The sequence below is a fragment of the Mustela nivalis genome, assembly GCF_964662115.1.
Source record: "Mustela nivalis genome assembly, chromosome: 1".
In the NCBI taxonomy this organism is placed as follows: Eukaryota; Metazoa; Chordata; class Mammalia; order Carnivora; family Mustelidae; genus Mustela; species Mustela nivalis.
In genome coordinates, this window is record NC_139020.1 from 199,460,124 (window position 1) to 199,528,673 (window position 68,550).

A 68,550-nucleotide genomic window follows, 5' to 3' on the forward strand; every position below is an offset into this window, starting at 1 on the left:
GAAGCGGGTAAATTGAGATGTTTGGGACATTTTCTCATCCCACATTTATTGAGCGCCTACTGTGTACTAGGCTCTGCTGGAGTCTCTGGGGATATGTAGCTGTGGAACAACAAAAACTCCTCCATTCCTCCAGGCCAACTGGCACTCATGGGATGGAGGGCAGCCACCTAAGTAACAAGATAAGAAACATTTTGTTTCAGGGTGCACAGGGCTGAGCAGTCAGGGTGGAAGACAAGACAGAGGGAGCGAGCCAGGGTAGTCTGAGGAGGCTTCTCAGAGGAGGTGACGTATCACTGAGACCAGGGGGTGCCCAGGAGCAAGCAAGCCACGGCCAGGGTCCCAGCCCAAGGTAAGACGGGGAGGAAAGAGCCTATGCAAAGGTATCAGGGCTGGAAATAACCTAGAAGGAGGCCAGTGTGGCCAAGTGTCTTCTGCCTCTATCCCTGGCCCCTCAGGAATCAAGGCCCCCATCTTCCCTGGTGTTCTCCTTGGCCAGGGAGTGAGGGGGCTCTGGAATGTGGGACTTGTGAGTCTGCATCAGACTAGGTCACACCACTCAGATGCTGGAGCTAGAGGAACAAAAGGGATAGTAGCACCCAGACCCCTGCCACTGCCCCCAGGCTCTCCGGTCCCCTCAGGCCTTGCTTTTCGATCTTGCCTGCTGGCTGTCATTCCCGAGGGGCACAGAGCTTAGCCTGGGACTTGGGGGAGAGAAGAGAGCGGAGCCTTAGGGGGGGGCCTGCCCTTACTGCTCACTGCTTGCCCCTCCCTCTCACAATGCCCCGCCCCCTGCTCACCTGCCTGCCCACCTGTGCACCCCACCCCCACCCCTTGCTTCTGGCCTCAACTGGCAGGAGAGGGGGCTGATTTTTTGGCAGAGCCCCTGGGGGGGCCGGGCATTAGTTCTAGGTGGAGAGTGGTCCTGCAGGGCGAGTTCTGGGGCCCTGCTTCTCCCTGGAGCCAGAGCTCACCCTCTCCATCTGAGCCCTGGGGAGGGACCAGAGGGTGGCTCTGTACGGCATGTCTCCATGGCAGGACCACAACTGCCCTGGGCATGAGGGAAGGAGACCCAGAAGCGCCCCTCCCCCGCCTTCCCCCAGGCAGAAGGGATGGCGCTGTGTGGTTCTGACTGGCCATGTGGGCCTGCCCACCCCGTGGCACAGACCTGACGGCTGGGGCTCTGGAGGACCTCACCTGCCCTAGTTCAGGCTGGTGCTGGGTGGCTTCTGGAGCGTGGCAGTTATGTGTGGACGAAAGACATGAGATCGGAAATCTGGGGGACCCTGAGCGTGTCCTTTGCCTCGGGCCTCGGTTTCACCCGTGACAAATGCAAGGGGGTTGGGTAATGTCTTGGCTGTGCCTGTGGGTGGCCGGAGTCCCCATGGGACATCCAGAGTCAGTTATGTCGAGGGCCAGCAGGCCTGGGCAATAGGGCTGCCCAGAGGCCTCTCTCTGTGTGTCCCCCTCTGGCTGTGTTCTCTTGTGGTATTTCTGGCTCGTCTCTGTGGACCCTCCCCCCGGCCCTTTTTTTCTCAATACTCTTGCCAAACATCTGGAAGGAAAGTGAAAAACTTGCCTCCCCCACCCCCCAGCACCGGATGTTGTCAGATTTCCAGATGTGGGGTGTTCTGCCCTCCAGATGAGGGGAGGAATGTCCTGTATTTCAGCCAGGAGGGGGCCGGGTCCCATCCCTCCGCTGCTGTCCCCCTCTCCATGAGGATGAGGGACAGGATCCCAGGGACCTGGGCTCAGCTGGAAGACGGTGGGGGGGCCTCCAGGTAGAACCCCCTCCCCCATAAATCCTGCCTTCAGGCGGGGCCCCAGCTCCTCTCCACACCCAGGAATCCCCCCCGGGGCCTGGGGAGGGGTTACTTTGCCTCTGAAGTTTCTATCAAAGCCTCCAGGCACTTAAAAATAACAGGGAGCACCTCCTTCCCACCCCCGGCACAGACGCCCAGGAGAGGAAAGGAGCCCAATGTGCTTGCAAGATGTCCTTACTCTCAGAAATCTGTGCCCAGAGGGGCCTTGTGCCACCTCAGCCTTCCCACCTCCCCCACTTTCTCAAACGGTGGCCTGGCCAGGCTGCCCTCTGTCCCTGCCACCTGCCGAGGGCTGGGTATTGGGGTGGGCACCGTGGCAAACCTCGCTCAGCATCCTGAGGTCCCTCAGAGAGGCAGACCCTCCCTCAGTCCCCACCCCACCCCCCCAAAGGGCCCCGCAGAGGGAAGCATGAAGCATGGGGCAGTAGGACACAGACAAGGAGCTTGGGGGGGGGGCCAGGGGGCCTAGAATGTGCTACGCAGAGGAAGGACAAGGGCACACTGCGAAGGGGACAAGGGGTACAGGGGGGTCTGGCGAGGGCCCTCCCCAAGCTGTGTGGGAGGGAAAAGAGGAGATGGGAAGTGGGGTGAAAAGGAGAAACAAGCCACAGGGCCAGCCGGGTGCTGGTGAAGGGGGCGGTGGGGACAGCTCAGCTGCCGGACTGAGCTGGGTGGCTGCAGCCCGGGCTGGCGGGGGTTGGCACCTAGTCCATTGCCACTTGGGGTGTTCCCTGGGGCCCCTCAGGCTGGGGCTGCAGCTGCCTGCGAGCCATGACCAGACACACGCAGATACATATAAACACCCGACACAAACCCACGGAAGCAGCACTCACAGACACATTCACAGACATACACAGACACGTGTGTCCATATAAACACCCAGATGTAGAGCCTCCGAGCCGACGCCCAGAGGGGCATGGGCCGTCCGCACAGACACACAGAGGCAGCACCCAAACAGCGCCCCCCACCAAGCGTGAAGACACCTAGACAATACACGGGTACACACAGATGCTCCCGCCAGAGATCAACAGACATGGGCAGACTCCCCCAACCCGCTCCGGGCACCACCCCTGCCCCCCAGACCCAGACACTTGGGAATTCAAGGCACAGCTGGAAGGTTAGACGCAGGAGGTACCCTTAGGTTCAGCCCCCATCACAGCACACGCTTGGTCCAGCCTCCTGGTCCTGCTCAATTCATCACCTGCGAAGGGGTTCGGTGCATCTGGCTGGGCTGCCTCTGTCTTCCGCTCCCCCTCCCTCTGCCCAACAGGTGATTGGGAGGAATGAAAGCCCTCCCTCTCCCCCACCCATTCCTGAGCCTGAACAATGCCCTCCCAGGCCCCAAAATAGCCCCTGAGCTTTGCCTGTGTCCTTTTATGGCCCTGTCCCTATTGTGCATGGTGGGGGGTGGGGCTGGGGTCAGGAGGTGTCCAGAAGGGATAAAGGCCAGGCCCCACTCCAGCCTCACCTACCCTACTCTCTGCTTCCTTCTCTCCACATCCCTCTCCATTCTGACAGCTTCCATGGCCCCCAAAAAGCCAGACCCCAAGAAGGACGATGCCAAGGCAGCCCCCGCCCCGGCGCCCGCACCTGCTCCCGCACCGGCACCAGAGCCCGAGCGCCCCAAGGAAGCTGAATTTGATGCATCCAAAATCAAGGTGGGTATGGGAGATGGGTTTCAGCAGAAAGGTCAGGGCAGCTAAGTGGATCCCGGAGTGGACCTACCCAGTGGCAGGTCAGACTCCAGAAAGGGAGCGCTGAGCTGAGGTGGGAAACTTCCGTGCAGAGGTCAGACGAGTCCCGAGGCTTCAGCTGTCAGGAGCCACTCTAGGGGCTAGAGGAGGCCTGGTGGTCACACAGCAGGCAGGACTCCCCCAGGGCTACTGAAGGGTACGTCTTTGGGTGGTTGTGGAATCTGTCTCTTGCCCTTCTCTAGGGACCTCACATCCTTGGGGAATCCTGGAGCCACCCGGACCCCAACCCCTCCAGCCGGACGGGGATCTGCCTTGTTCCCCTCTGGGTGACGGGGGTGGGGTCACTCAGGAAATTGGTCTTGGGGCGGTGGCCGGTGAGCACGGAACCCTTCCCCAGTTAGGAAGTCTTTCTCCGAGTCTAAACTTGGAGGAAGAGCCATGACTCCGATGGCATTTGCAGAGCGGCACGCTCCGTGTGTCCTGCCTGCTCTCCGTTCTTGGCTGGCCACCGGTCACTGCTGTCCTGGCTGCTGGCTGAGGGCCCCTGTGGAGCCCTCCCAGCTCCTCACGGCTCCTGCCTGTCCAGCCAGAGCTGCAGCAGAACGATTTTCCGTTTGTGATCCCTTCCTGGGGGGCCAGACTTGTCCCTCAAGACGTGGGTTCCAGTCCCAGCTTTGCTCCTGCCTGTTCCCTGCTCCGAGGCGGGGCTTCCTCGGATGCGACATGGGGCAAGAAGCCCTGTCACAGGCTATTGGGAGCTGTTCATGGAATGTGTTCTCTGGAGTTGGCTTCCTGAGCCCTAACCACCCCCAGGGTCAAAGCTTGTGTCTCACAGGTCCCCGGCTGGGGGCCAGCTACCCCAGGCCCCCGGTGGCTTGGTCCAATCTCACGGGATCTGAGGCTGGCACAGATTTCCCTGGGAGAGGCCAGCACAGTGAAGCACCTCATGGGACCCCCACCCCTTCCCTGTCTGGCTGGCCGGCTTTACCAGGAGGCTTAGGAATGTAATCTCAGCAGGCTTCCAGGTGGTAAGAGAGCTCTCAAGGGGCCAGGAGTGGCAATGTGTTCTTCCCAACATGGGGTTGAGTCCAGAAGGGACAAGCATGACAAGGGGGTGGGGGAGGATATCCCTCTACACTGAGGTGTGCCCTGGGGGTTGGTGGGGTTCCTAGGGAGCGGCAGTGGGAGGCACGCCCGGCATGCCTCCTCCCCCAAGCTCCTTTCCCTCCTGTGACCTTGACCTTGGGGTGAGTGACTGCTGTGATAAAAATAGACTTGGTATCTGGTGAGGAGGGGGAAACCGGGTCCCAGGAGGCCTCCTTACCTCAGGTGGCTCTCTGATGTGGCCTCAGCAGATTCTTAGTCAACACTACCATTGTGTCCCCAGGCTGGGCTGGGCTGGGGGCTGCCCAGGGCTTTTGGGTGGGTGTGTAAGACCATGTGAGTGGTAGTGCCCAGCCTTAAGGTCTCTGCAAGTGTAAACACTTACAGACACACACTGAGTGTGAATGCACACACATACATCTCATACACACACACATACACACATGAGTGCACCCACACTCACTCCTGTGGATATGCTCTCATGCCGACAGAAACCCTCTGGTCTGTACCCTCACCCTTGCTCCTCCTGCCACCCCACCCCCCACAACGAGATGGGGTTTCCTGTCTCACTCACACGGACAGCCTTGCCCACTGAACCCCAGGCCTGCTGGGGGGTGGCTAAGCCAGCCTGGTCAGATCTGCTGGCTTCAACACATCTGTCCAGGACCAGGGGGATCAGGTAAAGCTTACCCTGGGCTGGGGACTCAGGGCACCAGGACAGCCTTCTCACCGTTCCCCAGATGTGGCCCACCAGCCTTCAGGGTCTAGGCACACGCAGACCCACGGCCCTCAGTTCGCACAGGTCGGGAGGGATGAGGAGACAGGAAGGTGCCAAGGGAGATGGCAGGAGGTCGTGGGGGCAGAAGCTGGAATGCTGCCAGGGAGACAGCCTGGTACAGTCAAGAGGTTGAGGCCTGGGCTGTGGCCGTGGAGTATGCAGGTGCAGATCTGGCCCTGCCTCCTGGGCCAGACACTTAGAATCTTTGGGGTCTCCTTTCAGATCGAGTTTACCCCGGAGCAGATTGAAGGTAAGTGAGGGTCTCGAGCCCTGGGGCTGCAGGGTTGGACCTGGGGTCCCCAGTCTGAAGTCTGGCCAGGGCGGGGTGAGTGGAACGGGCTGACTCTGGGTGTGTCCACAGTTCACATCCTCTCCTGGCAGAGTTCAAGGAAGCCTTCATGCTGTTCGACCGCACGCCCAAGTGCGAGATGAAGATCACATACGGGCAGTGTGGGGATGTCCTGCGGGCGCTGGGCCAGAACCCTACCCAGGCTGAGGTGCTCCGTGTCCTGGGGAAACCGAAGCAGGAAGGTGTGTATGCATTCGTGCTGGGCCCCGGGGACGTGCCTGGGGCGGGCTGACATCTGCGGGGGCACGGCACAGGTACCGCCCCGCTCTGCGCCCTCCTGACATCTTCCCAGTGTCCGGATGAGGAATGGAGGCAGGTCTCAAGCCATGCTGCCAACGTAACAAGCAGCAAGTCTGCGGGACCTTCCCACCCCATGCTCACTGGCCAGGTCTACTGGTCACAGGAAGCTGATGTTGCAAAGTAGTGTCACGGCCGGTGAGGGTGACCTGGGGACCCCCAACCTCTGTGGCCCCTCCTGGTCTCCACAGCATCTCTCTGGCACTCAGGACCAGCTTCCCTCACGCTTCTGCCAGAGAGGGCTGCCTACTTTGCCCCACGGAGACATGAGACCCAGGCCCCTCCATGCTTCCAAAGTCTCAGGGAAGGTCTCTGATTGGCCCCCCTCCCGAGCAATCCCAGTGGTGGGGAGGGTGGGGTCTATAAGAAAAACCACAGGATCCAGAATGGTTTCCCCGAAAGCAGAGCAGAGGCACTAGGCAGAGCCTACGGGGGAGCCGCCGCAGCAAACTGTCCCTGTGAACAATAACGGATCGTGTAAAGGATGCACGTCTTGGTTGACTCCCCGTGATGGGAGCATGGTTTGTGAATGGTCAGCTGGTGTAGAGTGCTTTGGGACTGTGTGTGGGCAGTAGGTCTGTACCCTGCCGCCCGGGTGGGGAGGGAAGGATGTGCCTGTCCTGCTCTTCAGAGTGACCGTACTGCCCCTCCCCCCAACCCCCGGCCAGAGCTCAACAGCAAGATGATGGACTTTGACACCTTCCTGCCCATGCTCCAGCACATTGCCAAGAGCAAGGACACGGGCACTTACGAGGACTTCGTTGAGGGGCTGCGTGTCTTCGACAAGGAGGGCAACGGCACGGTCATGGGCGCTGAGCTCCGCCACGTGCTGGCCACGCTAGGTGAGGACTGCCTCCTCCTCCTCCCCAGTCCTCCTTTGTGGTGGTGGGGGCATCCTGGGGAAGACCCTTCTGTCACCTGCCGAGCTTGCGTCTGATCTGTGAAACGGACAGAGGGACACGGTCAAGGGGCCTTCATGGCAGGTGACAGATGTGGGGAGTTTAGAAGGCCAGGTAGCAACAAAGGAAGTGTGTTGGTGCAGCTCACGGAACTGAAGGCGAGGAGGGCAGCTCTGGGGTGGGGGTGCAGTGTGGCGCATCCAACAGGACAGGTTCAGTCCTGGTGTTCATGGTCTCAAGGTCAGGTTCCAGGGACACAGCAAAGAAGAGGCCCAGTAGGTAAGAGGCCTGCCCCTTGGACATCCTGATGCCCATTATCTGGCTGGCAGGGGCACCCCCTTCTCAAAGGAGCTTTCGTGCAGCAAATGTTTATTGAGCACCTACTACATCTGCTCAAGGCAACTTTTCCTTACAGCAGAGGTGAACTGAACTCTTACTGTGTGTTTGACCCTGGGCTGGTGTCTGGGTTTTTTGTGTGTAACTGGGGGTAGGAGATTACCCCCCATTCCTATGGGGGGGGGAACAGGGCAGTACACAGTGCTCAGAGGCAGGAAAGTGGCAGACTTGTCTGGAGAACAGAGAAGCTGTCTCCTTGTCTCCTCCACCATCATTCCCCAAGGCCCTCAGCTCCCTCCCATGAGCCCTTCCTCTGGCCTCAAAAGGCTTCCCTGAGGAACTGCTTCCAGTGACATGGGGGTCCTGGCCTCCCCTTGATGGAAGGGACCCCCCAGGGGTCCCCTGTAAGAAAAGGGACAGTGTGTTCTGGGGACTTGAACACCAAGCTGGCACTGTTGTGGACAGAGCCCAGGCTCAGAGGGCACACCAAGCCTGCACCCCAAGTCCCCCCCTTTGACTTATCACTGATTCTCCTGGTCTCAGAAATGGGGGTGATGACCAAGGTCTTATGAGCCGGGATGGCTGGGCCAAGGTGAGGTGTGGGAGGCAGACCCACCGTCCAGCGGGGCTCTGTGGGTCCCCCCGACTTCGCACCCATCCCGCGGTGCTCACTCAGCCTCCCGCCCCCTGGCCAGGAGAGAGGCTCACTGAAGATGAGGTGGAGAAACTGATGGCGGGGCAGGAAGACTCCAATGGCTGCATCAATTATGAAGGTGGGCTTGGCAGGCTGGGGGGTGGGGCGGCGGGGGGGGTGGGGGCGGGGCGCTGGGACCCTAGGCCCCCACTGTGGCCGCCCGGTGCTCAACCCCTGCCACTGGCTTTGCCCTTCTTTGCAGCATTTGTGAAGCACATCATGGCCAGCTGAGCCTCTCGTCCCAGGTGAGACCTCCACTCCTTTCCAAGCCTGCTGTCCCCTCTGCCACCTTCTCGGATCTCAGCACTGTTGTCCCCTCACGCCTCAGCTTCCAGGTCCCCTGTTGCCACCTCCCCATCTTCACCAACTCCTGCTCTCAGCAGACGCCCCGCTGTCTCGCCGCACCCTGTCCCCTGTAACCTGTGACCATCTTTACTGTCACAGTCAAGGAGAACCAGGAACCCATGGGAACCAGGAGCCCATGCTGGGGACAGCTCATCTCCCACACATGGTGCTGATGTCAGCCGCCTGGAGTTGCAGGGAGGTGGGAAGTGCCTCAAGACACCTACAGCAGCCCCCTCCACTGGCCCTGCAGACCTCTGGGTGCCTGTCATCTCTCCCTTCCGGCTGTGCATTTCTGTCCTCTCCCCATGGGCCTGAATAAATAGCATCTTTCCTTCCTTCTTTCCTTCTTCCTTCCTTCCTTCCCCGCTTTCCCTCCGTGGCCCTTTGGTTGACTTCTCTAAAATCCATGAGCCCCACATGGTGAGTCCTGGACAAAATAAGGGGGAGTCATGCTGAAATTCTGCTTCCTTGCTCCCCCTCAAAACTATCCCAAACCCTCTCAGCCTGCTCGCCAGGACACTGAGGTAGGGGCAGGGCTGAGCTGGAAGAGGCCTGGGTGCCCCTCCCTTGCTCTTGTCCTCCCATTCTCCTTCTGGGAGGTGGCACCACCAGCAATCAGGGATCCGTGGGGCATTGGTCCCGGGGCTGTCCATGTCGCAGGTGGGGAGACTGAGGCCCAGAGCAGAGAATGGCCTTACCTGAGTCACCCTGGGAATGAATGACAGGGTGGGAGCTAACTTTGTCCCCAGGCTGTCAGAATTGAAGGGGCCTTAGATTCCCGACCGACTCGGATGGGGAAACTGAGGCACTCTGCCTGTGGTATGGCTATAGGCCAGGGGGAAGAGGCTTTATGGGGGGGCCAGGAGGACCCAGGAGGTCAGGGCAGCTCCGTCAGGGTGCAGGTGAGCACATCTGTGTGGGAGAGGAGCCTGTGTGGATGGGTTTCAAGATGAGCACAGATCTGGCTGCCTGTGGGCATGGGTGTGGTGTGGGGACTTACCTGTGAGTGTGTTGGGATCATGAGTGTGACAGTGTGTGGGGGGCGTGTGCCAGCAGCGTATGTGAGCCCATCATGGGCAGGGTCTGAGTGTCTGCGGGAGTCTGCCTCATCTTCCTTTCATTCTCTCAGAGTCTATGGAGCACCAGCCATGTGCCTGGTTCCATGCTAGGCCCTGCGAACCCTGGAGTGGAGAAAGCAGTCAAAACCTCTGCCCTCCAGAGCTCCCAGAGACTTGACGAATCATCATCCACAAAGTGTGTCAGCAAGCGATCATGGCTGAGGAGGGCCCCAAAGCAGGGCGGTGGGGGGAGGCCGTGCGTGTGTGCTCGGCATGCTTGTGCGTGTAAGAGCTGGGAGGGGCTGACGTGTTAAGTCACGAGGCTGGTGATAATCGGAGATGGCAATGGTGGGGCAAAGATTTAAAAAAAGAGGAGCTAATACCCAGAATATATAAAGGACTCCTGTGGGTCTGTGGCAAGATAATAGACAACCCAACTCAGAAAGGGGCAGAAGACTTGAACAGGCAATTCTCCAAAGCAGATCTACAAATGGCCAATTAGCATGTGAGTAGAAGTTTGATGTTACTAATTAAGGGAATGCAAATCCAAACCGCCAGGAGCTCTCACTTCGCACCCAATTAGGAGAGCTCTCATTCAAGAAACAGGGGCTAACAAGTGTTGTGTTCTAGCTATGCAGTGGCCCATCACTCAGCTCCGAAGAAGGAAGGACCTTCCAGCCCTTGCTACAACATGGGTGGACTTTAAGGATATTAGGCTAAGTGAAACAGGCCAGACCCAGTCCATATCATGTGATTCCACTTAAAGGAGGTACCTTGTGTTATCAAATTCATAGAGGCAGAAAGTAGCATGGCGGTGGTAGGGGGCTGGGGAAGTTGTCAAAGCAGAGAAATAAGCAGGAGAGGAGAGTGTCTTAGCTGCGCTTCCCCAGAAGCAGAGCTGAGACCAAGTCGTGAATGCAAGTGGTCTCCGAATGCAAGTCGTCTCCCCGGGAGGTGACCTCAGGGAGCATGGGAGAGCAGCTGGAAGGGAAGGAAGTCTCTACGGGGTGCCCGGGAGCAGAAAGCCCTGTGGACAGTTGGGGTTCGGCCCCACTGGGGGCCTCCAGGAGACTAAAGGGATGAGGAAACCAGACTCTCCAGCCGCGCCCGTCTTCAGCGAGTCCTCCAGGCAGCTGTGTGGGCATACAGGGGAGATATGTCTGTGTGGGCACAGAGAGGAGACATGCACAGAGGCCCTGAGATGGGCTCAGACAGCTCCATGGGGAGGTAGTGGGGCCTGAGTCAGAGAGGAGACAGAGGGCCTGTGGCCATGGGGAAGGCTTTGGCGTGTGCTCCAGGGAGACTGTCCCAGCATCACTCTGACCTTCAGGTGGAGAGTAGACTGGGGTCCCCGAGCAGAAGCAGGGTGACAAGGAGAGAGGGTGTGGGAGGGAGAGGCAGATGCACGTATGCTCAGCCAAGGGGAGAGGAGAAGCGGTCACACTGCAAGTCACTTTGAGACCGGTCTCAGCAGCAACATCTTGGGCCAATGTTGAAGCTTTCCAGGCCTTCTGGCTCCTTTTCCTTGTTTCCACAGTACCTCCTAGTGGTACCTCCTCGAGGTACGTGTGAACTTGCTGGACTCTGGCAAGCCTCCCTGGACAGCTGGGGGCTGGGGACCCCCTCCAGGAAAGCAGGGCCTCCCTTTGGTCCCAGTCAGTGTGGGGACCCTCGTGACAGGCTTCTGGGCAGCCCCTCATTCCTGCCTGCTCCAGCCGCTTCCTTCCTGGGACTTCCTTTTTAAAAGTCTCCAGTGGCCACATGGGACTGGGAGGTCCCAGCCTTCTCTCTCTCTCGGGATGCCCACCTTGCGCTGGAGGCCTGCGGGCAGGGGGGTACAACTGTTCTGTCATCTCCAGCAAGAAGGGACCCTGCCTGCAGGTTCACGTATGTCCTGGGTCCCGGGGGGGATATGTGCTCTCTCAGGGAGGCCTGTCCCTGCTCTGGTTTTCGGGACGGTCCTGCACCCCTCTCAGGCTCCCTTGGTTCCTGGGAGCTACCGCCCTCCTCAGCTTGGCTTGCCAGTGGAAGAGAGCAGCCCACATATTCCCCCAAGATGCTCTGCAGCCCAGACCCGCTGATTGTCCTGTGTGGACCCGGGGGGGAGGGGAGGACAGGCCGGAGGTGGCTGGTGGGATACAGCAGGGGATGCTGGGTCTCGTAAGCTCGGGCTGGGGCAGCTTGGCCCCACTTGTTGGGGCTCTCCTGCGCTTGGAATTTGTCTCTGGCCCAGCCATGGTCATGGGGCCCCCCTGGGGCCTTGTGCCTGTTATATATGGCTGTGCTGATCCCAGGTGGGCTCAGGCCACTGGCTGTAGGTCTGGGTGTCAGAGCGGATGGGGGGAGGGACATGGAGGCTGCAGGGCTGAGCCTCTTCCTCACCCTGCATCCCTCCTCCACGACCCCGGCTGGGTGGCATGCATATTTCTGTGTGCCCGCCAGTGGGCCGGAGGATCCGTGCCTGTGAGTGTATCTGTGGGGGCGTGAGTTGCCCACGTGCATAGCTGGACCTGCGTGTGCTGCCAGTCAGTGCATTCGCACACGTGTGTGCACCTCTGTGCGCGTGCGTGTCTGTGTGTGTCAGCATGCATGTCTGAGCGTGTACGTGCTGGGGGGCTCTGCTGAGTCAGTGCGGGTGCTGGGCGGGCAGCGCTGCCAGCCGGGCCGCGGCCTCCCCACAGTTGCATAAACACTGTCCCAGCTCCCCCCTCAAGCAGGGTGGTCCAGCCTGTGGCCCTGTGGCCAGGGGGAAGGGATTGGCAGAGGGTTGTCCTCCCTTTTAGTCTAGTCCCCTCCATGCCTCTAGGGCCAGGACCCGTGCTCTGTAAGGTGGGGTCTAGCCGGGGGTCTCCCTATGTCTCCCTTTCCCCATCCGGTCTGAGGCCTGATCTTTGGGGTCTTTCTAAAGTGGCAGGAGTATTCACCTCCGGTTTTAGTCCTGGTCCAGGCTGATCTAGAGGGTCAGCGGGGCAGGCTGGGGGCGAGAGGTGGAGGTCAGCCTCAGGACCCCGGAAGGAACGGTCCCTCCTTTGCTCCGATGTCCGTGCTTGGCTGCTTCTGGCTCTTGGTGGCCTGCTGTACCCTGCAGCTTCTCCCCAGACCCCATCCTCCGGGTTCAAGGGGTCACCATCTGGGACATGGAGCAGATGGTGCCAACTGGGGGTCTAAGAGGGCCAGACACTCAGACCGAGGTAGAATGAAGTCAGCCCGGGTCTTGAACACATCAGGTATTAGAGGAAGGTCTTCCTAGGCCATGAGAAGAAAAGAAATCAGACTGCGGGTATGAGAAACTGGGCGCTAGAGCCAATGGAAAACTGAAGACCACCTTAAGAGAAATTGGGGTTGGAGTAAAAAGGGTCCAAGCCAGGGATTGCATGAAGTCAGAAGCAGGGTGGGCTGGGGTGCAGAGGAAGTGGGGGGAGAGGCAAAAGAAATTGGGCTGCGGCCGGTGTGAGCCCTCAGTGTGGAAGTGGGTGCTTGGGGGCACCAGGCCTGAACACTGTGCTGTGGGTCCTAAGGCTCTGGGTGGTGGGGAGTGTTGAGGGGAGGGGGCCGGGATGAGCCTGTCTGAGTGCAGGGCCTGCCTCACCCCTGGGACTGCTGACCTGGTGGCCTTGGAGAACCCAGGAAAACCCCAGACCTTGAACCCGGTGACCTTGCACCGCAGTGGCTCCCTGGGGGTTCTCCCGGGTCCCTTCCACCCAGCCCCAGGCCCGCCCTCACCCAAGTTTGGGGGTTATTTGTTCCCGCTTTCCCAAAGCCACACAATCCTGGTTTGCCCAAATGCTGACAGAGCACGGCTGGAATGTGGAGTGTGTGTGAGTGTGTGTACACACGAGGCTTCCCGGGGCCGGCCGCGAAACAGGCCCCCTCTGGTCTCAGCAGCCGGGGCGCAGGGCCCCTTGGACAGGGGAAGGCCTAGGTCGTCAGGGCCAGAGGGGGCCCTGCCTCCCCCCTCCTAGAGGACGCTGAGGACGCTGCCTCGCTGAGGACGCTGAAGTTCAACCATTTTCTTCCAATCTCTGTCCCCTCCTCTGGCCTGTGGGTCTGGGTACCTCACCTGTCTAGTGAGGTCTCGGTGAGAATCAGGACACGAAAGCCTTTCTGGAGGTTGGGGGCGCAGGGTGAGGCATGTAGAAGACTCTGGAACTCCACAGATGGGGAGACAACATTCCTTGGGAAGTCTCAGGTCTAGACCAACTTTCTGATTCTTTATACTTTGGTCTAGCTGAATATGAGCGGCCTTTTCCCCTCACCATTCCCATGCCCCGGGTCTGGAGGCCTCTGTCTCAGCTCCCATACCCCCGGCCCCCCAACCCCGCCCAGCACTTCTTCCATTTGACTTGCCATGTGGTCCCAGCACTTCCTCCCATAGTAGGCTTGGAAGCCACTTAAAGGTGCTCCAAAATGATACCCCCAGCACTGGAGCTAACTGGGAGAGGTAGTGAGCACCTTGTCCTAAGGGGTGCGCAAGCCGAGGGGAACCAATTCTAGTCATGAAGGCTGCAAAAGGGGTTCTGGTGCTGGTAGAGGTTGGAAGCATATGGGTGTCCCCAAGCCCCAGGGCCTAGCTTGTGACAATGTCCAAGAAAGTTTTCAAGAGAGAACAGTAAGGCCCATGTTGGTGGCCCATGGCCTTGCCATGAAGCTCAATTGAAGCTCAATTTATGCATCTTTAAGACCTGTCTTTCTTCCAAGATCCCATGCAGCCTACTCTTTTTTTTTTTTTTTTTTTTGGTCTGGAGAATATCCTTTTGTTTACAAAACAATGCTGATGGTAGCTGGTGGCTGGCTGTTGTTTTCATGTCTTTAGTTGGCAAAATCAGACCTTACAAGTCGATTTTTTTTTTTTTTAAAGATTTTATTTATTTATTTGACAGAGAGAAATCACAAGTAGATGGAGAGGCAGGCAGAGAGAGAGAGAGGGAAGCGGGCTCCCCGCTGAGCAGAGAGCCCGATGCGGGACTCGATCCCAAGACCCCGAGATCACGACCTGAGCCGAAGGCAGCGGCTTAACCCACTGAGCCACCCAGACGCCCCACAAGTCGATTTTTAAGTTTTGAGAAAATCTCAGTTTGTTGCAATCAACATCTCCCTAAAGCCCTGGATAGAGACCCTTGAATGGGGCCCAGGCTTTCCAGGCCCGAGGCTCATTGGAATGAACTCATTCATTCATTGGTTCTTTCATTCATGCATAGTGTAATTATCAGATGCTCTGCTGACTCACAGGCCTGGCCCCGCCAGGTGAGACCGAGTGGGGAGTGGAGACTCAGCAGGGCCCACTCAGGTGAGCCCCTGAGACGGGCGGGGCCTGGTGAGGTCGGGCCCTGGGGTGGGGGGGCAGCCTGAGCATGGGATGATGTCTCAGTTCCTTTCATGGCAGTATCTGGGATCCTGTGATTCTGAGTGTCCCCGAAACTCTGGGAGCCTGTCGACACCTGTAGTCAGAGGTGGGAAGCCAGGGGCAGTCACGGCTTGTGTCTAGACACAGCACGAAGGCGCAAATACCTAGGGGTTTCTAGCCCCGGGAGGAGAAACCGTGCTCAGGGCTGAGGGACGGATAAAGGGGGAAAGCCGGGCACACCCCTCTGTATGGCCTGGCCTGAGTGAAGGGGCGTAGGGCTGGGAGCCCCCAAGAGGGAGATATACCCACATCCAACAGCTCTGGACCAGCTGAAAGCTTTTCCCTCTCTCCGGAGCTTGGGCTCTGCACAGTCCATCTCCCACATGGTGCCTTCCTTGTAGTAAGGGGGTCCCTGGGGTAGGTCTGAAGAGTAGAGCTGGAGCCGTGGGCAGGCCCTGGGCCCCCAGGATTGTGTGGACAGCGAGAACCCTCTGGGGCCACATCAGGAGTGACTCCTACCCTCTTGGGCTCCTGAGGATCCAGCCCTCGCACCCCCCCCCCCACAGCTGCCTGGCTGTAGGGTCAGCAGGGCCAAAATGCCATCAAGGGTGGCCTCCAAACTCAGTCTTCAGCGCCCCCAGGTTGCCTGCCCCACCTGGGCTCCCGTCTCAGCTTCCTCTGAGGGCAGAGTCTGTCCCCCAGGTGGAGGCCCTGACTCCTGCAGGCTGTGGGAGTAGGGCCTGGGTCAGACCCCATTTAACCCATTAGTGCTTGATGATGGGGTGTCTGCTGAGCTCCCAGTTCTTCCCCAGGTGCCGGGACAGTGCAGTGAAAATATCCCTGCCAGGTCCCGCTCTGGCGTTGGTCCAGCTCCCAGGTCTCCTGTCCTTGTGCCTTGGCCGGTGCTTCCAGACCCGCCTTGCCATCCCCGAGAGAGCAAGGAGAGACCATTAATTCCTTTAATCTGGAGTGGCTATCTTCCCTACGAGCTCCAGATTGTGACCTCAGAGTTGAACGGGAAGGGGCCTCGGACACCTGGGCCAACCTCTTTCCCAGGGCAAGTCTGATGAGCTGCTGTTTGCTTGAATACCTCCAGCAACAGGAAGTTCACCTCTTACTGAGGCAGCTCCCTGATGTGGGGCAAAAATTCGTCCAGGGCCCTCCCCAGCTCCCCAAAACTGGGTCCGCAGAACTTCTGCTCCCCGGCCTAGCTTCTAGGTGACTCTCTAAGCTGACCCCAGCCCTGCCATCCTCTGGGTTGATCCCTTGATCCAGGATGGGCCTTGCCCTCCATCAGGTGGCTGACCCCGCCAGAGCTCAGTTTGTTAAGGTCCTGAGCAGGGCAGGGACCTTGAGAACTGTCCTAGCTCCTGCTGCAGGCAGGGGACACCAGGGCTGGCTCTGTAGTGGCAAGGGGGCCCCTGAGGCCACCTGTGTGGAAGGTAGCCCAGGGCTGGTGAATAGAGTCAGGGAACACGGTGTTACAGAGGGTGACAGGGCGGTGGGGGACACGTAGGAGGATCCAGGCTTAGGGGTAGGTAAGTTCAGGTGCGGACTGTTGGGGGACGTCCCTGCAGGTCTCCCTGGGGCTCTAGGCCTGAGCCTCAGTTTCTCTTCTGTGTTGGACCGGAGGTGTGGAAGCCTCTGGTGTTCTGAGCTCTGGAGAGGTTCCTTCTGGACTCTGAGCTTCGGGCTGGGGGCAGTAGGGGGAGGCGACAGCTGCTTTGAAATGTGGAGAATAATAAAGCGAGGAATGTCTGAGCTCAGGGGAAAAAATAACCCCCGCCCGCTGGGCCTCCCACCCTGCCTGGCGTAATGAATTAAGTACAGGGAGGCACGTTTCATGTGGGGGCGCGGGCTGGGGGGGAGGCTAGAAGGCCCCTAATGAGAAACAGCGTCCTGGGTGGGGCCACCGGGATCTGGGGGTTCAGGGCCACCTGAACCCTGGGGGTGTCCTCACTTCCCCAAAGCTTCCTATCAATCCCCCTTTGTCCACGTGTGTGTGGGGGGAGGGGCACTGTCCCATCTCGGTGCTGACCTCTGACCCTGGGCTGCACCCCAGTGCTGGCTCTAAAAGTCAGAAATGGGAGAAAGTGCCGCTGACCTGGAGGGATCATCTCATTCTCACTCACTCCCTTTCCTGACTGGGGCTGGGTGGGTGCATCCTGAGTCCAGAATGATGGGGGCAAGGCTGCCCCCTGCTGGACTGACCAAACCTGCAGCTAGGCCCAGAAGCCTCTGACCAGAAGCCCCAGGTCCCCAGGCCACCTCCCGCTTCTGGTCCCCGCAGGCCCTCCCCTTCCGCTGCCAATCCCTCCTCCCAACGTAGCCCTACCTTCCCTTCCTGCCCTATATCCCTGGCCCCAGCTCATCTCCTTGGGGCTTGGACATCAGCATCTCCCGGTCCAGCTCTACTCTTCCAGTCCACCAGTCTTGGGGGGCATCTGGCTTTTTCACGGTTCCCCTTCTCCCACCTCTGCTCTCTCCTTCCCCAGTGAACTTCATGTTCCCCCAACAAGGCTCACACTCAGTCTTCACTCATGCCGTTCCCTGTGTCTTGTCTGGTGGATCCCCGTTCAACCACCCCCTCCCAGGGGGCTCAGGGAACAGTAGGGTGAGTAATGAGACCATCAGTAAAAGGGTGAATTCTCAGCAAGAGAGCTAGAGAGCGGGGGAAGGAGGTTGGTTTGTTCCTGGGGCTCCCCAAGGAGCCTGCCCCACCTCCCAGCTTCTGCTGGCTTGGGGCAAAGCTCCCACTTTATTTTTAAGAAGTCTGGCCCGGGACTTGGAGCTCCTTGAAATATTCTCTCTCTCATCCCTTCTCTCCCCCACCCACTTTAATTAAAACCATTGTTTTGCAAGCACATGTTAATTAAAAAGCAAACATGTTTTGCTAAGTAATTTGGAAGCTCTGGCTATATGAACCAGAGTCATTCCAGTATAAAAAAGTCCCTCACCCAGCTTGTCCCAGTGTCTCGGGAGCCGAGGACACCCGTGGGTGCCCTAGATGCCTGTCCGTTTAGAAGTAGAGCTGCCGCCTGGGCGGGCCTACGCAGGACAGGGTGTCCTTTCTGTCTCACCGGTGGGGATGTGGAGGCAACTCAGGGGCCGAGAGCTCTGGCCAGCCCTCTGCAAACGTGTGCTGTGGGCCCCAGGAGCAGGAGCTGGTGAGGAAGCATAAAGGGTTCAAGTGCCCCATCCTGCAAGGCAGGGTCCTTGTCTCAGAGCCACTGCCCAGCTTGGGGGGAGGTGTGAAGGGAGAAGGGGGGGGGGCATGACAGGGCCGCAAGCCCAGCCAGGAGGGCCGCCTCCCTGAGGTCTCTAGCACAGCCGGGACTACAGTTCCCCAAAGCTGGGACAGTTGATCCCTTAGGTGACGGCCCAAGGCAAGGACCAGCCTGATGAGCAAGGGGCACCTTGGATGCTCCGGGTAACCTCCTCTAGCCTCAGCTCTTCACTGCATGTCTGGTGATGGCCACAGTGCCATGTCCCCACCCTGGCTCCTGGCCCTGGGAGTCCGGGGGCATCTGAGGCCCTTCATACCTTGTGCAATAGCCTCAGGGCCCAGGGCAGGGGGGCTGGAGCACCTAAGACATGGCAGGGTGTGTGTGTGTGTGTGTGTGTGTGTGTGTGTGTGTAATTCAACGACCTCCAGCCCTTCCTGCTCCCCACCCCAGGCAGGGATGGGCCTGTCTCACCAAGTGGCCTCTCCAAGCCTTGTCACCAACTTGCAACTTTTCTGTTGCTTCTCCCAGCCTGGAGGCCTGCGACTAGGAAGGTGTTTCTTACATGAATGTTGGGTGTGTGTCTCCCCACGTGGTCTCTGTGAGTCACTGTTAGCCGTGACCCTGGAGTGGAGAGGACTCTCCCTCCTCTTGAAGGAGGAGAGTGCCTGGGGCAATGAGCAGGAAGAGGCTGTTTGAGAATGGACAGAGAGGTGGTGGGCCCCAGCCCTGACAGGGCACTCTGGGACACGGTGACTGGGCTCGGAGCTTCTGCACACACACACACACACACACACACACACACACGGACGCACAAGGGCTCAGGGGCAGGGAGCCAGGAGTCCCAGCTTCGTGCCACGGAGCCGGCCCTCACCCTGCTGTGCCCTTGGTGGAACAAGTATCTGCTGGGGTGTGTGTAACTTGTCACATGCAGTGTTCTACCGCCCCCCCCCCCCCCCCCCCAACACACAGCCTCCCCAGCCAGGGCACACGGTGACCCACAGCGACACACGCTGGCGGCCGGCTCCCGGGGCTCGGCCCTCCCTCGGCGACGCGCCAGCGACACACACACCGCCGCCTCTGCGCTCACACCCACATTCCGGGAGGAGTCACGCTCCCGCCGCGCTGCCCCGAGCGGGCCCGCGGCGCTTCTGTTCTGTTCCCTTCCAGCGCCGGGACCGCAGCGGGCGGGCCGGGATGAGCTCACGCCGCCGGCCGCCGGCCTCCCAGCCTAACTCGCTCCAGATGCCGGCGGCCCGGCCGGCGGTGCGGCCCTCGGGCGCCCCCTGCAGGAGGCGGCGGGCGGCTGGGGGCTGGGTGGGGGGAGGCCGGGGGCGCGCCGCCCGCCCGGAAGGGGAGGGCCTCAGGCCCCCGGCCCGCGCTCCCCGCCGCCCGGCCGGCAGCCCGCGTTCGGAGCCGGTGGGGGCGGCCGGGGGGTGGGGGCTGTCCCGCTTGCCCCTGCGTGCTTTCCGGGTCACCGGCCCACGCCCCCTCCTCCCTGGTCGGCCCCGCTCTCCTGTGCCGTGTGCCTCCCCCCGCCCCACTCCCCCCTCCCGGCTGCCCTTGCCCAAAGCTCGGGCTGCTCCCCCCACCCTCCCGGGCTCCCCAGGGCGCCCCGACTCTCGGCCAGGTAGGCGCTGCGGTTCCAGCCTCCGGGCCGCGGCCCTGGCCAGCCCTGCGGACTCCTGTTCCTCTCGGAACAAACACCCTCGTTTCTACTGGGAAAGCAGCAGGGGCCTGACCACCGCCTGGTTTTAATAAGGAGCTGGTATTTCCCCGAAATCGCGGGCCGGTGGCTGACCTCACGGGGATGACGGCTGGCGCCGGGCCAGGGGGCGGGAGCCGGCTCCTGGGTGAGCCCCCGACGCCTGGTCTTGCGGGGCAGTCGGGCGGAGAGGGAGGGGCTCAGAGCAGTCTCGAGTCCCAGCTCGGCTGCGGCTCACCCAAAACTCTGTCCATCTTTCTGTCTGCTGTCGCGTACCCTCGGCCAGTACTGCCAGAACCCTTGCCCAAGGGCCCGTTGTCCCCCTGCCTTCTTGTGTGACCTGGCAAAGGGCACAGCCCCTCGCGAGGCATTTCCTCCAGTGTCGGATGGGGCTGTTGTGGGATTAGAGAGGGGACCAGCGACGGAGAGCGGTGGACCCCAGCAACAAGTAATGTCAGAGGGCAGGAGGAGGTGGCTCTGACGCGGGGGGGGGGGGTGGCGCTGGAGGCTCAGAGATCAGGTCTGAGCTTCCTGGAGCAGGGTGGGGAGACAGGGGTAGGTCCTGTCAGCCCCTGGGTACATAGGGACGATCCAGGTGTCTCCGCAGAATGACAGTCCTCATTGAAGGTTTAGCATAGGGCCTGAGGAGGGTGTCAAGGAAGGCTTTCCAGAGGAGAGGCACCTGAACAGAGGTGCATTTAGTCCGGTAGAGGCATGGGGGGCGGGGGCAGCATCTTTAGGCCCTGAGGCGGGTGGGTTGGGTGCCGGACTGAATGGAGGAGATTGGAACTAAGGCATCCTGGGGGTGAGTGCGGGGTCTGCATGACACCCTATGCAGGGGAGGAGTCCTGGGAGCTGCTCTTGAAGTCTCATCTATAAATGAGGGACAAAGACTAAGAGCCAGAGGGGGACCCACAGTCCAGCGGAGGGACAGAGACCAGGACCCACCAAGGGAGCAGGGAGACAGAGAGGAGAGTCAGTGGGCAGGTAGGCAGGAGGCGGGGGTGTCTGTGCTGGGCAGGGGAATCTGCCCCCACCCCCTGCCACCCCTCCCCCCCTTGTGATCTCTCTCTCTCTGTCAAATAAATAAATCTTAAAAAAAAAAAGAGAGAGAGAATACAGCTGTGGCAAGATAGACTCTGCCTACATAAAGTTTACATATGGAAGGGGAGGACTTTTACTGTGTACGACAGTAAAATATATAGTGCAGTGGAGAAGATCAGAGGCCAAGAGGGAAGACTGGAAGTGGGGGTACAACTTCTGAGAGGGGGTCCTGGGAGAGCCTCACCCAGGAGGTGACATTTGAGTCCCGACCAAATCTGGCCCAACACCCCTTAGCTGAGAATGGTTCTTCCAGAAGAGCATTTGCAATCAGTTCCATGATCGGAAAGGCTGAGCTTTGATGGTATCCCCCCTAAAACAATTCCATTCTTCTTCATAAACTCCTGTTACCAAAAAATAAAAACAACAACAAAAAAAGTCCTCGGTTGTTAATATATTTTGAATTTCATCTGTCAGTATTCTGTGGAAGCTGGTTTTCTCTATTTCTATGTAAATATGTGTATGATAGTCTTGATTTTGTCTCTTGGCCCACAATGCCTAAGATATTCAGTATCTGACCCTTCATGGAAAAAGGTTGCCAACTCTGGTATAGACCCACGAGGGGAGGAAATGAACCGTCTGGATGTCTGGGGGCAGCCAGCGAGGCACATCAAGGAGGCCAGTGTGGTTGGAGCCCCACTAGTGAGGAGGAAAGGGACAAGAAAGGATCAGAGGAGCCTGGGCCAATGGTGAAATGCCGATTCCTAGGTATTTTTAAAAATATGTGTCGCTATCATTCATGGAATATCTTGTTTTCTGTGATAATTTCTCATCTGTTATTGCTGCATGATAGAAAGTTATTGATTCTATGTATTGACCTTTTCCCCAAGCTCTTAGTCTATTTTCTTATAGTTGTACTAATTTTTCAGTTGGCTCACTTGGATTTGTTTTATTTTTTATTTTTTTATTTTTTAAATTTTATTTATTTATCAGAGAGAGAGAGGGGGAGAGAGCGAGCACAGGCAGACAGAATGGCAGGCAGAGGCAGAGGGAGAAGCAGGCTCCCGGCTGAGCTAGGAGCCCGATGTGGGACTCCATCCCAAGACGCTGGGATCATGACCTGAGCCGAAGGCAGCTGCTTAACCAACTGAGCCACCCAGGCGTCCCATCACTTGGATTTGTTTTAGAAGGCAATTCTGTCTTCTGGAAAAGGATGCATTTAGTGTCTTCCTACCTATATATAACTCGGTTTCTTCCTTTCTTTCCTTCCCTCCCCCCCACGTCCCTTCTCCTTGCGTCCCTATGCTCTGCTCACCTCCTTCCTTTCCCTCTTACCTTCCCTCCTCTCCCCTTCCTAACCTACTTTTCCCTTCTGGTTTCCTCCTTCCCCGGCTCTGTCTTCCTCCCCTTACTTTCCTACGCTCCCTCATAAAAATGAGAATTCAAAATTTCAGAAGAACCTCCATGAGAGGTATCTCCTTCATGTATCTTTGATGACCTCCCTGGGGTAGGAGCAGAAGGCTTTGTCCCCAGACTGGGCCTGGATGTGGATGGGGGGGACCAGGAGGGTCATACACAGACTCCAAAAGGGGAAGTCAAATGAATGCCTATAAATCAGAAGATGTTCTGTGGTAAGGAACAGGACACTGATGTCGAGTGGCTCTGAGGATAAAGGAGACTGGTGGGTGGCTGTTCCTCAGGAGTCCAGAGGTCAGGTGGCTTCAGTGGGTACACCCAGGTACAGTGGGTACACCCAGGACCTCTATTTCACTGCTCTGTACTGTGCCATCCTCAGGATCAGAAAATGTGTCTTTCAATTTTGTTCTCCGTTTCAAGATTATTTTGGCTATTTGGGGTTTGTGAGATACCATATGAATTTTAGAATTTTTTTTTTTGTTTCTGCAAAAAAAGTCATTGAGATTTTGGTAGGGATTGCATTGAATCTGCAGATTGCTTTGGATAATATTATCATTTTAACAAGACCGCATTAAGTCCTCCCATCCATGAATATAGGACATCTTTCTGTTTACTTTAAGTCTTTAATTTCCTTAAGCAATATTTTTTATAGTTTTCAGTGTACAGTTCTTACACCTATTTGCTTAAATTCATTTATTCCTAAGTATTTTACTCTTTTTGTTGCTATCATAAATGGGATTGTTTTTCATTTCTTCTTTGACTGTTCCCTGTGTGCGCACTAGGTAATGCAATAGATGTTTGCGTGTTGATTTGGTATCCTGCAACTTTTCTGAATTTGTTTATTATTGCTAATAGGTTTTTCTTTTTTGTGAAATCTTTGTGGTTTTCTATACATAGGCTCACGTCATCTGTGAACAGGATAATTTTACTTCTTTCTTATTCATTAGGAGGACTTTTTTTTTTTTTTTTTCCTTACCTAATTGCTGTGGCTAGGACTTTCAGTACCATGTTGAATAGTGGTGAAAGTGGGCATCCTTGTCTTATTCCTGATCTTAGGGAAAAGCTTTTAGTCTTTCACCACTGAGTAGGACGTTCGCTCTGGGTTGTTCATATATGGCCTTTATCCTATTGAGGAAGTTTCTCTCTATTCCTAGTTTCCTGAATGTTCTTTATCATGGAAAGCTGTTACATTTTATGAAATGTTTTCTTGCATGCGTTGAAATACAAGACTGTCATCGGAAGGAGAGTTTTTTTTATTATCCACCTCTTTTCTTATGTATTTCTTGTCTTTTTGCATGTCTTGCAGTTTTGTTATTGAAAGGCAGACATGTAATATGTTGTAGCAAATCTGGACCATGGTTCCCTGTCCCCCCAACCCACCCCAGACTCGTGGTGGTGGTGTTTATTTGGTCATTCATTTGTTTAGTGACTGGGGTACGATAATCCTGTAATTATTTGCAGCCTCTGATATCCCTGCTCAGATCCCCCCCACCCCCCCACCCCCAGCTCAGCCATTTCCCTGGATCAACATAAGCCACTCAATGGTAAATGGTTGTGTGTAAGCTCCTTTGGTCAGTTTTATTTTCACTATTTATCATTGGATATGTGTGTGTATCTTGGAGACGGCTTTCACAGCTTAGGGAATTTATTTTTCCCCTACGTGTTCAGCCAGGGACTAGTAGCTCAGAAGTTCCTTATCCATTCACTCCTGAGAATGCCGTCTTGTGCACAAAGGTCTGTGCACAGTGTTTTTGACTCCCTTTCTTTTCACTCGTTTTCTGTGTTTAACTTCGAGCTAGTCTGCTGTTTCACTTCTTGCTGCCAGGATCATGGAGCTTTCAACCCTCTCTTAATTGCTCATCAGGAAGATCTCCGTTTTTAAACAAGTCTCTTAGGCATGAATTTCTCTACCGTCTGTTCCAAATAAATTCAGTTATTTCGGGCAGTGCTGCAGAGCACACTCCCCCTTTCAGCCTGCCTCTCCTCCTGGGCAGAATGTTTGTGCTGCTGCCCCAGAGCTGAGGACGGGGATGGCAGCCTGTTTCTCCTGGAATGAAACTGCTCTGCTCTGAGTGGGCACCGGGGAGAGGGATGCAATCCAGCAGTCTTCTCACTTTGCCTTTCCCAAGGTGGATCCTCTGCTCTACCAGTGAGCTGGGATGGGGTGACTGGAGCCCCCGGATTCTCAACCTGCAGTATCTGGGGTAGAGCTCCTGCTCTATGAGTAGGGGCAAAGTGAGGGAAGGGGGCTCTAGTTCTCTTGGGCATGCCTGTTGGAACAGGACTTCTGCAGATGGACTTGGGAGGATGAGAGATACCAGCGACCTGCTTCTACTGAAGTGAAATCTTAGCTGGGGGAGAAGGAGATCCCATCATCTTGGCCACTTGCCCAGAGTAGAGTTCCGTAATATGGAGCTAAGGAGTCGGGGGCTGGGAGCTGGTCATCGCTCAAATGCCACAGACTCTTGCTCATACGAAGTTTTGTAGATTTTCTCGTGTAGATATTTCTCAATGCTTTGTATGGCCATAGGACAATTTCCAGAGACCTGAGATAGTTGTGTTTTAAAAAACATTTTTCACCAGTTAAATAGCTTTCTTTCTAGGGGAAGAATCAACCAAGTTTCTCACGAAGCCATTCTGGGAGTCCAAAATCAAAGTTTTATTTATTTATTTTTAAGATTTTGTTTATTTGACAGAGAGCGTGAGAGAGTGAGCTCACAAGCAGGGAGGAGGGGCAGGGAGAGAGGGAGAAGCAGACTCTTCCCTGAGCAGGGAGCCCGACATGGGGCTTGATCCCAGCACCCCGGGATCATGACCTGAGCCAAAGGCAGATGTTTAACTGACTGAGCCACCTAGACATCCCCAAAATCAAAGTTTAAAAATTTTTGGGCGGGGGGGAAATCTGGCAATTTTCAAGATAGTTTTCATTTTTCTCTCTTCTTTTAACTAGGCTCCATGCTGGGCTCCAGTGCAGGGCTTGAACTCATAACCCTGAGATCAAGACCTGAGCTGAGATCGAGAGTCAGACAACTTAACTGACTGAGCCTTCCTGGTGCCCATCAAGGTATTTTTCTATTATTAGTTTCTAATTTCTGTTATGATCTAAGGATGTATTTTGCATAATTTCAGTTCTTTAAATTATTACCATTTGTTTAAGGGCTCATAATATACTCTATCTTGGTCTATGTTCCATGTACACTGGGGAAAAAAGGGTCTTCTGCTGTTGCTAGGATAATCTACAAATGTCCATTACATCTAATTAATGATAGTGTTTTGCAGATCTTATATATACTTACTAGCTCTCTGTGTACTTGTCCTATCAATTATTAAGAAAGACAAACCCAAATTCCAAATTCTAATTTTGGTTAGATTGGCTTTTTCTCCCTGCTCTGTAAATTTTGAAATTTTTTTTGGCATATTTAGGTACATACACCTTTAGAATTTTGTTTATCATTCTGTGATTAATGTCTCTGTTTGTCCCTGATAATATCCTTTGTTCTGATGTTGGCTTTGTCTGATGGTAATATAACCACTCCTTCTTTTAATTAGTGTTTGGTTTGTTTATCATCCTCTATCCCTTTCCCTATAACCTATCTATGTTTTTATATTTAAGGTGGATATATCGTTGAGTTGTGTTTTTAAAAAAATCCAGTCTGACAATCTCCTTTAACTCACGCCATAGAAGCATTAATTCACTTAATAAAACATTTACCTTTAATATAAATATTAATAATGTTGAATTAAATTCTACCATCATGCCAATTGCTTTTTTTTAAAAATTTTACTTATTTATTTGACAGACAGAGAACACAAGTAGGCAGAGAAGCAGGCAGATAGAGGGGGAAGCAGGCTCCCTGCCGAGCAGAGAGCCCGATGGAGGGCTCTATCCCAGGACCCTGGGATCATGACCTGAGCCGAAGGCAGAGGCTTTAACCCACTGAGCCACCTAGGCGCCCCATGCCAATTGCTTTCTATTTGTACCATCTCTTTTTCTCTATTCCTGATTTCTTTTAAATTAATGGAGTATTTATGCTTCTATTTTATCTTTGCTATTGCCTTATTGATAGTTATTTAACTTTTCCCCCCTGATTTCCCTGGAGTTTACAGTGTATATCTTTAACTAATTGCCCTCTTCTTTCAAACAATAGTATCTGCTGTTTAGGTAGTGTAAGGACCTTATAACAGTATCCTCTCTATTGCTTCTTTCTCATTCTGTATTATTTCTATTGCTGTCTATGCAATGGTAAAGTCATTTGATGACAGCTAATGTTTTTTGGAATCAGAAGTTATGTCAAGCTGCTTTATACAGTTCTTGTGCTGTCAAAAGTTAAAACAAGCAAGATGTACTTTCCCACACAAACTTGCAGTAAATATATTTTCTGAGCTTTCTGTTACAATTCCAGAAGCAGTTTTAGAGTTCGTGTCAATGCCACAAAGGAAATTTGCATGTTTCAAAATCCATTTAACTGTAGTTGAGGAACTGTTCCCTAAACATCACTGAAATAATTAATTCACAATGTAATGACAAGACAAAGGCAAAATCAAGAGAAAAACCTAAAATAGCTTTATAATTGCCTTCTAAGTGAACAGCATGCTCAAAGCTATATGTTCACAGATTAGTATCAGCATTGGGCAGCACTTATTTGCATTAAAAGACATTTTAAAAGATTAAATGCATAAAATACCACTATAGATCACCATTACAGAAAATTTGTGATAGATTTTTATGATGGAGAATACTAATTTTGAACCCAATTAAGTAAAATGTTATTCTGCTCAAATACTTCTCATTCGATTTCTATTACAAAATATTATATCTAATTACTATTATTACTATATGTTTGTGGAAATTTCTCCTTTTTTAATAGAGGCCTACATAATATCTTCATTGTACCTCAAAATCCTAAAATATTTGCTATCTGACCTTTTTAAGAAAACATTTGTTGACCTCTGAATTAGAGCCTTCAAATAGGTTCACCACAGGATGTATGTATGTATGTATGTATGTATGTATTCATACTAGCTAAAGAACTTGATTAACCTTGTTTCAGACTTTATTCCCAGGCCTCTTCAGCTTAATTAGTGGCAAAGAATTCATTGTGTATAAGCAAAAACTGAAAAGAGCTGCAATGTCCAACAGGCTTGGGCTTAAAAATATTAGAGACCTAGATTATTATTGGGTCCATGAACAAAATTTTAACAAGCAGTCATAGTTATAAAATAGCAGCTCCAGGGATGCCTGGGTGGCTCAGTGGGTTGGAGCCTCTGCCTTCGGCTCAGGTCATGATCTCGGGGTCCTGGGATCGAGCCCCACATCAGGCTTTCTGCTCAGCGGGGAGCCTGCTTCCTCCTCTCTCTCTGCCTGCCTCTCTGCCTACTTGTGATCTCTGTCTGTCAAATAAATAAATAAAATCTATTAAAAAAAAGTTTCAAATCTCCAGAAAAAAAAAAATAAAAAAAAAATAGCAGCTCCCTTCAAATTTTTTCTTCTTTAGACGTTGACTCCATTTAGTCGACGTCATTCTTGGAAGCTTCACCAAAAGTCTCCACAAGATCTGGAACTTCCTCATCATCATCTTCCCCAGTAGCATGTGGTGCTCTTCCATCCCCAGACTGTGTGGGCAGAGCTTCAGCCAGTCTCCTTAAACGAGTCACACTGTCTGCCCCCAGCTGGTGTAAGATCCTGGGTGGCATTTCTGGCAGCTGCTTTGTCTCAGCATGGTGTGAACTGGTGGAAGTATTTGCTGCCAGGGATGCCTGCACTTTGGGATTGTTAAAATAGACCACTCTTCCTTGGTTTGTAACATATTTGTTTCTTCAGTACCAGAGATATTGTTTACCACTAACTTGAAGGCGAACTGAAGTTTCTTTTTTATCATCCGCTGGAGCTGTTCTAGGAACCATCTTCTTTCTGTGACCAGTTCTTTTCCCACCCGTGTGCACTTGTGCTTGTAGCTTGGTGACTTTCTCCTGGCTCGTGGGAGTTTCTTTCATCTTGTTGGAGTAGAAATGGGGGGCAGGGTAGGGTTGGTATTCAGGACATTTTGGACGGACCAGCTGCAATTGAGATTAGGTGCACACATGCAGGGAGGCAAGATGGCAGCTACAGCATGTTCATCCTAGTATCTAAAGTTCCCTCTGTGATAGTTCTAAACCCCATGTGCTATCTGAATCTAGTTCTGTTGCTTGGTTTGTCTCTTGATAGTGTGTTGTTAATTTCCTTTTCATTGTGTGTCTCATTGTTTTTGGTTGAAAGCTAGTCATTCTGTGTAGGTGAATAGAGACTTTGGTAAACAATGTTTGTGGAGTGCCTGGGTGGCTCAGTCTATGAGGTGTCCAACTCTTTTTTTGAAATTTAATGTTACTTTTTCAGTATTCCAAGATTCATTGTTTATGCACCACACCCAGTGCTCCGTGCAATATGTGCCCTCCTTAATACCCACCAGAGGCTCACCCAACCCCCCACCCTCCCCTCCAAAACCCTCAGTTTGTTTCTCAGAGTCCACAGTCTCTCATGTTTCATCTCCCCCTCCGATTTCCCCCAACTCACTTCACTCCTTCTCCCAGTGTCCTCCATCTTATTCCTTATGCACCACAAGTGAAACCATGGGATAATTGACTCTCTCTGCTTGACTTATTTCACTCATCCATGGGACTTATTTCAGTCCCATCCATGTTGATACAAAAGGTGGGTATTCATCCTTTCCAGTGGAGGCATAATACTCCATTGTATATATGGGCCATATCTTCTTTATCCATTAGTTCATTGAAAGGCATCTTGGTTCTTTCCACAGTTTGGTGACTGTGGCCACTGCTGCTATGAACATTGGGGTACAGATGGCCCTTTTCGCTACATCTGTATCTTTGGGGTAAATACCCAGTAGTGCAATTCCAGGGTCATAGGGAAGCTCTATTTTTAATTTCTTAAGGAACCTCCATACTGTTTTCCAAAGTGGCTGCACCAACTTGCATTCCCACCAACAGTGTAAGAGGGTTCCCCTTTCTCCACATCCTCTCCAACACTTGTTGCTTCCTGTCTTGTTAATTTTGGCCATTCTAGCTGGTGTAAGGTGGTATCTCAATGCGGTTTTGATTTGAATCTCCCTGATGGCTGATGATGATGAACATTTTTTCATGTGTCTGTTAGAGGTGTCCAACTCTTGATTTCAGCTCAGGTCATGATCTTCAGGTCCTGTGATCAAGCCCTGCACCAGGCTCCATACTCAGTGCAGAGTCTGCTTGGCATTCTCTCTCTCCTTCTCCCTCTGCTCCTCTGCCAGCATGTACTCTCTCTCTCTCTCTCTCTCTCTCTCTCTCTAAAATAAATAAAATCTTTAAAACAAGCAAACAGTATGTTCAGAAATGGGCCTGTCTTCTCTTTGGCAGAGAGTATTGAGACACTCATGTCAAGTTTTGTTGTTGTGTGGTTACCCTCCGTCTGTACTAGACTTCGAATTCTTCCACCATTTTTTTGCTTTGAGCAGTGACTGACTTGTTGGATTTTTTTTCTCGTGTCTGTTCTACACTCAGCTGTCAGTCTTCTCCATGTTTATGTGTCCAGGAGGATGTCTTTCCATGCTTTTACCTCTCCCCCCCCTCAACAGTAATCTACTGTTACTTGTTCCTGGACACTTACTAGTCTGGTAACGGAGGTAGGAGGGAGGGCATTCTTTGTTTTTTTTCTGGCTCAGTCTCACTGTTAGGCAGGTACCATATTGTGGGGTCTCAGAGATGAGGTCTTCTTAGTGATCTTGATTCTCCCCCACCATAGAAGATCCCTAGAGATCTGGCTCCTCCTCTAGGGGTAGACTTTATTTCACATTCTCTTTACCCAGCTATAGTAGGCTTTAACTTGAGCCCTGAAAATGACAGGTTTGTGCCTTTCACCCAGTCACATAAGGTGACCGTGGTGGTGGTGGCAATGGCTGCTGCTGCTTTGTCTTCTTTTGGCTGCCTGGTGGGTTAGGGGATGGAGTTGAAGGACACCATGCCTTTCCCACAGCAACTTCTGCTCCCCTCCCCAATGTCTATACTGTAAGCAGGGCTTTCATTTCTCTGGTTTCTTGCCCTGCTGCTAATCTTTCTCATGAGTACATGATGGGAGTTTGTAGGGAAGGCCCTGTGAGTGGATGCAAGCTCACCTTGTGTCTGCAGCTCCTGAAAGTTCTAAAGTCTTAACACTAGCCCACACTTTGCATTTGACAGTTCATTAAACGATAACAGGCTGCCACAATAGACGTTGTTGTGGAAATGAAGAACACAAAGATGGTGAAAAGGACTGGTTATTTCTTACTGAACTGATGATTTTTAAAGAAAGAAAATGGCAATCCTGAGTCTTAACTTTCTGGATTAAAGGCTTCTCTGATTTCCCTAAAATAATTTCATATACTGTATAACAGCAGGGTTGATGCCCTTGGAAACAAGATAGAGTATCCAATCTTTCGAGTTGATAAGTTTGAACATAAACTGAAGTAACAGCTTCATCAGAACTCTTAAAGAAAAGTTAGGGCATTGGTTGAGAAAGAGACCCTGAAAATTTAAACGGGGGCACATTTGGATAGGTTTAGGACATCCTCATCCTCAGCTACATTGAACCTCCCTTGCCAATAGAAATTGTGCCTCCTCCCATTGGATAAGGCTGGTCCTCTTTATCTTAGAGACAGTGTAATGAGTTCATCTGAGGACATTATAAGTGCATGCAAATTCTTTGCCTGTATCACCCCTGCCATTCTTCACTGCCTCTAGACCTAGTAGCTGGAGTAAGACCCCAGCATGCTCTTGGACAGACACGAAGTATAACCCAGGAGGAGAAGCCTTCCTTTCAAAAAGAACCACTAGTGTTTGCTTGTCTACATTGGAGCGAACCAGAGGTGTATGATAGCGTTGGATTCTCAGGACTCTTGCTTGACTGGGGAGGCCTGGGTCCACATTTGCCCAAGAGTACACTTACCAGAGATTCTGGATTCAGTTTCCTGGTTCACATAGGTGGGCTTGATCCCACTTGTTGCAGACTCTACATGCTGGTTGTTTTAAGCCTGAACTCAGTGGTGGACCACACTAAAGGCAGTGGATATGCCAGCAATTCCTTGGTTTCATGTAGAGAAAGGAATGCAAAGAGTTAGAGAGCAGAGAATATTGGAATGGAGTCGTGATGTATGACCTACTCCCTCATTTCTCCAACCTCCAAGAATGCCTGAGAGACAATCCCTTCAACCAGGACATTGAAATTGCTAGGGGAGCATCCACATTCCTGAAAAACTGTGACTGGCTGTCCCCTTTTGGCCAGGAAAAAAGAGGGAACTATTGCAATTTAGAAGCTGTGACTGTTGTTTTCTCCCTGACTTCAACAGGGATGCTGAAGCCCAAGGATGCAGGGGCCTAGCAGAAGCCTTTAGGGTGCAAAGACAGAGGACACGCCACCGGGCCGGATGCCAGGGACCAAGCCCTAAGAAGAAGAAACTGACTTGCATGTGTCTTTGGTGGTGGCTAATTTTTTTAAGGCTCCCATATCATTGAAACAGAACAGCTGCCTACTCCTTTGTCTCAACTACTTAATCAGTATGGTCCCCTACCCCCAAATCTCTGTCTGGTGGATGAAATCCTGAGCTGAAGAACCAGAACGAAGAGTGGAGAATGCAGTCTCCTCGGGGGATGCCCAGGCTGCCTGTCTTCAACAGCTCCAGCCCAGGAACCGCACCAGAAGAGGCAGGGACATCAGGCGGTGTCCCCGGAACTGGGAGGTCCTTGTCAAGGGCAAGCTCCTCGGAAGCACCCTGATTCCTCCAGCCTGGGCGGGGTTCGATGGGACTCAGAGCGGAGAGAGGACCGGGGGAGGGGGGCGGATGCTGAGGGCGCGATGTTTCGCACTTGGCCCCCAGCGCGAGGAGCCGCTGTTTACGTCGCTCGCGCGCCAGCGTGGACCGGTCCACCTGCCACCGTGAGAGGCGCGACGCGGCGGGTCAATGGCGTCCCCCGGCGGCGGCTCCCTGGGCCTCCTGCTCTGGCTCCTGCTCCTCCAGCCTCGGCTTGGTGGGGCGCAGGGCGGATCCACATCGTCCCCACCCTCCTCGGCGCCCACCTCCCCATCATCCTCGGAGGGTGGCCGTGAGGGCACCAGTGCAACCGTGTCGGGGGCCGAGGGACAGTCTGCGACCCCGGAGCCCCAAGAGAATGCCATACTCTCCCAGCTGTTAGAACTGATCCCAGGTGACATCTGGCGTTGGGAGCCTTGAGGGGGGCTGCGGCCTGCAAGTGGGAGCCAGGGCCCCGGGGAGTCTGCGGGAACCAGGATTCACCCCTCTGCCCCACCCCGAGGAATGCAGCCCCGCTTGTGGAGTCTGAGCAGGACACCCTCCGGCCTTGGAGGTCTGCGGGTACAGGGCCCGGGGACTCTGCAGCAGGGCCCTGGAGTCTAAGGGGCCCTGCTACCTCCCCCGAGGGGCACTTGGTGCTCTCCTCGGAAGCCGGGGCTCTGTTTCTTGGAGGTTCTTCCTTGCTCGCTGTTCCCACTCCAGGGTGTGGCCACGTCGTTGAGAACACCACGGGAGGAAAGGAGGCGGAAGAGGGGAAGTGGCCTTGGCAGGTGAGCCTGAGGATGAACCAGAAACACGTGTGCGGAGGCTCCCTCCTCACATCGCAGTGGGTGCTGACTGCAGGCCACTGTATTTTAAGGTGAGGAGTGAAGAGGGGTCACAGAGTTCTGAAGCCAGCCCTGCCCTCCTCAGGTACCCATTAGGTTCTGTTGCCCTGGCAACTTGACAAAACCCACACCCAACCCAACCCAACCCAACCCAACTCAACCCAACCCAACCCAACCCAAACCAACCCAGCCAAGGCCCACCCGCACTACAAAATGCACGGGTTCGGCACTGGCTGTCTCATCACTAGGAATACCAATTTGGTGAAGCAAACCAGTTACTTGGACTAGCAAACCAATGTTGAGAGTCATTAAGGAGGGCTGTTTGGTGTTAGGGCAGTAGAAAGAGCGGTGAGGGAGGTTGGGGCCAGGCTGGGAAGCCTCTGCCGTGTGTGGGAAAGGTCTCCATGAGGGGCACGTCCTCTCTCCCATAGCCCTTTCCGCTACAGTGTCAAGATGGGAGATCGGAGCGCCTATAAGGAAGTCACCAGTGTGGTGATCCCGGTCAAGAACGTCATCGTCCATCCTCAACTCTCGGTAGTTGGAGCCGTTCAAAATGACCTTGCCCTTCTCCATCTCCTCTACCCTGTGAACTTCACAGGGACCATCCAGCCTGTATGCATCCCTCAGAAGACTTTCCAGGTGGAAGCTGGGACCACGTGCTGGGTGACCGGATGGGGCAAAAAGGAACAGGGTGAGACTGTGAGGCGGGTAGCAAGGAGGCAGCCCAGCCCTGAAGTAGGCAGAAAAGCTAAAGAGAGGTGCAGGAAGGAGGACTGCCTGGAAGAGGGGGAAGGAGGGGGGTCAGAGTTTAGCAGTGGCCAGAGTAATGGCTCCTGATTGACTTGAGTCTAGAAATTGGTTGATGACGTCTTTTGTTGCAGCACAAATATTTCATGGTAGCCGTTTAGGAAAGGCACAGGTCCTGGGACCTGGAGCTCTCTCAGGAGAAGAGATACCTGGGGGAAGTCTTTTTCTGTAGATTGGTGAGGCACCATGCCTGGCTGGTTTGGGGGTATTTTTAGGTTCCCTGGGGATGGAGCCAGAGGCCTTGGTGTTCTTCCGGGGTGGGTTTCTGCTCAGCAGGTGAAGAATTGTTTGCCAGTCAGAACTGTCCAGTCTCTGAAAAGTACTGGCCTTGCTTGTCAGGGAGCTCTCCGTCCCTTTAGGGACAGAAGGTCTCTCTGTTGCTGAGGCTGCAGGGCCTCCCATCTCTGGGAAGAGGCTGGGTTGGTAACTTGGGGACACTCCCCATTCTTGAGCCTGCGAACCTGCTCGAGAGTAAAGATACTTCTGATGCATGGGATCCCTGTCACTCTTACTGTTGGTACAACAGGGGCTTGGTTATCATTTCTCGGGCTGGGAAGGCCTTGCCCTGTGCCCGTCCGGATTGGTCCTTCTCTATGCCATCTTGACTTTATTAGTTCTTACCTCGTTTTCTTCCCATGTCCACTTTGGTGCCCAACTTCCTCCACTGTCAAAGGGGGCACAGAACCCACGGCCCTGCCTTTTTCGAAGGGGAAGCTAGGTGCCGAGGGGCTCACCGTCCACCTGGGCACAAGCCACCGACTGCCGAGTTTCTTCTTCCCCTGTAGATGGCGACCACATTACGGGTGTTCTCCAGGAGGTCGACCAAAACATTATCCTCCATGAAAGGTGCAATGAGATGGTTCAGGAAGTCATGGCAACAAAGAAGAACAGAGTCCTGGAGGGGATGCTCTGTGGCTATAAAGGAGCTGGAAAGGATTCTTGTCAGGTAACTTTGCGGACCCTGTTGCATCTGCACATTGAGGGTGACCCCTCCAAGCTTCCTCATTCCCAGGTGCCAGGGCCTGGGTGACCTGCCACCACCTCCTTTCGCTCCTTCTCGAAGGAGATTCATGGGCAGAACCTGGCCCGCCCTCTTCTTCCCGCGTCGAGTGCCTTCTGGAGGAGGGCGCATTTGAGCCTGGACTTAGAGGATGAGTCTTGGGATTTCTTGGAAAGAGGAGAACAGCACTGTAGGGAGGGGGAGCAGCACGGACGGTGGCTCCGAGGTGTGAGGGAACTTGCCACGTGTAGGGCCCACCTTCCAGATCTGGAGCAATGAGAGGACCAGAGAAGGGGGCTGGAGTCAGGTTCCGCGTGGCCTGGGGCGCTGGGCCGAGTTTCTCGATGCCATCCGGGCAGGACTGTAGGCTAGGTGTTTGCGTCCGTCATCTAGGTGATGGCGCGGAGTCCCGAGCGGGACCTGGGGCGGTGAGGGGGTGAAGGGGGTGTGTCTGAAGTTGGATCCTGCGTTCCTGGTGACTGACTGCTGGGAGGGTGGGGGCGAGGGAGAGGTTTGGAGGGTTCTGTTTCTGTCTGAGCTGGTTGGTGGGGGACGGGGGCCCCCGAGCAGGTCTGGGAGAGGACATGCTGGGTTCTGCGTCCGATGGGGTGTCTGTGGGATGTCTGGAAGTGGGGCATCAGATACGGAGGGAGCTGGCTGTATGGGTTAGGAGATTTAGAGAAATTTTAACCTAGATGTATGGATTTGGGGGACTATCATGCAGATGTGATATTCAAAATGCTTAATAGCTAGTATGGTATGGGAAACGACCAGTTATAATAGCCTCCCAAGGATAGTAAAATTTTCCCATTAACGTTCCCTTTCCTGCCTCCCTCCCTTTCTTCTTCTTTTCTTTTCTTTCTCTCTCTTTTTTTTTTTTTTTTTTTTGAAGATTTTATTTTTAAGTACTCTCTATACCCAGTGTGGGGCTCAAACTTACAACCCCGAGACTAGGGTTGGGCCAGCCAGGCACCCCTTCCCATTAACTTTTCAATTCTCAGTTCTCAGGTTCACAGAAGGCCGGGCCCGGTAGGTCCCTGGGGAAGGCCCCCGCGTGCCCGACTGCCCAGTGCCTTACACAGCAGTCAGCCTGCTCTGATGTGGATGGCCTTCTAGTCCTGCATTCGTCTCTTTCTCTTTCTCCAGGGAGACTCTGGGGGCCCTCTGGTCTGTAAATTTAAGGAAACATGGGTCCAGGTAGGAGTCGTGAGCTGGGGCATTGGCTGCGGTCGTGGAAATATGCCTGGAGTTTATACAGATCTTGCTGTCTATGCGGAGTGGATAGCTGGAGTGATTAATCAGGCCTCCTTTTTGTATCCGGTGGTGTTCCTCATCCCACTTCTATGCCTGGTGCTGCCCCTGGGCATCCTGGTGGCCCCCTGATCACCCTGGCCCACCCCCCCTCCTATTTCCGAGTCTCATACCGGGCCTCTCCTCCGACCTCCCACTCCTGCTCAGATGCCCTTTCCTCCAGTTCTGGTTGGTATCCCCTGACCCAGTAGAGAGCCACACAGTAGGAACTGGCAGCAAGGCTGGAGCCCCGAAAGCATCCCAGCCTGATGCCCCAGTCACCTGCACAACCTTGGCTGTACCTTTGCCCTCCTGGAAGGATGGGGTCAGACATCCCCCAGGCTGAGAGCCGGCCGACCTGCCAGGGGGAGTGCGGGGCTTCCTTGTCATCTCGGAGAACCTCTGCGAGAGAAGAGCCCTCAAGAGCGGTGAGACAGCGTGGGACCTGGGTTGGTCTCAGGCTGTCACCTGACCTTGTATTGAAGCAGTCAGCTTGCTGATTGTGCAGAGAGAGAGAGAGGGAGGGGGTGTCACCATGTCCCTGCTGAGGTGTGAGGCCTGGGGTTTCCACATTGGACTGGGGTGCCTGAGTCTGGGAGACGTTTCCCTAGCACCCAGCTTGGATCCTGCCACACAGGTGCTCCTGTGGCAACCCCGTGATGGGCCCCCCTTCCTCAGTCTCTAGTGGTCCCATCCAGGCTCAGCCCAAGCTATGTGGAGGCATTGAGGAGTGTGGAGATCTCCGATGTCGACTGAATAAATGTTTGGATTGTCACTTGCGTGTTCTGTATCTCTCCTGATGTGGGGGTGTGGGGACACTGAGGAAAAGTTATCTCACATTTAACTTAGGGATGTGTTTGCGATGCTTTGGAAACTCTAGAATGAGAGGGGAGGCCCTCATCTACTCTGATCCGAGTCCGACTTGGGTCCTGCTGCTGTGCACCTCATGGCCACCAGCATCTCTTCAGGGAGCTTCGTAGCTGAGTTTGCTGGCCATTGCCTCTGGGGAGAAGACATGAGAGAGAGAGAGGAAGCTGGAGAGGGGTTAGGGGAGTGCCTTCGAACAGCAGCCCATACTTTCTGCCTGTTGGAGTTAGATGGAGCCTTGAGCACCATAACCTTGACCCAGCTCTGAAGGACACGGGGCCGAGGCTCAGGCAGGAGACAGGCTGAGTACTCACCATGTGTGTGCCGGACCCTGCCATCCCAGAGTCGCTGTTTGTCACCTTTACCCCACTGTTAGCGATTTCCTTCCCCCATCTCAAAACCTTGAGGTTCCTTTCTTTTAGCAGGGGATCAGTGCCTGTTGCATGTGAGAAGAAAGTGCCTGTGAATATTTAGGTGAATAAAGAAGTGATTAGATCCATAATAGCCCCATCTCACACTTTTCATTCCCTTCCTTCTGGACACATAGCCAGTCAGAATAAAGACTGTCTTTCCAAGTCCCACCCACCTAAGTGTGGCACGAATTCTGGCCAATAAAATACAGACCGAAAGGTTGGTGAATTTGGGGGACGAGCCCTTCTTCAGCTCTCTTTCTTCTCTCCTGGCTGGAAGGCGTACACGGGAACCAGAGCTTGAGCACTGATCTTGGGACACGAGGGTATGGAGGTCTGGAGCTAAGGGTATGGAGCAGGAATTTAGAAGGAACTTGGCTCCTTGGAATTTGCAGGGCTGCTCTCACAGCTCTTCATGCGACAGGGAAAGAAACTCTTTAATTAAGCCATTGTTCTCTTCCGTCTCAGTTACTTATAGAAAAACCTCATTCTAACCAACCATGTGGAGCTTTATTTCTGGATTGTTATGAATATAAGTTTTAAAAGTCATTTATTCAGACTAATTAAAAAAAATTTTTTTTTAGGGAGGGGGTGAGAGGCAGAGGGAGAGGGAGAATCTTAAGCAGATTCCCTGCTGAGTGCAGAACCCAGCGCTGGACTCCATCTCAGGACCCTGAGATGGAATCAGGAGGCAGACACTTAACTGACTGAGCCACCCAGGCGCCCCTAGACTAAATTCTTTTTAATTCCCACTTCACTATACACTATGGCTTCTTTCTCTGTTCATTTTTCTAAAATTGATAAGGTTAAAAGCTTATGTTCACGAATGACTGTTCTTTCTTAATGCATTTCTGTATTATTTTCTGTATTGGGGTATAATTTATATATAGTAAAAGGTACACATTGCAATATACAATTTTATGAGTTTTAACAGAGGTATTCCCCCATGCTAACATCTCCAAATCAGGATTGAAAACATTTGCATTAATCCAGGATATTCTCTTATATCCCTTTCTAATCATCCCCTCCCAGAAGTAACCACGGTTCTGATGATCAGATTATTTGCATATTATTGAACCTCATTTTTTTTTTTTAAGAGTGGGAGGTGGGGTGGGGGTCTGAGGGAGAGTGAGAGAGGGAATCTTTTTTTTTTAAAAGATTTTATTTATTTATTTGACAGAGATCTACAAGTAGGCAGAGAGGCAGGGAGAGAGAGAGGAGGAAGCAGGCTCCCCGCTGAGCAGAGAGCCCGATGCGGGGCTCAATTCCAGGACCCTGGGATCATGACCCAAGCTGAAGGCAGAGGCTTTAATCCACTGAACCACCCAGGCGCCCCGAGAGAGAGAGTCAAGCAGGCTCCACACCCAGCAGGGAGCCTGATCCGGGGCTCGATCTCCCAACCCTGAGATCATGACCTGAGTCGAAGCCAGATGCTTAACTGACCGAACCACCCAGGTGCCCCTAGTTCATTCTTTTTTATTGGGGAGTAGTAATATTCCCACACAAACATTCCACCATTGGCTTAGTCTCCTTGATGGACACTTGGGTTGTTTCCAGTTTGGGGTATTATGAATGAAGCTGCTAATAAGCATTCTAGTACAAGATTTTTTTGTATCTATATACTTTCCCTTCTTTTGGGAATCAACCTAGGAGCAGAACTGCTGGCTCATGAGATTAACGAAAGGATAATGTTATTAGAAATTTCCCAAGAGTCTTCCGAATTATTTGTACCATTTTACGCTACTCCCAGCAATAAATGAGAGTTCCAGTTGATCCATACCCTCATCAGTCCTCAGGCTTTTTTTTTTCTTTTTTTCCCCAATTCTAATAGGTATGAAATGGTACATCATTAGGTTTTTTATTTCTGTTTCCCTGTAGATAATGATGTTGAGCATCTTTTTATGTACTACTGGTCATATGCATATCTTCTATGAAGTATGTTTTCAGCTCTTTTGTCCATCTTTAAATAGGATGCTTTTTTTTTTTTTAATTGCTGACTTCTAAGTAGCCTTCCTGTATTCTGAGTAGATTCCTAAGTCTGTGACTCTTTTCACTTTTTAGCTGGGGGCTGTGAGGCTTTTTCTTCTATTTATTTCTCCTGGAAACTTTATAATTTTAGCTTTCATGTTTAGGTCTGTGGTCTACAAACTAATTTGGGAGATGGTATGAGACACAGGGATGAAAGTATATTTTTCTGTATCTTTAATGCTTATCCAGTTCCGGCACCATTTGCTGGAAATACATTTATTTTCACATTGACTTACATTGGTGCTTCGTCCAAAATTGACATCATATATGTGCATCTCTTTATGGATTCTCTATTTAGTTCCTTATCTGTTTGTGTGTGTGTGTATGTATATATATGTGTGTGTGTGTGTGTGTGTATATATATATATATATATATATATATATATGTTTATCTGTATATTCTTATACCAATTTTACAGTGCCCTAGTTATTGTTTCTCAAGGTGGAGATTTGTGTAGAAATGGACAAGTTGATTCTAAAATGTATACAGAAAATCAAAGGATATAGAATAATAATAATAATAAAAAGAAAACTCTTATACTTCAAGACTTACCATAGAAGTGTAGTAGTCAAGGCAGAATGGTATTGGCACAAGGGCAGACATATGGGTCAGTGGAACAGGATAGAGAGTCTAGATATAGCTCCACACATATATGGAAAATTGGTTTCAACAATGGTACGGAGGCAATTCAATGTAGAAAAGGACAGTATTTTATTTATTTAAATTTTATTTATTTACTTATTTAAAAGGTTTAATTTATTTATTTTGGCAGAGAGAGACACAGCAAGAGAGGGAACACAATCAGGGGGAGTGGGAGAGGGAGAAGCAGGCTTCCCACCAGGCAGAGAGCCCAATGCTGGGCTCCATCCCAGTTCCCTGGGATCATGAACTGAGCCACCCAGGCGCCCCAAGGATAGTCTTTTAAATAAATGATAACTGGCACAATGGGAGATTCCTATGTAAAAACAAAACAAAACAAATCTCTGAATCTTAACTTTGCATTACATGTAAAAAATTACTTAAAATGGATTATAGAACTACACGGAAAGTCTACATCTAGAAAACTTCTAGAACAAGGAAGAAAAGTCTCTGTGACCCTTGAGTTGGCGAAGATTGCTTAGACAGGACACAAAAAGCATGACCTACACAAGAAAATAAATGGTTGGATTTCATCAAAATGAAAATATTCTGCTCCTTAAAAGACACTGTTAAGAAAGGGAAAAACCGAAGCCACAAAAAGAGCAGAAATATCCACTCAGAGACTTATATATGAACGTTCATAGCATCTTTATTCATAATAGCCAGAATCTGGAAACAACTCAAGTGTCTGCCAACTGATAAATGATAATCAGTGAAAATGCTACTTGGCAATAAAAAAGAATACACTGTTGATAGACCCAAGAACATGGATGGAAATTAAAAAACATGTTGAGTGAAAGAAGCCAGACTCAAAGAATACAGATTTCTGATTCCATTTCTATGAAGACCATATAGGCACACTGGGTGATCACTGGTTGCTTATGATGCATGTGAGGAGGGCACAAAGGCATTTTCTGGGGTTTCAAAATGATTTATAGCTTGATCAAAGTGGTGGTTATATGGATATATATATATATATATATATTTAAAGATTTTATTTATTTATTTGACAGAGATAGATCACAGGTAGGTAGAGAGGCAGGCAGAGAGAGAGAGAGGGAAGCAGGCTCCCTGCTGAGCAGAGAACCCGATGTGGGACTTGATCCCAGGACTCTGAGATCATGACCTGAGCCGAAGACAGTGGCTTAACCCACTGAGCCACCCAGGTGCCCTGGATATATATATTAATTAAAAAGTAGATTGTGCACTTAAGGTCTATTTAACCATATGCAAATTTTTCCTAGTTAAAAAAAAAAAAAAGGCTAATATGACATATTCTAGTTTGGCCCCAATGTCTATTCTCTTCCTCTTGAATGATACATGTCTTATGAAATGACCTGATGTTTTAGGTCATTCTAGTGTTGTGCCAGCAGATATTTAACAAGCAGCTCTGGAGGGGGAAAAAAGCCCAGATTTGTAACATTTATTAGATTTCCATAGTATAAATACTTCCACTATGGCTTCTTTCTTTTTTTTTCTCTCTCCTTCCTTCCCTCCTTCCTTCCTTCCTTCCTTCCTTCCTTCCTTCCCTCCTTCCTTCCAGATTTTGTTTATTTATTTGAGAAAGAAGAAAGAATGGCAGAGAGAGGGTGTCAGAGAGAGCCCAAGCAGAGGGTAGGGGCAGAGCAGGGAGGAGAAGCAGACTCCCCCCTGAGCAAGGAGCCTGATGCAATGCAGGGCTTCAATCCCAGGACCTGGGCATCATGACGAAGGCAGACGCTTAACCACCTGAGCCACCCAGGTGCCCGCCCCATGACTGATTTCAAGCTACCGACATCACATTACTGCATCTGGACTTGGGAAGAGAAGTATACCGTTAGATAGAAGTTCTACCATACAGCTATAGTAGCCCTAACCTCAAGAGCACAGGTAGTTAGAAAATTCAGGAAAATAACTAGGATGTAATGAATTTGGAGTATTTATTACCTCTGTTTTTAGTGTAACTTCTTTAATTATAGATTTTATAATTTAAATTTTAATAATGACCGTGCTTAACAGCCAGCTCATAAAATTCCTGACAATCACGAGTCTGCTTTCATGAGCTGGGACAAGCCAGCTCCAGCATCTACTGGGCTATGAGCAAATTTGGGGGCAGGCATTCGTGTTCAAGTAACTTATTAAGAGAGTTATTTTCGAGGCACCTGGGTGGCTCAGTGGGTTAAAGCCTCTGCCTTCGGCTCAGGTCATGATCTCAGGGTCCTGGGTTCGAGTCCCGCATCTGGCTCTCTGCTCAGCAGGGAGCCTGCTTCTCTCTCTCTCTCTGCCTGTCTCTCTGCCTACTTGTGATCTCTGTCTGTCAAAAGAATAAATAAAATCTTTAAAAAAAGAGAGAGAGTTATTTTCAAGAAAAACCTATAGGGATGTGAGGGAAGCAGGATAGGAAAGGTCAAGAAATTTACTAAGAATGTGATTACAGGTGAAGTCTAGGCTGAGCAAGATCCTGGTATCTATGTTCTAGAATTCATCCAGACTTAAGGCAAGGGAGCTGGGCTTTTGTACCCTGCCCCACTCTGTCTTTGGCTGTAGGCTGACTGGAGGTTTGGGAGGTAGGAATGCAACTCCTCATCACCTTCCGTCCTGTGGCTCCATGATCTCGAGGGGAAACCTCCTCAGAAGGATGCAGGTGTGAATTCCTAGTAACAATGCCCAGAGCAGTTGGCAGGTAGGTACACCAGAACAGGTAGAGTGGATCCCAGGAGATCTGGGTGCCTATGCACCTAACAACTGCCATTCTCAGCTTCCCCTGAAGCTTAGGGTGACCATGGATTTAAGTTATGTTCCATGAGAGGTAAGTAGAAGTATGTGCTGTTGGGGAGATGTCCTTCAAAGGGACACGAGTATGGTTTTTGGCTCTTTCCCCTTTCTAAATTGGAAGAGGAGAAAGATGGAGATGCAGTTTTGGATGTTGAGAGGTGTGCCCGTGTGAAGGGTGACAGAACTGGACTTGGCTGCCTACGTTTAGACTGTGAAGCAAGAGAGAAAGAAACTGTATATCGGGACATCTCTGTTACCGCACCTTAGCCTGTATCCTAATGAACACAGTGAGTAAAGAAACAAGTAATAGCAAATATTTAAAAGCATGACTGTGTCACACAGTAACTTCTAATTTGTAGGTTTTCTTTTTTTCAATATAGAACCCCCCCCAAAGAATCTATGAATTATCAAAACTGATAAAACAATTTGATAAGATTGTTGACTAGGAGAATAATGTAAAATTGTGTTTCTGAAAGACGTGTGTGACTTTGTGGGAAAATTTATGAAATTTTATTGAAGGCCGTGAAGGAAGACCTAAATAGAGATGCACCAAATTCATGAGCAAGGAAGCTCAATACCACGCAGATGTCAGTTCTCCCCCAAATGCTCTTTAGATTCAATGCGTATTTGAATAGAACTTTCAACGGTTAAAAAAAAAAATTGTCAAACTTATCCTAAAGTTTATATGGAGTACCAAAAAGAGCCAAAACCCTAAAGAAGAAGTCAAGATGGGAGAATGCATCCTGTCATGTACTGCTACTCAAAATCTCTAGTAATTAAGAATATGTTAACTAGGGATGCCTGGGTGGCTCAGTTGGTTAAGCAGCTGCCTTCGGCTCAGGTCATGATCCCGGCGTCCTGGGATCGAGTCCCATATCAGGCTCCTTGCTCCGCAGGGAGCCTGCTTCTCCGTCTGACTCTGCCTTCCACTCTGTCTGCCTGTGCTCGCACTCGCTCGCTCTCTCTGACAAATAAATAAAATCTTAAAAAAAAAAAAAGAATATGTTAACTATACTTTAATTAAAAAAAATAATGGGCCATTCAGTACATGATGCTGAGATAAAAGGTTAAATGGAAAATAAATAAAACTGAATTCCTATCTCACTATAAACAAAAAAATACTTGGCTAAAAGACAAAACATAAAAAAAAAACTTTAAAGCTTTTAGAAGAAAATACAGGACAATATCTTTAAGACCTCAGAATAGGGAAGGCTTAAAAAAAAAAGATTTTATTTATTTGAGAGAGAGAGAACAAGAGAGGGGGGAGGGTCAGAGTGAGAAACAGACTCCCCACTGAGTGAGGAGCCCAATGTGGGGCTTGACCCTGGGACTCTGGGATCATGACCTGAGCAGAAGGCAGATGCTCAAGTGACTGAGCCACCCAGGCGACCCTAGGGAAAGCTTTTTAAAAGCAGACACAAAAAGCATAAATGATAAAGAAAAAGATGTAATGAAGTGAAAAGACAAGTTTATGGTTGTGAAATGATATCGGGAGCATTGCATTTACCAACAAAGAATTAGCATGCATTAAAAAAAAAAAAACCTCAGGGGCGCCTGGGTGGCTCAGTGGGTTAAAGCCTCTGCTTTCAGCTCAGGTCATGATCTCAGGGTCCTGGGATCAAGCCCCGCATCGTGCTCTCTGCTCAGCAGGGAGCCTGCTTCCTCCTCTCTCTCTGCCTGCCTCTCTGCCTACTTGTAGTCTCTGTCTGTCTAATAAATAAATAAAATCTTTAAAAAAAAAAACCTCAATAAGAAGTATTTCAAAAGCAATCCAAATATAAAATTGGGCAGATGTTACAAACATTTTATAAAAAGACAGCACAAATGGCCAGGAAAGACATGAACATATACTCTAGGGAAATGCAAATTAAAGCCATAGCAAGATAGAATTTTATGCCCACCATGTGGGAAAAAACAGAACTGTGGCAATAACTGTTGGGACGAGTGGAGATTAATAGAAAGATTCATCTACTGACGGCGGGAGTATGGTTTGGTAAAATTTAATTTGAAAACTGGCATTAGGAGTTAAGAAAAATACATTTACACACGAATTATTGACAAATACATTTACACATGAATCGTTGACATCCAAGGTCACAACTCTTGCAGGTGACACAGGTAATTCAAAAGATACATAATGATGTGGAATTACTCTTAATGATGTGGAATTACTCTTAATCAAAAGTGAAAATCCACTGATTGTATATGTGGAAAACCAGTTGTTCTGCTAGAACTAGAGTTGTTAAGAGTTAGCACTGTATGACAATGTAGGACGAGGACCCTAGGGAGAAGGGCAAGTGAGTTGAACACTACAGTCATCCTGGCTTCCTAAGCAGAGGCAATTTTCACATGAAACAGGGAAGCCCAAACAGAACACAATGATAACACTAAGTTAAGGAGACAGACTGGGGCTCAGGAGGGCCAGGCATCTGGAGTTTCCAGGTCAGAATCCTGTAGAGCAGGGCTTAGCAGGCTATGGTTTGTGGGCTAATTCCAGACACAGGCTGTTTTTGTATAGGACTAAGAATGGGGGCACCTGGGTGGCTCAGTGGGTTAAGCCGCTGCCTTCGGCTCAGGTCATGATCTCAGGGTCCTGGGATCGAGCCCCACATCGGGCTCTCTGCTCTGTGGGGAGCCTGCTTCCTCCTCTCTGCCTGCCTCTCTGCCTACTTGTGATCTCTGTCTGTCAAATAAATAAATAAATAAATCTTTAAAAAAAAAAGGACTAAGAATGATTTACACAGTTTTTTAAAAATTTTTAATTAAAAAATATTTTATTTATTTATTTGACAGACAGAGATCACAAGTAGGCAGAGAGGCAGGCAGAGAGAGAGGGGGAAGCAGGCTCCCTGCTGAGCAGAGAGCCCAACTCGGGGCTCAACCCCAGGACCCTGAGACCATCACCTGAGCTGAAGGCAGAGGCTTCAACCCACTGAGCCACCCAGGCGCCTCAAATGATTTACACAGTTTTTTTTGTTTTTTTTTTATTGATTTGCATAGTTTTAAAGAGTTGTTTTTTATTTTCATTTAAAAAAATATTTTAGTTATTTACTTGACAGAGTCAAAGGGAGAGAGAGCACAGGCAGGCAGAGCAGCAGGCAGAGGGAGAGGTAGAGGAAGAGGGAGAAGCAGATTCCCTGCTGAGCAGGGAGCCTGATGGTGGGACTCTATCCCAGGATCCTGAGATGCTTAACTGACTGAGCCACCCAGGCGCCCCAAGAGTTGCTTTTTATTAAAATGCATATATGGCAGAGTCCACATGTGGCCTGCAACGCTTAAAATATTTAGTGTCTTTTATAGGGCAAGTTTGTCGATTCCTGCTGTACAGGATGGAGATATGCAGAGAAACAACTCCAGAATTTTGCAGAACACCCTCTTCAGTCTTTGGCTGAATACGAATGCACGCACACATAGGTTCCATTTCCAAGAGGCAAGGCAAAGTACAGCTGGCAGGGGACAGGTGGGGGAGGGGCGGTGGGGAGTACAGGATGAACGGCTCAGAGAGCTCACACAGTGCTGGGAGATTCAAGGTTCATCCATCCAGAGAGCAAGGACCTCAGCCAATACTCAGGCAATCAGTAGAGACGTCACAAGCCTCGCACCTTAGTATTAAGGTAAGGTAGTCCTAGAATAAAGGCTATTCTAGACTCATCCTAACAAAGCTTAAAAACCAACTCCGGGTGATGGGTATTAAGGAGGGCATGTCTTGTGATGAGCCCTGGGTGTTAGGCTCAACTAATGAATTGTTGAACACTACAACAAAAACAAATGATGTGATATGTTGGCTAACTGAACATTAAAAACAACAACAACAACAACAATACTTCAAATGGACCACAATGAACTGCAAGTAATTTAGCTGCCTGCCAAATTTCCACACTCCTTAAAGAAAGAACATACAAGTCAAATAGTCCACAATGTAATATTAATAGTGTTCAGCATTCATTAAAAATCACTAGACCTATAACAAAGAGGTAAACCCATCAATAGAAACAAATACAGAAATAGTAGACAAGAACTTTAAAACACCTGTTACTGGGGTGCCTGGATGGTTCACTCAGTTAAGCGTCCAACTCTTGGTTTCTGCTCAGGTCATAAGCTCAGGGTCCGGGGATGGAACCCCTGGGGTGGGCTATGAGTTCAGCATGAAGTCTGCTTGAGATTCTCCGCCTCTCCCTCTACCCTGCCTCTGGCTCACGCATTCCCTTTCTTGTACTCTCTCTCTAAAAATAAATAAATAAAATCTTAAAAAGTTAATAAAACACCTGGTATTAGTATTCTAAATTTGCTCAAAGATTTAAAAAAAAAAAAAAAACATGAGGGCGTCTGGGCTGCTCAGTGGGTTAAAGCCTCTGCCTTCGGCTCAGGTCATGATTCCAGGGTCCTGGGATCGAGCCCCGCATTAGGCTCTCTGCTTCCTCCCTCTCTCTCTCTGCCTGCCTCTCTGCCTACTTGTGATCTCTGTCTGTCAAATGAATAAATAAAACCTTTAAAAAAAATGAATGTGTCTAGAAGAGAATATAAAGAAAAAGCTAAATGGAACTGTTAGAGGTGAAAAATACACCACCTGCAGCGAGAAATTCGCTGGATGGGTTTGACCACAGATTAGATACTACAGAGGAAAATATTAATGAAATCGAAGGCACAGTCTAATATAAACATCCAAACTGAAGCACAGATAAGAAAAGGCTGAAAAGGGGCCCCTGGGTGGCTCAGCGGGTTAAGGCCTCTGCCTTCAGCCCAGGTCATGGTCCCAGGGTCCTGGGATTGAGCCCCGCGTCGGGCTCTCTCTCTCTCTGCCTGGCTCTCTGCCCACTTGTGTTCTCTGTCAAATAAATAAATAAAATCTTTAAAAAAAAAAAAAAAAAAAGAAAAGGCTGAAAAACGTTATTGGACCCTGAGGATTTGACCTATGGGATGGTATCAAGCGATCTTGCCTGAGAAATTGGAGTACAAAAGGATGGAAGAAAGCAGTGGGAGCACAAATACCCGAAGACAGGATATTCTTCAAAAAATTTCAAAGAATTCAAATAATTGCTGAAAAATTTCTAAGTTTGATTAAAAACTAAAAGCCACAGTTTCAGGAAGCACAACGGACCCCAAGTAAACATAAAGAAAAACCACACTGCCGAACATAATCATTGAATTGTTATTTGAAACTCAGGGCTGGAGTTGAAAAGCAACTGGGAAAAAGACATGTTCTATACAGAGGAACAAAGATAAGAATGATCAGGGCACCTGACTGGCTCTGCCAGTAGAGCACGTGACTCTTGATCTTGGGGTTGTGAGTTTAAGCCCCACCCTGGGTGTAGGGATTATTTAAAAATAAAAAATCTTTAGAAAAAAGAGATAAGAATGATTGCAGACTTCTCTCCAGACACAATGCAAGTTAGAAGATAGTACAGAGAGGATCCTCTTCAAGTGTTAAAAGACGTCAAGTAAGAGTGTAGAATTCTACATCAAATGGAAATAGCTTTCAAATATGAAATTGAAGTAAAGACGTTTAAAAACAAAAGCTCAGAGAATTCCTTCCTGGACTTCAAGAGATTCTGAAGTTCTTCAGGTTGAAGCAAAATGATATTAGATGGAAATTGGTCTGTAGAGACACGAGGTGGGCCAGAAATGGTAGCATTGTTAGGAAATACTAAGGACTTCCCAATTTTCAATGTCTCGTAATGGAGCATATGAAACTTTCTGAACTTTCTGTACTCATTCCATTATAATCTATAGGTCTTTCACCTTGAATGGCTCTTATACCATATCTAATTTTGTAAAATCTTTGGAAAATACTGGTTTACCTAGTTAGTTAGATTTACCAAATGTTGACACATTTCATTACACAATATAAAAAATCACATTTACTTCTATCACTACCGTTGTCACAGAAGTATTTAATTATTGGAAATCTAAAATGTGTTGTCAGCCTATGATGCCTTTGCCAGAACCACTATCAGTGGACTCGTGGCACTGATTTAGTGTCTTGGGATCCTACATAGCATAGTACAACCAAGTACTGAAATGCATTGAATCCAGTAAGAATGAACAGCTAGTCCTCCAGGGTGGAAAGAAATCAATATAATTATCCTGCCACCAAATAGCTGGTTGGTCTCCTTCAGGGATGTAGCATTTTGGGGGGCTGGCATTGACTTTGGATGCTAACAGATAAGACTATCCACAGCCACAGTAGCTCTACCAGTTTTAGTAAGAGGAAGCCCGTGTTGCTTTATCCAATTGTGCCAGCACAAATACTCTGTTCATGGACACACTGTGCAAGCATGGAGGCTGACAAGGACGAGTGTTAGCTGATTTCTAGTGTGTGCGGGGGTTGTCTTATCCACTTGGTTGTTGAGTGGCTCTCATTGGTGGGAACTGGCACAGAATAGAAAAGGCTACATCCTTTTTTTTTTTTTTTCAGAGTTTTATTTATTTGAGAGAAAGAGAGAGAACAAGCTGAGCTGGGGGAGATGTAGAGGGAGAGAGAAGCATGCTCCCTGCTGAGCAGGGATCCTTATGCGGGGCTCAATCCCAGGACCCTGGGATCATGACCTGAGCTGAAGGCAGACGCTTAACCGACTGAGACACCCAGGCACCCCAAGGCTACACACTTTGTTTCTGCTCCCCTTGGTCCATTCATGTGCTCCTTCCCCAGATCTTGGAGTTTTGCTCCAACCAGTCACCCATTCATTACTGTGCGGGTGTCCATATATATTCTTTTATTTTTTTATTTTTATTTTTTTAAAAGATTTTATTTATTTATTTGAAAGACGGAGATCACAAGTAGGCAGAGAGGCAGGCAGAGAGAGAGAGAGAGGGAAGCAGGCTTCCTGCGGAGCAGGGAGCCCGATGCGGGGCTCGATCCCAGGACCCTGAGATCATGACCCGAGCCAAAGGCAGCAGCCCAAACCACTGAGCCACCCAGGCGCCCCTGTCCATATATATTCTTACTCAGGCCACTTCTCCTTTTACACCAAGTCGATGAGCAGGTGTTCTGTTTGAAGCTCTATGCACAGGATGTCTCCCCATCACATTGGAGTTCTAGAGCAATAGCAATCTGTCTCCAGTTGGCACCGAGATTTTGGACCCAGCTGTGAACCAGGCCTTGGTTTTCTCCTCTTTCATCGGCTGATCATAGGATGCTCCTTATAAGGCTAGGGGCACGAACAGAGGGCGAAACTTTGATTCAATACAAGCAGGTGATACGGAGGTCAAATCTATTATTTTTGTGCAGCTTCCTCGTGTCTTCAAGACCTGTTATAGTAACCCAATTCCAAACGGCTCATGTCCATTGAACGACGAATTGCTTTGTCCAGCCGAGTTGACAACTTGGTTAGTCTGGCTGAATATCTCCTTTCTGATAGGAGGCACAGGAGTCTCAGTCACTTGATGTTCTTTGGTCTGGCACTTGGTTTCCTACTGGGGTACAGGAGGGGGCTAGGAGCTGCTTTTCAAATTTCTTTGCTGCAGACACTATGGCCTTGCTCTAGTACTCTTGAGGACTCTGCTGTGACTGTATAATTAGGACATAGCAGGGACTCCTGACAGCCCTTTTACTCTACCACAGCAAACTCTAGTAACCACGGGCTTTGCAGGGTCTTAGAGCCCCAGCGATAGACTGCTCATACCACAGCCTGACTTCACTTCTAGATAGAAGGAACGGCCAAGCACGGTGGCCACGTTTATGAACATACTCCAGGATAATGTCCCCGCTCAAGAGTTTTCACTTACTGGGGCGCCTGGGTGGCTTAGTGCGTTAAAGCCTATGTCTTCGGATCAGGTCATCTCCGGGTCCTGGGATGGAGCCCCACCTCAAGCCCCACATGGAGCCCCACATCGGGCTCTCTGCTCAGCGGGAAGCCTGCTTCCTACTCCCCTCTCTCTCTGCCTGCCTCTCTGTCTGCTTGTGATTTCTGTCAAATAAATAAATAAAATATTAGGGGGAAAAAAAAGAGTTTTCATTTATTCACGTTCCTTTTGCCATGTAAGGTAACATATTCATAGGTTCCAGGGATTAGAATAGGGACATCTTTGGGATGTACGTATTCTGTCTACTATAAGGGTGTTTCCAGATGTTGGCTATTCAGAACAAAGCTACTAAAATCATTCGTACAGGTGTGTGTGTGTGTGTGTGTGTGTGTGTGTGTGTGTGTGTGTAGCTTTACTTCTCTGGGGTCAGTGTCCAGGAACGCAATGACTGAGTCGTACCGTAATGGCACATTTTGTTTTATAAGAAACTGCCAGTCGGCCTGCTGGAGAAGCTGTAGTATTTTCCTTTCCTACCACAGGGTCTGGGTGATGCAGGACCTCTGCACCCGCGTCAGTCCGGGGTGTTGTCGCGACTGTTTCTCCTGGCCCGTCTGTTCCCGCTGTCCTGAGATCTCACTGTGGTTTGCGTTTGCCCTTGACTCTGGGCTCTGTCCCCGCGGAGGGGCAGTGTCATCTCCAAGCGGTCGGTGCCTCCCCGGGCAGCGGTCCGAAGTCCGCCCAGCAGGCCCGATCACTGCGGCGAGCGGGCGGAAGGAGGGGGCCGGGGTGGGGTGCGCGGGAACGGAAAGCCTCCCCGACGGTCAGGTCCCCCAGGGGGCGCGGCGGTACCCGGTTTCCCGCCTGCGCGAGTGCAGGGCCGCGGGCCGCCGCGAGGGGGCGCGGCGACAGGCGCGGCGTGGCGAGCCCATGGCGTCCCCGGGCCGCGGCTCCCCGGGCCTCCTGCTCTGGCTGCTGCTCCTCCAGCCCTGGCTCGGTGGGGCGCAGAGCGGGTCCGCGTCGCCCCCACTCTCCTCGGCGCCCACCTCCCAGTCGTCCTCGGGGGGCGGCCACGAGGTCCCCGGCGCGAGCGTGTGGAGGGCTGAGGGACAGTCTGCGACCCCGGGGCCCCAAGAGGCTGCCGCATCCCCCCAAGTGGTGGCGGTCACCCCAGGTGCCTCTGGCCCGTACAGGGCTGTGGCTACGGCAAAGCAACTGTTTCCTGCAGGTGATGTTTCTGGGCCGCGGAGAACTGGCCGGGGCCGAGGGGGCCGAGGGGGCCGAGGAGGACAGGACCCTGCTCTGGGGAGATGGCTTTTCCCGGGAAAGTGGGGGTGGGAGTCGGAGTGGGCCCAACCCTGCGCTTGAGCTCGGATGGGGACACGTGGCCTTTCTCCGAGGAGCCTTAGGGGATACAGAGCTGCTCTGGGGATGGGGTGGGGGCTCTGAGGTAACATGGCCTTGTTTTGAGGGTTCTAGACTTCTGAGCATTATCCCGGCTCTGTGGGTGGTGCGGTCAGTGGCTTTACTTTCGGTCCCCTCCCTTGACTGACCTGTGCAGGATGTGGCCAGAGGTCCATGAGGATAGTGGGCGGATTCCCCGCGGCCCAGGGGAAGTGGCCTTGGCAGGTGAGCCTGCAGATCAATGACATGCACATGTGCGGAGGCTCCCTCATTGCCAGTCGGTGGGTGCTGACCGCCGCCCACTGCATATTTGGGTGAGTGTCTGGGGCTCTGTGACCTGGAGCCAGTCCTGTCCCCTTCCCTGAGCTTCCTTTCCCTCATCTGAAGAAGAAGGGTCATAGATCCTGCCCTTCAGGCTTTGGTGGATGGGAGGTGACCATAGGGCCCTTGGTAGCCTGAAAGATTAAGACCCCAAACTGGGTTCAAAGCTTTTGCTGATTAGCTTCAAGCCAGTGTGTGGACAAGGGGGAATATTTAAGAAGTGGGGAGTGCAGTAAACCAATATGGCTAGATTGGTGGGCTTAAACTTCCAAGCATGGGTAAACCGGCAGAGTTTGTGAAAACACAGATGGCCGGTCCTCAACAGCCCGTCTCTGATACAGACCAGAGTGGGATCTGAGCACCTGCCTCTCTAACATGGATGCTCCTCACCAGGGAACCAGACTTGGAGCACCACTGGGTAGACTGATCAGGGGTCCGGGGATGGGCCGTGGGGGGGGGGGGGTGGTGGCAGTGGTTGGTGGAGAGAGGCCCAGGCTGGGAAGGCCCAGAAGATGAGGAAGGGGAGGGTAGAGCCCTAGGATCTTTCTGCAGCCATGTGGAGTACACGGCAAAGCTGGGAGACGTCTACATGGAGGAGCATACCTCCAGAATGGCCATTGAGATCCCCGTCCAAGACATCGTTATTCATCAAGATTACAATCCTATCGGAATAATTGAGAATGACATTGCCCTTGCTCTGCTTGAGTTCCCTGTGAATTTTTCCTCCCACGTGCAGCCTGTGTGCCTCCCCAAAAAGGCGTTCATGGTACAAGGTGGTACTGAGTGCTGGGTGACTGGATGGGGGAAGCTCAACGAAGCAGGTAAGACTGAAGCAAGACGTGAAGCTTGGGTCAGGCAAGGGGCTGCCTCGTGCCCAGCGGTTGGCCTGAAAGCTCAAGGGGGAGGCAGGGAGACCATTGTTAGCAAGCGGGTGGGGGGCGGGGAGATGCCGATAGGGAGTCATTAGTTGGTGTTCCACATTTTGATTAGAATTTCAGGACCTGGGGTCTCGGGTGATGAGCAAAGCAGGTTCTCTCTAGGGTGGATTTTAGCGCAGGGGGTGCTGGTGTTGCTCGCTCTGCTCACGGGAGGTGTCCCAACCGGAAGTCCTTGCCTTGGTGGACGGGGAGCTTTATGTGAGTGAAAAGAGCCCAGAAAACTCCTCTTGGTGAGGCTGTTGGGCTTTCCATTCCTGGGGAGAGGTTGGATTTGATACCTTTGGGACACTTCTTGTCCAAGAATTTATGATCCTGCTCAAAAATAAAGCCACTTTGCGATGGACAGGACAACTGTCATGATTCCTAAAGATACTCAGAGGGACAGAGAGTTGGTTTTGATTTCTCAGGGCTGGTAAGGCCTCACAATCTGTGCTTCCTTCGCCTGCCTTGGTTTTGAGTCCTACCTCCTCCTCTCCCCGACATCTGCCTCGGGCCTCATTGCTTCCAGTGTCAAATGGGGACCATATTCACTTCCCTAACGGGGTGTCTCTAGGTGGACACACTGCATCGAGACCAAGAGTGGGTGCTGGGGGCTCCTGTTCTGTTCCATTAGGCAGATCTACCTGCTCCTAAATTATTTCCACAGATCAACCCGGAAAAATTGTGAAACGGCTACAGGAGGCTGAGCTAAACATTGTCCGTTATGAGAAATGTAACACGATGCTCCAAACAGAGATGGAAACTAGCGGCGACCTAGTCAAGGAGGGGATGGTCTGTGGGTACAGTACCCAAGGAAAGGATGCCTGCCAGGTCAGTTCATGGGCCCTTGGCCGTCTTGCCACTTTGTTGTCCCCTCACAGTTTCCTCGTTTGCAGGCTTCGGGACTTGAGGGATCCGCTGGCCCCTTCATTCACCCTTAATTCACGTCAAGGGGTTTCAAAGGGGAAAATGCCGAAAGCTCGGCTGGCTGGCCTGCTTAGAGCGGGTTGGGAGAGGAGGGGAGATTCAGGCAGAAAATTACCAAAAATGCAAATCACATGTTTTGTACCCCTTCTGTGTGACAGGCAGTGTGCTTAGTGAAAGACTTTATTCATTATGATTAGCTCAACAGACATTTTGGGTTATATTCCATTTTTTTGGTACATGATTTTTTGCATAGGTATATGAATTTTGTTGGCTAAAATTTTCAACCCTTAAATCTGATATTCCCAGGAACCTAGGGCTGGTGGATGCCTGGGGGAGGGGAGTCCCCGGGAAGCCCCACGCGTTCTGATGTTGATTCTCTTCCATTCCTGTGTTTTTGTTTCTTTCTCTTTCTCCAGGGAGACTCTGGGGGGCCCCTGGTCTGTGAACTTAATAAGACATGGGTCCAAGTGGGGATTGTGAGCTGGGGCATTGGCTGCGGTCGCAAAAATCTTCCCGGAATTTATACAGAAGTTAGTTTCTACAAGGACTGGGTCATTGATCGCTTGAGTCAGGCTTGCTCTTGGGACGCAGCAGGCTTCTTCCCATTTCTGTGCCTGGTGCTGCCCCTGGGCATCCTGGTGGCCCCGTGATCACCCCGGCCCACCCCCTCCTATTTCCGAGTCTCACACTGGGTCTCTCCTCCGACCTCCCACTCCTGCTCAGATGCCCTTTCCTCCAGTTCTGGTTGGCATCCCCTGGCAGCAAGGCTGGAGCCCCGAAAGCATCCCAGCCTGATGCCCCAGTCACCTGCCAAGGCCACACACATGACCTTGGCTGTGCCCTGCCCACCTGGAAGGAGGGGGTCAGACATCCCCCAGGCTGAGAGCCGGCCGACCTGCCAGGGGGAGCGCGGGGCTTGCTTGCCATCTTGGAGAGCCTCTGCGAGAGAAGAGCCCTCAGGAGCGGTGAGACAGCGTGGGACCTGGGTGTGGTCTCAGGCTGTCACCTGACCTTGTGTTGAAGCAGTCAGCTTGCTGATTGTGCAGAGAGAGAGAGAGGGAGGGGGTGTCACCATGTCCCTGCTGAGGTGTGAGGCCTGGGGTTTCCACATGGGACTGGGGCGTCTGGGGCTGGGAGACGTTTCCCTATCACCCAGCTCGGATCCTGCCACCAGACCCTCCTGGGGCAATCCTGCGGTGGGCCCTCCTTCCTCAGTCCCTAGTGGCCCCATCTAGGCTCAGCCCAAACTATGTGGATGCATTAAGGAGTGTGGAGATCTCTGATGTCAACTGAATAAATGTTTGGAGCGTGTTCCTGTTCACTCTAAGTTCTGGTTTCCTGAAAGTTGTGGGCTTGCCTATGACATACTCTGTAGAGAAGTATGTTGCTTCGAACGCACTTCCTGGCATCCAGTAAACTCTAGGACTCTAGGGTCAGAGGCGGGGCACTTGTCTACCTTGATACAGATCTGATGGATGGCCTTAGCCAATGGGTCCTTCTGCCTGTCCTCCTGTTAGAGCCACCAGCATCTCTGTGGTTGGAAGTATTGTAGTTGAGTGTGGCAGCCTCTGTAGTCAGGAGCGGGGTGGCAGGAGCAAGAGGTCAGAGACGGGGGTGTGGCCCACTCACACAGCCTCGTGCTTCCCCTTTGCTGCCCTGTGATGGACATGCCTTGAGGAGACACTATGGGCTGGGCGGGGTGTCAGGACGCCTTGAGCCCAAAGAGCTCCCCACAAGGAAAAGGCAGGTGGGGGGGCCTGGCTCATGTGTGTGTGTGTGTGTGTGTGTGTGTGTGTGTGTGTACAGTTTCTTTTTCCCAATCACCAGGTCTTGCGTCCCACAGTCACCTGGTACTGGCTGCTGATTCTCCCCCAGCCTCTCTCGCCCACCCGTCCTTCCAAAAATGCTCAGTGCTAAAGCTCCCAGTTATCCAGGACCTCAGTGGACAGTCTGCGATCGCCCCACCTGCTGTCTGAGGGAGGCCCGCGTGGGACACTCTGCTTTGCAAAGCCCAGCCAGTTACAGCTAAATTCAGTAAAGTCAGTAAAGGCAACGAGGGAATCCCACAAGGGGCTAGCCCGGAGTCCCAGCCGCGGCTGCAGGAACATACCGCTCTGGAAATTTATGGTCCAGATGGGATGCCGCATGGCACGCTGATATTAGACTGTGGTTCTTGCTGGGGACAGAGACAGGAATTTAGTCCTGTGGTTTAGTTCCTGAGGATCCGCCTCTGGCTGCCCCAAAAGCTAGGCAGAGTCTCCCCGAGAGCGGCGCGCCGACTGCCAAGTAAGTGGCAGCCACTTTTTGTCTTCCCGACCAATATGCAATACCTTTTGTGAACAGGCACTGGGCTGAGACCATGAAGAAGATGGGGACTGCAGGCGGAAGGGGAGAGCCCGTCGGTAGGATGACCCTTACTCGGGTCAAGGGCTTGGTGGCTGGGCAGAGCCTCTGAAAGGCATAGATGACATGGGCCAAGAAGGAGGTTGAGAGGCAAGCAATGAGTTCTCCTGAAAATATTAGACTTTAAAAAGAAACAAAACAAATAGCGCTGGGGGTTTCTGGTCATAAGAAGGAAGCTACATCTTGCAATGACCATTCCTAGGGCCCAGATCACGGTCTTGAAATACAAGACCATGGGGGATCCCAAAGAAATCAGTGCCTCTTGGGAAAGCGGTTTGCAAAACGTCCAGGTGTGGGGCAGGGAATGTGTCGGAGGAGACGGAAATGTTGTGTCGAACCAGATAGCAAGGAAGTCATCCAAATGGCCAGGATCATGTCAGAAGGACTCAGGAGTCAACCAGAAGTGGTACCCCTAGGGGACAGCTGCTGTTGCCACCACCCCCACACACCTCTTGCAGAGGAATTATGTCATTCTCCCAGCTCCGGAAAATACTGCCTTAGCTTCAGCCCTCACAAAAGCTGCACTTGGCGGTGGGAACAGACACACTGAGGATCCCAGCTTTGTACAGGAGCAGCCCAGGGCAGGTGCTTGGCTTTCTTGCCTCACTTGGGGCCAACTTGGCAGGGCTGCTTAGAGGATCAGTTGAGACTCAGTTGCAAATGCACTGTAGCTCAGCTTCGCCCATTGCCCAGTTCTGCCTCCCTTGCTCCCTTCCCCACGTATCTCCCGAGAGCCCTCCTCCACACAGACCCTCGGCTACAGTTCCTGCTTCTGGGGGACCCCATCGGAGACACCTGGCCAGACCAACAAGGGACATGAGTTTCAATAAGGGTTTCCGTTCCCTATTGCTGCCTAACCAACCACCCCAAACTCAGTTGCTAAAAATAATATGGCTTTCTTTTTTCTTCCTTTTTTTGGTTTGTGTGTTCTATTAAGTAGCCATGAGCACTGAATTAGCAAATACCTAACAACCAGTCCTCAGGGAAATGCAGAAGGAGATTCACAGGACCCGGAGCCGCACAACTTTGTCATCAGGGGGTCAATATGTGACTTTATTTTCTGTTGGTTTCTGGCTAAAGACACCTCATTTAACACACTCTGTTGATTCACTATCATTGAACTCAGGGCCCGCAGAAGGGTCATTCGTGCCTGCACGAAGCTCACCTAACATGTGTTTTCTCTGCGATGCATATCACAGCCCGGAGTCCTTAGCGACGCGAGACAGCCCCTAAGAAATATGCTTGGGGATCGTTTTAAACAGCAAATCAGCAGCAGAAAAAAAAGCTCACAAAAATGGAACGATACGGCACACGATAGGCGGGGAGCAGGACATGGGTTACCCTGTGGGAGCTGAAGCTGAGATCAGCTCTTGCCTTGTTTCTGATGAGGCATCTACTGTCACGCTTCCCTTCACATTATCATTGGTTTGGAGCCACTTCCTGAGGTTGTGCTTGGTCCAGTTTCACTTGTTTCGCATTCATTGAGCTGCCAGGATCTCCGAGGTCATCGTTTTTATTAAATTTGGAAAAATGTTGGGCCATTATTTCTTTTCTTTTTTTTTTAAGATTTATTTATTTATTTATTTGACAGACAGAGATCACAAGTAGGCAGAGTGGCAGGCAGAGAGAGAGGAGGAAGCAGGCTCTCCGCTGAGCAGAGAGCCTGACTCGGGGCTCGATCCCAGGACCCTGGGATCATGACCTGAGCCAAAGGCAGAGGCTTTAACCCACTGAGTCACCCAGGTGCCCCACCTCCCAGTGATTTTTAACACCTGTCAGTTCTGGGTTGCTTTGGATTGACTGATTATTCTCCTTATGCATTGTATCTTCATGCTCCTTGAGTGCTGGGTATTCTTTGATTGGATATCAGACACTGTGACTTTTACCTAGATGTTTGCTATTTTACTAGAAATTTTCTCAAGCTTTATTTGGGATGCAGCAAAATTACTTAGAAATGGATATTCTCAGGGCTCGCTTTAAAGAGCTGTTAGGACTGGAACACTTCTAAGTCTAGGAACTGTTATTTACTATTGCACAAGACTGACCTACCTTCCCTCCTTTAGATTTTATTTATTTATTAGAGAAAGAGAGAGAGCATGATCAAGGGGGATGGGCAGAAGGTGAAGCAGACTCCCTGCTGAGCAGGGAGCCGGAAGCTGGACTTGGTGGGACTTGATCCTAGGACTCTGGGATCATCACCTGAGCCTAAGGCAGACGCTTAATGGACTGAGCCACCCAGGTGCCCTGCCTGACCTTTCTGAACATGCTACCCAGTGCTCTGAGTCTTGGGTTCTTCCCAATCTGGCTGATGGAAACAGGCACTGTTCCTGAGCCCTGGTGAACACTGGGCATTGTTATTTCTAATCCTTTCAAGTGCTTATCTCTCTAGTTACAGATAGTCCCCCCCAACCCCCACTCACTGATCGGTGCATGGGGGAGTACTCAAGGGGGAGTGTCTGCGGATCTCTGGAGTTCTCTATGTCCCCTCCCGTCCCCCGTTCGTTCTCTGCATAGATGCCTTGCCCCCCAACCTCATAGCTTTACTTGCTCACTTCAGGGAGTCTCTGGGGTTCTGCCTAGGTTCCCCTTCTCTGAACTGTGGCCCAGAAATGCTCTGAATGCCGCAAGCAGAGCCACGATAGAACTCATCCCATTTGGTTTCTAACTATCAGTGGTCCTGCCCTTGGGGGCCTGGCATCCAGTGTCCTGAAAATGATCGTTTCGTATTTTTGCCCATCTTTTGTTGTTCAGATGGGAAGGGAAATCCTTGGTCATCTATCTTGGCCAGAAGGACAAGTGAGCACATGCATTTAATCATATTTTTCTATAATTAAAAGAAAATATTGGTAATATCTTTAAGTTCCTTCCCTTTATTCTGTATTTTTTCTTTCTTTTATTCATTCTTCCTAGAATGTTGTCTCTTATTAAGCTTTTCAGAGAACAAAATTCTGATTGTGTTCACCTTCTTTATAATTTTGTCTCTATTGACTTCTGCTGCTGTTTCTCTCTGTTCTTTCTTTCTTTCTTTTTAAAGATTTTATTTATTTATTTGGCAGACAGAGATCACAAGTAGGCAGAGAGGCAGGCAGAGAGAGAGGGGGAAGCAGGCTCCCCACTGAGCAGAGAGCCCGATGCGGGGCTCAATCCCAGGACCCTGAGATCATGACCCAGGCTGAAGACAGAGGCTTTAACCCACTGAGTCACCCAGATGCCACAAGATTATTTATTTATTTATTTGACAGAAAGAGAGATAACAAGCAGGCAGAGAGGCAAGCAGAGAGGCAAGCCTCTCTGGTGGGGTGGGGAGTTGGCTCCCCGATGAGCAGAGAGCCCAATGTGGGGCTCAAACCCAGGACCCTGAGACCATGACCTGAGCCGAAGGCAGAGGCTTAACCACTGAACCACCCATCGCTGTTCTTTCCTTTCTCCCGAGCCCTGTTGTGGGGATTACTCCATTGACAGTTTTCACTTTCTGAGCTGTATATTTAGCTTGTTTGTTATCAGTCTTTTTTTATTTTCTGATATGGTTGGAGCTTTACATTACTTTCTAGGACTACAATAGCTGCCATGCGATATTTCATGTAATGTTTTCATTGTTAGTAATCTTTAAACTGGAATTATGTTTCTCATTATTTCCTTTTTTAAAAATTATTTTATTTTATTTTAAAGTAAGCTCTACATTCAACATGGGGCTGGAACTCATGGCACTGAGATCAAGAGTTCCATGCTCTACCGACTGAGCCAACCAGGTATCCCTCTCATGATTCCCCCCCCCCCTTTTTTTTTCAAGATTTTATTTATTTGTTTGACAGACAGAGATCACAAATAGGCAGAGAGGCAGGCAGAGAGAGAGGAAGGGAAGCAGGCTCCCTGCTGAGCAGAGAGCCCGATGCGGGGCTCAATCCCAGGACCCTGAGATCATGACCTGAGCCGAAGGCAGAGGCTTAACCCACTGAGCCACGGAGGTGCCACTCCATTTTTTTTTTTAATTTTAAGATTTTATTTATTTATTTGTTTATTTAAAGAGCAGGAGATTGGAGGAGGGGCAGAGGGAGAGAGAATCTCTAGCTGACTCTGCCCTGAGCACGGAGATGTGGAGCCCACCTAGGGCTTGATCCCACCACACTGAGATCAGGACCTGAGCCAAAATCAAGAGTCAGATGCTCAACCAGGCACCCCATGATTTCCTTTTTAACAGGAGGACCATTTTCTAGGCTTTTGTCTTTGTTGCAGAACTACAGGATTTTTTAAAAAATATTTTATTTATTTATTTGACAGACAGAGATCACAAGTAGGCAGAGAGGCAAGCAGAGAGAGAGAGAGAGAGAGAGAGAGAGAGAGGAGGAAGTAGGCTCCCCGCCGAACAGAGAGCCCGATGTGGGGCTCGATCCCAGAACCCTGGGACCATGACCCGAGCCGAAGGCAGAGGCTTTAACACACTGAGCCACCCAGGTGCCCCAGAACTACAGGATTTTTTGCAGAAGTTGAGTTTGGTGTTAGAGCTGTGAGGCTCAGGAATAGAAGCTATAGATGTTGATTCCTAGAGTTTACTGGTCTTCATTTATGACCTTCTTTCTGAATGTTTCTTATGTACTCAATGAGAATGAATGTTTTCTGTTTGTAGTAGTAAAATTCATCATACTGCTATCAGATCAAGATTATCAGTGGTGAAGTGCCTGGGTGGCCCAGTCGGTTGAGCGTCTGCCATCGGCTCAGGTCATGCTCTTGGGGTTCTGGGATCAAGTCCCACATCAGGCTCCCTGCTCAGTGGGGACCCTGCTTCTCTCTCTACCTCTGCCTCTCTCTCTCTCTCATGAATAAATAAATCTTTAAAAGAAAGCTTATCAGTGGTCATAGCCAAATATCCTGTAATTTTTCCTCCATAAGCTATTGGCTTCTTAAAAGGAATGTTTCAGAAACTCTGGTTTTCCATGAAGTTGGTCAACTGTTTGTTGTTGTTGTTGTTGTTGTTGTTGTTTTAACCTGTTAAGGGCTCCTCATTGCTTCTTTTTAATTATTTCTTATTTTTACTGTATATAAATCTCTCTGTCCTTTATGGAATCTTTTAATTAATCAATTAATTAAACAAGACAGAGCACACCAGCAGGGGAGCAGGTAGAAGGAGAGGGAGAGAGAGAATTTCAGCCGACTCCATGCTGAGTGTGGAGCCCAAACGGGGCTCTTACAACCCCGAGGTCATGATCTGAGCTGAAACCGAGAGCTGCAGACTTAGCTGACTGAGTCACCCAGGTGCCTCCCTCCCTGGCATAATCTTTGCCTTTGATCCTATGATCTGATAGAAAATTACTATCCCACCTTTCCTTTGCATCAGATTTGTCTGGTATTTCATTCCTATTCCTTTATTTCCGATGTATCTTCCTCTATTTTTTTAGTATCTAGTATCTTTGGAGAGTCTATTTCGGGACCTTATTTTTTTTCTACCAACGTGAAAGTTCTTGTTTGTCTGCTGTGTCCAATCTGTTCATACTTAACTGCAAATACCATCGTATTAGGACTCAATACTGCTCTTTGGTTTTGTGTTTTCTATTTATCGTACTTCCCTTTTGTTTCTCGCCTTCCGTTGTGTAGGAAGCATGTCCTCGTTCTTTTAAGGGCTCCAGTGATTAGGTTACTCTGGGGGCGTCTGATCCAGAAGATCTCTATTTTAAGGTCGATGCAAGCAATGACATCTTCAAGCACCCGAGGAGCACCACCTGGATTGTTTTCGGTTGAATAACCAGGAGGCGGGAATCCTGGAGATGCCACTCGGTGGGAATTGTGCCCCCCCCCCTCCCCTGGATCCGTCCAACATGAGCGCAGGGCCACGGGCCGCCGCGAGGGGGCGCCTCCAGAGGGCTGCCTCACAGGTGGGTCCATGGCGTCCTGGGGTGGCCCCCTGGGCCTCGGCTCTGGCTTCTGCTCCTCCAGCCAGTGCTCGGTGGGGTCCGGTGGGGGCGGGGGGGTGGTGGAGCATGGGGGGCGGTGTTTGATGTCCGTGCTGGCTGAAGGGGCTGGCCAGGGGGTATGCTGGGGGCCAGTTCCTGCCTCACTGATCTTTGCCAGTGAGCATTACGGCCCCAGTGAGGATTCTGCAATGACCCTGGCAAGCCCAGAGGCGCCCTCGCCACCAGGGCCCCTGGAGTCACCGCCCACCCCAACATCTACAACAGGGGCAGGGCCTCTAACGCTCACAGTGGAATCCAGCCAGACCACTGTATCTGAAACGTTCCCTCTTCAAGGTACTGCTTCTGGGCAGATCTGAAGAGGTCTGCCTGGGAGGCCAGATGGGAAGCTACTCCCCCCAGGAACTAGAAGGGTCAGACTCTATCTTGAAGGGTTGGAGAGGAAACCTGCATCTGCACAATGATGGGTGTCCAGGGACCAGAGGTGGGAGGAGGGGGGAAAGGAGCCTCTAGCTTCACCTCCCATCCTTTCTCTTTAGTGAGCCAACCAGGATGCGGCCAGAGGTCTATGAGGATAGTGGGTGGATCGCCAGTCCCAGACAAGGGGCCCCGGGGGTAGACACATATGTGGAGGCTCCCTCATTGCCAGTCGGTAGGTGCTGACTTCTGCCCACTGCATAACTGAGTGAGTGTCTGGGGCTCCAGGCTTGGCCCCCAGCAGGCTCTGTGATCTGGAGCTAGTCCTGTCCCCTTCCCCAAGCTTCCTCTTCTTCCTCTGAAAAGGAGTCACAGCCCCCTAGGTTTTATTCAGTCTGGAGTGAGACCCAGAATGCACATGTCCACGAAGTTTCGGGGGGCTGCTTTGGTAGTCTTGGGGCCTCACCTGGAGAAGCACCAGCTGGAGTAATGAGGGTCTGGAGACCGGATGTGCTTTGCAGGCAGGCAGGTGCCAGATGCTGGCTGAGGAGACAAGACCAGGCTGGGACGAACTTGGAAAATGTGAAGCAGACGCTTCAGGATTTCTGCGAAGGGCATGTCCTCTTCCCACAGCCAGGAGGAGTATACAGTGAGGCTGGGAGACAAGTTGTTACATTTTCGTTCCGAAACAACACCGGTGGTTCCGGTGCAAGACATCATGTGCCATCGCTTTTATGAGGAGAAGTTGAGACGTGACGCCGCCCTCGTTTTGCTGGCCTTCTCTGTGAATTACTCCTCATACATCCAGCCTGTGCGTCTCCCTGAAAGGGCGTGCCACGTGGAAAGTGGGACAGAGCGCTGGGTGACTCGCTGGAGCCGAGTGGCGGGAAGTGTGACAGGTAGGTGGGGAGCCGAGGGGCAGGCTGGTGGGCTGGCGTTGGCCCGCAGGCTGTTCCACAAGGGACAGGGAGGCTGATTCTTTAGCAGACGGGCAAGGGAGGAGGGGGAGGATGGCCCGGAGTAACGGAACCTCAGTAAGAATTGCTTAATGAGGGGTGTCTGGGTGGCTCAGTCCCTGCAGCGTCTGACTGTGGCTCAGGTCATAGTTTCGGGGTCCTGGGATTGAGCCCCGCACTCAGTGGGGAGTCTGCTTCTCCTTCTCTCTTTGCCCTTCCCCCCCACTTATGTGCTCACTCTCTCTCAAATAATAAAAAAAAAATCTTTCAAGATTTTATTTATTTATTTGACAGAGAGAGACACAGTGAGAGGGAACACAAACAGGGGGAGTGGGAGAGAGAGAAGCAGGCCTTCCGCTCAGCAGAAAGCCCGATGTGGGGCTCGATCCCAGGACCCTGGGATCATGACCTGAGCTGAAGGCAGACACTTAACGACTGAGCTACCCAGGTTCCTCCTGCCAAAAAATCTTAAAAAAAAAAAAAAAAAAGAATTGTTGGAATGTTGGCACCTCGGGGCTTGTGTGCCAGGGATGGTGGGTTCTGTCCGGTGTGGATTTCGGCTCTGGGGGCGATGAGCTGGCTGACATCCAGAGCTGTCCCTCCATGGAAGTCCCTGCTTTGTAGGGAGGGACCTTCTCAGAGCAACCCTGCTGGTGAGGCTGGAGGGCCTCCTATCTCAGGGAAGAGGCTGGACTGGGATCTTTGGGGGTACTCCCTGTCTGAGAGTCTGCGAGTCTGGCCGGCACAGGACACCCGTCACTTACTCTTGGTACTCGAGGGTGACACTTGCCTTTCACTTCCGGTTGGGAAGGCCTGGACTCTTTCTGTCCTGAGGGGTCCCTCCTGCTCCTGTCATGGCTTTTCTCCCCTCCGCCTCTCTCCTTGCCACCACTGCCTCGGGTCCCCCCTGTCAATAGGACAGCATCCATTGCCCCGACTACCTCTGAGGGGACAACAGAGTGGGTTTCGGGGGCTACTGTGCTGTCCCCTCACGCAGACCCTAACTTTGTCTTTGTCACTCCAGCTCCGGTGTCCATTCCTCTTCAGCAGACCGAGCAACTCATCCCTCAATAGAAGAAATGTAACGACACAGTGTGGACACAGTTACGATCACGGTGCAACCTAGTGAAGAAAGGAGATGATCTGCGGCTGTCAGCAAGGGAAGAGGGTCTGCAAGGTCAGTTCGTGGCTCTGTTGTGGCCTCTGCAGTGAGGATGGCCCCCCTACAAGCTTCCTCATTCCCAGGTGCCAGGGCCTGGGTGACCTGCCACCACCTCCTTTCACTCCTTAGTGAAGAACATTCATGGGCAGAACCTGGCCCGCCCTCTTCTTCCCACGTCGAGTGCCTTCTGGAGGAGGGGGTTTTTGAGCCTGGACTCAGAGGATGAGTCTTGGGATTTCTTGGAAAGAGGAGAACAGCACTGTAGGGAGGGGGAGCAGCACGGACGGTGGCTCCGAGGTGTGAGGGAACTTGTCACATGTAGGGCCCACCTTCCAGGCCTGGAGCAATGAGGGGACCAGAGAAGAGGGCTGGAGTCAGGTTCCGCGTGGCCTGGGGCGCTGGGCCGAGTTTCTCAATGCCATCCGGGCAGGACTGTAGGCTAGGTGTTTGCGTCCGTCATCTAGGTGATGACGCGGAGTCCCAAGCGGGACCTGGGGCGGTGAGGGGGTGAAGGGGGTGTGTCTGAGGTTGGTTCCTGACTGCTGGGAGGGTGGAGGCAAGGGAGAGGTTTGGACGGCTCTGTGTTTCTGTCTGAGCTGGTTGGTGGGGGGCGGGGGCCCCCGAGCAGGTCTGGGAAAGGACATGCCAGGTTCTGCATCCGTTGGGGTGTCTGTGGGATGTCTGGGACAGTGTGGGGTTGGGTATGTGGGTTTAAGGTCAGGGGGAATTTCAGGTTGGGGGAGAGGATTATGGGATCTTCCCATGCAGGGTTGATACTCAAAATATTTCACATCTGTGGAGGCCTGGGACTGGCCAATCAGAATAGATATGAGCCTTAGCGCTGGAGGAGGGCTCTGGAGGCTGTGGACTGTGCTGGGGGTACCTGTTTGGTTGCTGGGTCATGGGAGGCTTGGAGAGGACCATGGGGGGCAGGTCAGGGGTAATGGAGGAACAGGGACATTCAAAGAGGATTTTAAGACATTATTAGCACTACTGCTGCCCTGGGGCCCCTGGCTATATATCTGTGTGCATCCGTGAGCACCTGGGAAGGAGGGGTATTTCTCAGAGGCTGTTAAGGTTTTCACTTAGTTTTCAACTCTCAAATACTCCCAGGAACCTAGGGCTGGTGGATGCCTGGGGGAGGGGAGTCCCGGGGAAGGCCCTCGTGTGCCCATCTCCCCATCAGCCGGTTCTGATGTTGATTCCCTTCCATTCCTGTGTTTGTTTCTTTCTCTTTCTCCAGGGAGACTCTGGGGGGCCCCTGGTCTGTGAACTTAATAAGACATGGGTCCAGGTAAGGATTGTGAGCTGGGGCATTGGCTGCGGTCGCAAAAATCTTCCCGGAATTTATACAGAAGTTAGTTTCTACAAGGACTGGGTCATTGATCGCTTGAGTCAGGCTTGCTCTTGGGACTCAGCAGGCTACCTCCCATTTCTGTGCCTGGTGCATCATGGTGGCCCCGTGATGACCCCAGCCCACCCCCCCTCCTATTTCCGAGTCTCACACTGGGCCTCTCCTCCAACCTCCCACTCCTGCTCAGATGCCCTTTCCTCCAGTTCTGGTTGGTATCCCCTGACCCTGTAAAGAGCCACACAGTAGGAACTGGCAGCAAGGCTGGAGCCCCGAAAGCATCCCAGCCTGATGCCCCAGTCACCTGCCAAGGCCACACACATGACCTTGGCTGTGCCCTGCCCACCTGGAAGGAGGGGGTCAGACATCCCCCAGGCTGAGAGCCGGCCGACCTGCCAGGGGGAGCGCGGGGCTTGCTTGTCATCTTGGAGAGCCTCTGCGAGAGAAGAGCCCTCAGGAGTGGTGAGACAGCGTGGGACCTGGGTGTGGTCTCAGGCTGTCACCTGACCTTGTGTTGAAGCAGTCAGCTTGCTGATTGTGCAGAGAGAGAGAGAGAGGGAGGGGGTGTCACCATGTCCCTGCTGAGGTGTGAGGCCTGGGGTTTCCACATGGGACTGGAGTGTCTGGGGATCCAGACACCCAGCTCGGATCCTGCCACATAGACCCTCCTGGGGCAATCCCTCGGTGGGCCCCCTTCCTCAGTCCCTAGTGGCCCCATCCAGGCTCAGCCCAAGCTATGCGGAGGCATTAAGGAGTGTGGAGATCTCCGATGTCAACTGAATGGTTTGGAGCGTGTTTCTGTTCACTCTAAGTTCTGGTCTCCTGAAAGTTCTGGCTTTGCTATGACATACTCTGTAGAGAACTAGTTTCCCACGTAGAAAACGATCTGTTCGTGATTGTAATTAAGCCCTGTCCCCACCAGCTCAGATGGGAGTCCTCTGTGGGGTTTTAGCTAGCTGGGTCCTGGTCTCTGTACGCCTGTCTGCCCGGAGCTCTGTGCCTTAATTTCACAGCCTCTGCAGCACTGAAAAGAGGATCACAAGAGACCAGAAAAGGGAGCAAGAATGAACTTAGGGCAAGAGAAATATTCCTTCTCTCCTGCTTCTTCCACTTGCTGCTGCTGCCCCCCCTCCACTTTTTCTTTTCTTTTTTAATGACTTTTATTTATTTGAGAGAGAGAGAGCGTGTGAGAGTGCACAAGCCAGGGGAGGGGCAAAGGGAGAGGGAGAAGCAGACTCCCCACTAAGCAGGGAGCCAGATGCCAGGACCCTAGGGTCATGACCTGAGCCAAAGGCAGACACTTAACGCACTGAGCCACCCAGGCGCCCCCCACTTCGTTAACAGACATCTGCGCTCCCACTGGGAGAAGGCAAGTGAGATTTATTGTTTTAGACACTGGATCTTTACCCTCATTCTCTGGCTCTGTGTTCCAGCGTCTCTCTTTCTGGCTTGGTAAAACACACATCACTGGTCCCCTGCCAGAATTTTCAGTCCTGTAGGTCTGGGGTGGGGCCTGAGAACTGCATCTCTAACCAGCTCCAAGTTGACAGTTCTGCCGCACTGGGCACCAGTACTTGGCCTGAACACGAGCAAAGAAGGCATTCGCCTCCCGACCACCTTGACACGGAAGTGGCACACATCACTTCTACTCACCTGTCTGCGGTGGGGACTCATTATGCAGACCCCCTTAGATACCAGGCCGGGGAATGTGGTCCCCAGAACTGGACACTCCCTCCCTCCCCACTAGACAAAAGCAGCGGGAATCTTCTGCTTCTGGGTGGTCCTCTCCCCATTCTGCCACACCCACCAGATGCAAAGACCCCGTCCTACAAAGTTGCTCTGCGAAGGCCCAAGGCCTGGCATCTGCCCCGCCCCCACCTCTTTCAGGTGCATCCATCCGCTTGGTGGTCTGTAGAGGAGGAGGAATGCCTTTCCTTTCTCAGGACTCCCCCAAGACTCCATATTCCAGTTTTAGATCCAGCTCAGATGCCCCTTTCCTAAAGACATCTTCCTGGATTCCCAGCCTTACTGTTCCTTTCTTGTGCTTTGCAGATTGTCAGATCAACAAAATCTGTGAACCTTTCCAACGCACCAATGCCAGGGGACCAAGGGTGTGGTCAGAGGCTGGGCGACAAAGGTGCCCTCAGAGGTCCAGAGGTTGGGGGCACTGTCCCCATCTTAAAGCAACAGGGGAGTGCTTGGCCACCCTGGAGGCGATCCTGGATCCTGGGCTCCGATGCCATCTTCAGGGAACAGGCACGAGGTGAGGGTGCGGATGCAGATGTGCCCATGGGTGCGGGGGGGCGGGAGGGAGTCCGGGGCGTCATCGCGGGCTAGTGGGGCCGTCGTGTGCCCAGAACTCCATCACGTGCTGGAGGTGCCCTTGCGCGCGGCGGGGTCGCCATCACCTGCCGGGGCTCGCGGTACCGTGTCTGTCCCGTTAGGTGGCACCTCCCGGACCTCATGGCCGCCTTGCCGTTCAGCCACAGCGCTGGGCCTGGAGCCTCGGG

General features: G+C 51.7%; 4 protein-coding genes across 9 annotated transcripts in view; all 4 read left to right on the forward strand.

Moving 5' to 3' along the window:
* The first annotated feature begins 3,264 nt into the window (after window positions 1-3,264).
* MYL3 (myosin light chain 3) lies at window positions 3,265-8,654 on the forward strand. 2 transcript variants are annotated; one of them, XM_082705450.1, is made up of 7 exons: window positions 3,265-3,478; window positions 5,619-5,646; window positions 5,778-5,927; window positions 6,711-6,884; window positions 7,973-8,050; window positions 8,174-8,216; window positions 8,300-8,654. In XM_082705450.1, the coding sequence occupies exons 1-6, from the start codon at window positions 3,344-3,346 to the stop codon at window positions 8,200-8,202; spliced, it is 594 nt and encodes a 197-aa protein (XP_082561576.1). In that variant the 5' UTR covers window positions 3,265-3,343; the 3' UTR covers window positions 8,203-8,216; window positions 8,300-8,654. The 2 variants fall into 2 exon arrangements, with proteins under 2 accessions (XP_082561576.1, XP_082561575.1); XM_082705449.1 differs by having other exon boundaries at window positions 8,416-8,654.
* Window positions 8,655-19,341: 10,687 nt separating this feature from the next.
* LOC309842271 (putative serine protease 42) lies at window positions 19,342-36,615 on the forward strand. Of its 5 annotated transcripts, XM_082686236.1 has the most exons (8): window positions 19,342-20,095; window positions 25,055-25,168; window positions 31,455-32,310; window positions 32,619-32,775; window positions 33,175-33,434; window positions 34,336-34,496; window positions 35,552-35,579; window positions 35,697-35,840. In XM_082686236.1, the coding sequence occupies exons 3-8, from the start codon at window positions 32,067-32,069 to the stop codon at window positions 35,723-35,725; spliced, it is 879 nt and encodes a 292-aa protein (XP_082542362.1). In that variant the 5' UTR covers window positions 19,342-20,095; window positions 25,055-25,168; window positions 31,455-32,066; the 3' UTR covers window positions 35,726-35,840. The 5 variants fall into 5 exon arrangements, with proteins under 5 accessions (XP_082542362.1, XP_082542358.1, XP_082542359.1 ...); XM_082686232.1 differs by lacking the exon at window positions 35,552-35,579 and having other exon boundaries at window positions 35,697-36,615; XM_082686233.1 differs by lacking the exon at window positions 35,552-35,579 and having other exon boundaries at window positions 19,343-19,795; window positions 35,697-36,615.
* Window positions 36,616-51,103: 14,488 nt separating this feature from the next.
* Window positions 51,104-55,159, forward strand: LOC309847746 (serine protease 44-like). Its single transcript, XM_082698529.1, has 5 exons — window positions 51,104-51,507; window positions 51,841-51,997; window positions 52,557-52,825; window positions 53,589-53,752; window positions 54,265-55,159. The coding sequence occupies exons 1-5, from the start codon at window positions 51,210-51,212 to the stop codon at window positions 54,496-54,498; spliced, it is 1,122 nt and encodes a 373-aa protein (XP_082554655.1). The 5' UTR covers window positions 51,104-51,209; the 3' UTR covers window positions 54,499-55,159.
* A 13,303-nt stretch (window positions 55,160-68,462) lies between these two features.
* Window positions 68,463-68,550, forward strand: part of LOC309842852 (serine protease 45-like) — a 7,697-nt gene continuing 7,609 nt past the window's right edge. The window contains exon 1 of the mRNA XM_082687733.1: window positions 68,463-68,550. This exon is cut by the window's right edge and continues 53 nt beyond it. Coding sequence (XP_082543859.1) covers window positions 68,504-68,550 — 47 coding nt within the window. The 5' untranslated portion in view covers window positions 68,463-68,503.

Excerpts from the sequence above, each read along its gene's own strand:
- LOC309847746 (XM_082698529.1), top strand. The coding sequence starts at position 51,210 with ATGGCGTCCCCGGGCCGCGGCTCCCCGGGCCTCCTGCTCTGGCTGCTG. Across the intron at positions 51,998-52,556 it reads GCCGCCCACTGCATATTTGG|CCATGTGGAGTACACGGCAA; the intron begins GTGAGTGTCTGG and ends ATCTTTCTGCAG. Across the intron at positions 52,826-53,588 it reads GGGGAAGCTCAACGAAGCAG|ATCAACCCGGAAAAATTGTG; the intron begins GTAAGACTGAAG and ends TTATTTCCACAG.
- LOC309842271 (XM_082686232.1), top strand. The coding sequence starts at position 32,067 with ATGGCGTCCCCCGGCGGCGGCTCCCTGGGCCTCCTGCTCTGGCTCCTG. Across the intron at positions 32,776-33,174 it reads GCAGGCCACTGTATTTTAAG|CCCTTTCCGCTACAGTGTCA; the intron begins GTGAGGAGTGAA and ends TCTCTCCCATAG. Across the intron at positions 34,497-35,696 it reads CTGGAAAGGATTCTTGTCAG|GGAGACTCTGGGGGCCCTCT; the intron begins GTAACTTTGCGG and ends CTCTTTCTCCAG.
- MYL3 (XM_082705450.1), top strand. The coding sequence starts at position 3,344 with ATGGCCCCCAAAAAGCCAGACCCCAAGAAGGACGATGCCAAGGCAGCC. Across the intron at positions 5,928-6,710 it reads GGGGAAACCGAAGCAGGAAG|AGCTCAACAGCAAGATGATG; the intron begins GTGTGTATGCAT and ends ACCCCCGGCCAG. Across the intron at positions 8,051-8,173 it reads TGGCTGCATCAATTATGAAG|CATTTGTGAAGCACATCATG; the intron begins GTGGGCTTGGCA and ends CCTTCTTTGCAG.